This window comes from Mixophyes fleayi, chromosome 4 (assembly GCF_038048845.1).
Source record: "Mixophyes fleayi isolate aMixFle1 chromosome 4, aMixFle1.hap1, whole genome shotgun sequence".
NCBI lineage: Eukaryota > Metazoa > Chordata > Amphibia > Anura > Limnodynastidae > Mixophyes > Mixophyes fleayi.
Genome location: NC_134405.1, coordinates 38321819 through 38393907, shown reverse-complemented (window position 1 = coordinate 38393907; position 72089 = coordinate 38321819). Strand labels below are relative to the sequence as shown.

General features: G+C 46.6%; 2 protein-coding genes across 10 annotated transcripts in view; one reads left to right on the top strand and one right to left on the bottom strand.

The window, feature by feature from the left end:
* The window catches only part of RLN3 (relaxin 3), a 12209-nt gene extending 10591 nt beyond the window's left edge, over nt 1-1618 (bottom strand). For 2 of the 3 annotated variants that reach the window (XM_075206592.1, XM_075206591.1), the window contains exon 1: nt 1492-1611. The gene's annotated coding sequence lies outside the window, so the exon portion shown is untranslated. Of the gene's footprint in view, nt 1-1491 lie in introns of all 3 variants that reach the window. The other variant, XM_075206590.1, reaches the window with a different exon arrangement.
* A 28618-nt stretch (nt 1619-30236) lies between these two features.
* On the top strand, nt 30237-67060 carry RFX1 (regulatory factor X1). Of its 7 annotated transcripts, none has more exons than XM_075206582.1 (22): nt 30237-30545; nt 31879-32086; nt 33958-34064; nt 35708-35791; nt 36140-36235; nt 36337-36402; nt 37637-37732; nt 39894-40166; nt 40302-40396; nt 40483-40795; nt 40933-41114; nt 51528-51647; nt 51977-52092; nt 52647-52765; nt 52911-53011; nt 58198-58349; nt 58679-58776; nt 59000-59149; nt 62547-62755; nt 62855-63008; nt 65121-65166; nt 65758-67060. In XM_075206582.1, the coding sequence occupies exons 2-22, from the start codon at nt 31915-31917 to the stop codon at nt 65925-65927; spliced, it is 2919 nt and encodes a 972-aa protein (XP_075062683.1). In that variant the 5' UTR covers nt 30237-30545; nt 31879-31914; the 3' UTR covers nt 65928-67060. The 7 variants fall into 7 exon arrangements, with proteins under 7 accessions (XP_075062683.1, XP_075062682.1, XP_075062685.1 ...); XM_075206581.1 differs by having other exon boundaries at nt 30238-30545; nt 31889-32086; XM_075206583.1 differs by lacking the exon at nt 30237-30545 and adding an exon at nt 30568-31038 and having other exon boundaries at nt 31889-32086.
* Nucleotides 67061-72089: the final 5029 nt, after the last annotated feature.

Below are 72089 nucleotides of genomic sequence, written 5' to 3'. Positions count from 1 at the left end.
GTGTGCGGAGATGAAGGAGGGCACAGAGTGCGCGGAGATGAAGGAGGGCACAGAGTGCGCGGAGATGAAGGAGGGCACAGAGTGCGTGGAGATGAAGGAGGGCACAGAGTGCATGGAGATGAAAGAGGGCACAGTGTGTGCGGAGATGAAGGAGGGCACAGAGTGTGTGGAGATGAAAGAGGGCACAGTGTGTGCGGAGATGAAGGAGGGCACAGAGTGCGCGGAGATGAAGGAGGGCACAGTGTGTGCGGAGATGAAGGAGGGCACAGAGTGCGCGGAGATGAAGGAGGGCACAGAGTGCGTGGAGATGAAGGAGGGCACAGAGTGTGTGGAGATGAAGGAGGGCACAGAGTGTGTGGAGATGTAGGAGGGCACAGAGCGTGTGGAGATGAAGGGGGGCACAGAGTGTGTGGAGATGAAGGAGGGCACAGAGTGTGTGGAGATGAAGGAGGGCACAGAGTGTGTGGAGATGAAGGGGCACAGATTGTGTGGAGATGAAGGAGGGCACAGAGTGTGTGGAGATGAAGGGGCACAGATTGTGTGGAGATGAAGGAGGGCACAGTGTGTGCGGAGATGAAGGAGGGCACAGAGTGCGCGGAGATGAAGGGGGGCACAGAGTGTGTGGAGATGAAGGAGGGCACAGAGTGTGTGGAGATGAAGGGGCACAGATTGTGTGGAGATGAAGGGGCACAGATTGTGTGGAGATGAAGGGGGGCACAGAGTGTGTGGAGATGAAGGAGGGCACAGAGTGTGTGGAGATGAAGGAGGGCACAGAGTGTGTGGAGATGAAGGGGCACAGATTGTGTGGAGATGAAGGAGGGCACAGAGCGTGTGGAGATGAAGGAGGGCACAGTGAGAGTTAGCTGTAAATTATTCTTTGACAGAAATATAATTGAAAAAAATATTTAAAAATATTATTTTCCCTTGGATTTATGTGTATTATTTTTGCATACAACTAAATAAGTATTTCTGTCCTGACCTAAATACTTATTACGTTTTTTTGACCCAACTACTTATAAAACGGGACTGCTCGGTAATTAGTTTGGAGGGGGTGCCTTGAAAAAATTATGGAGACTATAAGGGTGCCACGAACCGCAAAAGTTTGGGAACCTCTGTGTTCGTGTGATATGATATTGGGGGAGGGAGAGTAGGAAGTTAATAGAGGAGAGTCATGAATACAACAGTAAAAAGAATTAAAAAAAAAAACTATGCTAAGGAGTTAGCCCTAGGTTCTTAGAATTGCCTAGACAGGTACCCAAATACAGTGTAGTGTGTCCAATAAGTCTGTCTTTAATGAGCTTAGAAGAGGTGGAACCGGAGATGTCCGCTGTTTTAATTAATTATTTTTTCAATAACAACTATTACTGTTAATAAAGGATATAAATTGGAAGTCAGGAATTGCGATTTCCAATGTCTGTAATTAGCCGGTAGGCCCGTTACTGGGTCTGTACTTACTCTAATATTAAAGCAATTATCAATAAAATCAATTACCTGGTTCCAAAATGTGTCCATTTTTCTACAGCTCCAGAGGTGGTGGTTTAGATTTGCCTGTTGATCTTTACATTTTGGGCACATCCCCGATTCCTCCTCAATCGTATGCTTACGCCGGAACTGTAATATATAAACTCTATCGATTTTTTTTATGAGGACCTCCTGTAATCTGGTGGAGCGGAGAGATGTCAACATGACTATCTGTTTGAAATGCTTCCTGTGTTTTTTTCCAGAGTAAATTCTGGATCCATGTATTGGTATCTTATCCTACATGTTTGTCTTTATAAATACAATTATGTAAACTATCATCCTTCTTTATTAATGAGAGAACATAATGGTGATTATCCATCTTTTCTTTCAGCTGTTGGAAGCTATACGTAGTTCCTCCTGGATCAAATATGTCTTTAATTGCTACTATATGCCTTTATTTCTCCAAGCTAGGAAAGTGGAGTTCTTTAAACTTGGCATAAACGCCGCGTTCGCCATATTGGAATATATCTAGTATATCTATAGTTTCTGTTATACTTTTCGTTGATATGTATCCAGGCTTTACATAAAATGTTCTTTTGGACCTGTTCTAGGATGAGAGATCTTGTTAAGTGTAAAAGTGTATCAGACAAGTATTTCCTACTGTCCCGGAATATGAGAAGACTGAATTTCAGGGAGTTCTACCAGACTCCTGGGAGAGTAGGTTTCCCTCTACTTCCCGCTTCCCGATCTTCTTACAAAACAGGTGGGGCAGTGATGATGAGATTTTCTGCAAAATAGCATTATCAGGGACCCATCCTCCCACTGCGCGATGATGACAATAGTGGCATTGCGCTGCGGGGGTATCATATGGCCACGTTCCCTGCACTTGCCCTTCGGACATACCGCTCAGCATCTAGGGAAGGGGAGGTAACAAAAAGTAGGCAAGTTTGCTTTGAAACAACCCGTGCTTCTGTAATAACTGCACCAAGGAGGGGCACCAGATCGTGCAGGTAGGTACTGGCAATGTTGGTGGAGGAACTGCAACTATCCATACAGGTGTATTCAGTAAACAAATCATATTCAAGCAGCTTCAATGCCCCAGTCTCCAGCACTGAAATCTCACGGGGGGACTCTGTTGCAGGAGGGGCAATTATAAGACACATTCAAGGGACTGCTGGTTGTTATTTATCCTCCCGCTCACCACTCCCATTCCTGATTTGTAGAGCCGCCGTCGGGAGGGTACAGGGAGTACAGCAGTATAGGGCCCGGCAGCAGTATGGGGCCCAAACAGATTAGGGAAAGAGGCCTCTGCAGCGAATTGAGGGACGTGATTGGCTCTCTTTCTATGTAGCAGCTGCTCCTGAAATTTAAGGGGTCGGGGGGGCGAGGACTCTGCACTAAGTTAAGGGACGTGGCAGGGGGCACTCTTTTAGGAATCCCGTCTGGCTCCACATTCAGGATGTGGGTGCTTCCATTTGGTACAGCCCCAGCCCCCCAGGGGTGCATCTTCCAGACAAAGAACCGTGACCAAGGCCAAGCTGCGCCTGGCTCCCACCATTAGCGTCGCTGATGTAGGTAATGACGTCATGAATGGAGAGGATTAACAAGTGCAGAAAAGAAAATCATGTAACGTAGGAGCACTCATTGATCATAGAGTATTTAAAACTTACATTTTATTAGTTTTATTAAAATTGTAATGAGTCCCAATATAGTACCTGTAACAACAGTTGCGAAATAAAAACAAAAATAGGGGATAAACAAAAATATAAGTTTTAAAATGGCAGAAAACACCGCCAAGCCTCGCAGTGTAATGAGACAGCTATTAAATCTACAATATATCCTATAATAAAGGACAAAATATAGGTTGGCTGTCTGTACATCTACACATATAAAGGACCGTTGAATTTCCTAGGTCCTAGAGAGGAGATGTCTAGATTAAATGATGTATTGTCACTGACGGAGTTAGGTAAGTATGTACATATAGAATGTTATTCCCTTATTTTTTGGAATAAATATTGTAGAGATATATATTAGGTTAATAGATCCTTAGTAATCCACAATAATATAGCCTCCGTTTATTAAGACATAATCTCTGGCTGTGACCGTTTGGTCGCTATATACCAAGCTCAAAATTACTATATGGATAGATAAATTATCTCATTAATATTGCCAACACCAAATATATAAGTCACGAAATATCACATAATAAGAAGTTATTTTTAACATCTAAAATCATATAATTCGTTATGACTTATATTGAACCAGGTTAACCAGGTTAAAGCGAGTGAGCGAAACGCGCATCGGCGTTCGCCTCGCAGTGCAATGTAAATCTTAATAATATCAATATTACTTATATAGGGAGGAGATTAGTCTCTGGCGTGTGTTTCAATATTTAGTTGAGAGCTTTAATATCAGCAACAGAGGGACTTGTAGATTGGTCACAACGCTAATTATACTTATACCTTTCAGTTAGGGCAGGATTTAGCCTGACTGATTCTCTAGATTGTATGCTCAAATGAGAGCCTCTATATAGAGGGACATATGGAACAGTCCAACGCAAACTCTAATCAGTGAGGGCAGGATTCAGCCTGACTGATGTTTCAATATAAGTCATAACGAATTATATGATTTTAGATGTTAAAAATAACATCTTATTATGTGATATTTCGTGACTTATATATTTGGTGTTGGCAATATTAATGAGATAATTTATCTATCCATATAGTAATTTTGAGCTTGGTATATAGCGACCAAACGGTCACAGCCAGAGATTATGTCTTAATAAACGGAGGCTATATTATTGTGGATTACTAAGGATCTATTAACCTAATATATATCTCTACAATATTTATTCCAAAAAATAAGGGAATAACATTCTATATGTACATACTTACCTAACTCCGTCAGTGACAATACATCATTTAATCTAGACATCTCCTCTCTAGGACCTAGGAAATTCAACGGTCCTTTATATTTGTAGATGACAGACAGCCAACCTATATTTTGTCATTTATTATAGGATATATTGTAGATTTAATAGCTGTCTCATTACACTGCGAGGCTTGGCGGTGTTTTCTGCCATTTTAAAACTTATATTTTTGTTTATCCCCTATTTTTGTTTTTATTTCGCAACTGTTGTTACAGGTACTATATTGGGACTCATTACAATTTTAATAAAACTAATAAAATGTAAGTTTTAAATACTCTATGATCAATGAGTGCTCCTACGTTACATGATTTTCTTTTCTGCACTTGTTAATCTATGAACTAATAATACATGTGTAGGATGCACCAACTCAGCTGGTAGATAATCATATTATATGTGTAAAGATAGACTGAGTGATCGATCTCCTAGTGCGTTGGGAATTCAATTCTTTCGATGAATGGAGAGGAGTCAACATGAGCCAGCAAGAAGAAGCAGAGAAGAGAGGAGCACAGGGGTGAGTCAACTACTGCAGAGGTTAGGTAGAAGAGGGGATGACGGGTGGCTGGAGAAAATGTGTTGTGGTTGGAGATAACGGGAGGGGCAGGGGCAAGAAGCCAAATATTGGGTAGAGGAAAATTTTAAAATGGGGGTCGAGGTGAGAGAAGGAAGGAGGGGGCTCTACCTTGGTACATTTGTATTGGGCCCCGCAATCTCTGTTGGCAGCTCTGTCGGTTTGTTAGTTGGGGTGTACGGATAGGGGAGAAGGTACGTTAGTAAAATAATTAGGCATATAACTTTAGGAAGAAATGGTAATATACAGAAGTTTAGCAGAGCCACTGCACTATATAGTTCAAACAGGTCTGATAAATGCACTTTAACATATCATACACAAACTTACTAAACATTGCGATGGACACAATACCGTACAGGGACTAGCCTGAAAAAACGTCCTCGCGGACAAACATTAAAATCCCCTCATCTATATGCATGTGAACTTTATTAATCAGCGTTTCATTAGCTGCAGTGCTGGAGACACGGGCTGCTTTGTCTGGTATAATGTCACAGAGCGGGCGATAAGATGGTACAGACGCAGATAGCTGCTTCGCCTCGCTCCTCTCTGCCCTAACATTTTAATAACAAAAGCCTCGCCTGTCACCTCTGGAATCAGATCTCTGACATCGTCACTGTCACCTTACTGGGGGGGCCTAACAACAGCGACGTGTGTGTTACATAGGTCATAGCAGCGGCCTGCTGAATACAAAGCAGACATTCACGGACTCTTCAGTGCTATAAGAGATCTCGTTTAGTGTTACAATGTGCAGGGAAGGATTATCTTAGGACCTGGAAAACAGCAAGAACTCTACATCATCCATTAGAAGTAGTTTTATTGTCAAATGGAACATGATGTTTCAACCAACTCACCTTTATGTTATAGAGGGCTTCACACGTTACTGTAGGTACACCTAGGGTGTCACTATTCTTGAAAACTATAAATACTCTGTAGGGAAGTAATAGACCATAGCATAGGGGCCACTCTTTCTAGATTCCCCCAAATATATCTCTATCCTCCACCTGTCCTCTCCCCCCCCCCTCTCCGGGTCCCTAATCTGGGTGACAAGCAGGGTATGACATTACCACTAGGGGTTGTCAGGATCTATGGGGCGTCTAAAACATTAAATGAGTCACATAATGTTACTCAATCAGGGGTATATTATGTGGGGGTTCCGTAGAACACTTCAAAGCGTCGGGAATCGGTGGTTCTACGGAACCGCAGCATAGTAAATATACCCCTCTGGGTCTTTATTTTTTTCCTCCGTGCCCCCACACTGACTGCCTCTGGCATCTTCTTACATGACGCCGCTCCCGATCCAGAGAAGGTAAGATTCAGTAATGCCTATGAGGGATGGTGGTGTTGGGGGGTGGCGCTCCTCAGCGGGGAGGCTCACACACAGCGCATGTGTTGGTGTCGCTCCTCAACGGGGGGGCTCACCTATGGCGCATGTGCTGGTGGCGCTCCTCAGCGGGGAGGCTCACCTTCAGCGCGTGTGCTGGTGGCGCTCCTCAGCGGGGAGGCTCACCTTCAGCGCATGTGTTGGTGTCGCTCCTCAACAGGGAGGCTCACCTACGGCGCATGTGCTGGTGGCGCTCCTCAGCGGGGAGGCTCACCTACAGCGCGTGTGCTGGTGGCGCTCCTCAGCGGGGAGGCTCACCTTCAGCGCATGTGTTGGTGTCGCTCCTCAACGGGGAGGCTCACCTACAGCGCGTGTGCTGGTGGCGCTCCTCAGCGGGGAGGCTCACCTACGGCGCATGTGCTGGTGGCGCTCCTCAGCGGGGAGGCTCACCTACGGCGCATGTGCTGGTGGCGCTCCTCAGCGGGGAGGCTCATCTACAGCGCGTGTGCTGGTGGCGCTCCTCAGCGGGGAGGCTCACCTTCAGCGCATGTGTTGGTGTCGCTCCTCAACGGGGAGGCTCACCTACAGCGCGTGTGCTGGTGGCGCTCCTCAGCGGGGAGGCTCACCTTCAGCGCATGTGTTGGTGTCGCTCCTCAACGGGGAGGCTCACCTACGGCGCATGTGCTGGTGGCGCTCCTCAGCGGGGAGGCTCACCTACGGCGCATGTGCTGGTGGCGCTCCTCAGCGGGGAGGCTCACCTACGGCGCATGTGTTGGTGTCGCTCCTCAACGGGGAGGCTCACCTACGGCGCATGTGCTGGTGGCGCTCCTCAACGGGGAGGCTCACCTACAGCGCGTGTGCTGGTGGCGCTCCTCAGCGGGGAGGCTCACCTTCAGCGCATGTGTTGGTGTCGCTCCTCAACGGGGAGGCTCACCTACGGCGCATGTGCTGGTGGCGCTCCTCAGCGGGGAGGCTCACCTACGGCGCATGTGTTGGTGTCGCTCCTCAACGGGGAGGCTCACCTACAGCGCGTGTGCTGGTGGCGCTCCTCAGCGGGGAGGCTCACCTACGGCGCATGTGCTGGTGGCGCTCCTCAGCGGGGAGGCTCACCTACGGCGCATGTGCTGGTGTCGCTCCTCAGCGGGGAGGCTCACCTACAGCTCGTGTGCTGGTGGCGCTCCTCAGCGGGGAGGCTCACCTACGGCGCATGTGCTAGTGGCGCTCCTCAGCGGGGAGGCTCACCTACAGCGCGTGTGCTGGTGGCGCTCCTCAGCGGGGAGGCTCACCTACAGCGCGTGTGCTGGTGGCGCTCCTCAGCGGGGAGGCTCACCTACAGCGCGTGTGCTGGTGGCGCTCCTCAGCGGGGAGGCTCACCTACGGCGCATGTGCTGGTGGCGCTCCTCAGCGGGGAGGCTCACCTACGGCGCATGTGCTGGTGGCGCTCCTCAGCGGGGAGGCTCACCTACAGCTCGTGTGCTGGTCCTGGCTGCAGGAGATACAAACTTTCAAGGACATTTTTTTTTCTTTTAAATGTGACGGTCATTGGTAATGAGCTAGAAACGATCAATTTTGTATTTAAAGACAAGTTTGTTCAATATTTGCAAACCTTACAACTGCTTATTCCAAATTGCGGAACTGATTCATCATGGCACGTATCTGACAACTATCGTACGTGAAATCACTCTGCGTATGCCCAGAACGGGACCATACACCAGTAAACACAGACCTGTCCGCTTCGTCTTTGAATGCAAATGACACTTACTACAGCCTACGATTTCGGGAAGGGGCATGTTGCTGTAGTGAATTACAGTAGGGGCAAGCCAAACTCAAGCGCACGCAGCCACATCCGAATCAAGCTCTGGGTGTGGCAAATTCACTTGTTTTTCTGCCGTATCTCTTGCTCCAGCAACAGGGCTAGTCTAAAGCTGGGCACACACTACACTGTTTTCGTCCAATAATCGGCTCAAACAGTCGACATACGACCGCTCGTTCAAAAGTCGGGTCAGTGTGTGCAGTGACACGATGGTCGAAAGTCTGCCCAAATGGACGATTGTCGCCTCATTTGGTTGGTCGTACCGTTTAATATTTTCGGTCCAATCTCGTTTCCGCTGTGTAGTGTGTATAAACTTCCGACCGATCCACAACAGTGAGTACGAAATTACAGTCATTGCTCACGACAACATGGCTGTAAAAAGTCACTAAAGGGACATCCGCTCTACCTTTTATCGTCCTAAACAAGGCTAGTGTGTATGCAGTCCATGGACCGAGCGATCGGACCATCGATCGCATGTAAAATCGCTCTGCATAAAAAGTTGGTCGAAATTTCTGTAGTAATTTCTTAAGTGCTGATCAGTAGAGACAACAGTCTCGTGTGCATGCTGTAACATGTGTTTGCAATAACGAGAACTGTAAATGTATTTTATGCTCAGTAGACATTAACAACATCCTAGTCAATGTATTTCATGGGGGGGGGGGGATTGAGTAAAAAAAAAACTTTTTAATTTCTTAGTACTTTTTTTTATCATTAATGCCTTTATTATTAACTGGTGACATAAATTCTGTATGGTTTTTTTTCTGTAGGCGTAGGCATTGGACGTATTCTGCAGTGTCTTGTGTAGCAGAGCAGAGCAGACCTATACCCAAATTCAACAGGGCACATATATTGATATCCCTGCCTTGATTAAGTTGGGAGTGCGCAGAGCCGATTTACCATAGTTGCCTACTCTCCCGGAATGTCCGGGAGACTACGGAATTTCTGGGAGTCCTCTCGGACTCCCGGGAGAGCAGGACAACTTCCTGGATCCCGGAAGCTCGATAAGGTAAAATTAGGGGGCGGGGCTTAGTAATGGAATTCCCGCATCATTGTGGCCCCTGCTGTTATAGGTAAAAATGGCTATGACAGTTTAGGGGGTGGGGTCAATGACGCGATTCTCCGAGCCCCACCCCCACACGCCCTCCTGCCCCTCGGACCTCCTGGGAAACTAATGCCAAGAGTTGGCAAGTAAGCGATTTACGTGCGCTATAAAACAAACGCAGGTTGCGCTCACTATGCGTCCCCTTGATGAGTCAGGCCCTGCATGTGTACGTACCTATGCTACCAAAAGCCCATCTTAATTGAAGTATCCCTGTTTGGACCGTTTGAAACATTGTGCGTTGCCCTATGTGTTTCAATATCAGAAAAAGCAAAATACAGTGGGAAAATATCACCTATCGACGCCCCACACAAGACTTTCCTCTTCCCAGAAGTCTCTGTAACAACGGATTCTGGCAATATTAGTGTGTAAGTAGTAGTTAGCGAATAACAATACTTCTACGGCCATGTGACGTATTATTCTTAAGCACTATGTACTAACATAACATCTTATCCAAGGATAGATAAACATGACTAACCCTAAGCTTAGAAAACAACAAGATAAAACATTCTGCTTTTCCTGTGCGTAGGAGAGAGACCTATAAAATGTTTTCTATATCTAATCTCGTCTGGAAAGTACAAATCACAGCAGCAGAGAACAATAGCACAGTAAGATAAAGGACTATCTACAATGAACATTAAGATACAGGACTATCTGCAATATCCCAGTGTCCTTATTTATTGATTGTGAACAGCCAACTTCACATTTCCTTTTATTTAAATACCGATACCTGCCCGGCTTTTGCAAGTGTATTGCATTACTCAGACTTGACAACGGAGCTGCTTCACACTGACCCTGCTGGAGCGTTCCCTGGGGTGCAGCCTGTTTCGGTTTTATTCACAGGTTCCAAAGTGCTGTGTGCATGAACTTTTGGCTCTTGGCTCACATACAGGGCTAGATTCATCAGACTTTTTAAAAAAGAAAAGTGGAGGTGTTGCCCATAGCAACTAATCAGATTCTAGCTATCATTTTCTAGTAAACCTCTAACACCATACACTACATTTCACCTGTTTAAGTATCACCTAGCAAAGCAGTAATGGTAAGATGTGTAAGCTGCAGTCAGCTCAGCTACACTACTGCAGACCAGGTACCGGGGGTCTTTAATGGGGATTTTCGTGCATGTGCAGAATTAGGTTCTCACAGATATCTAATGACGGAGAGAGGCCAAACAGGAAGGCTTTTACCACTGTTATCAACAGCCAACAAAAGCAAACAGAGGCTGGACCAGTCTTTGATGGGACCTCTTATTGGAGGTGTTGTCTCGACATGGCTTTAATGATAAATTAGTCCGAACCAGCATCTCTTAATCTGGGTACACACTGTGACTGGATAACTATTAAATAACTTATGGTAAAAATTTATTTAAAGTAAATAGTGCAGGACACTTATTTATGTAATTGAATGTGCACTTATTTTTGATATTGTGTATATTGTGAGATAGGAAATCGTTATCTCTGAGACCAGGGTAGAAAAGTTGTTTTTTCTGTTTAACCTTGCTATAGGATATGCCTATTTCTGATGTATATATCTGATACAATGAGCCTGTGTTTACCAAGCCTTTGGTGTATTGTGATGTGGGGAAGTAGCTTGTTTTGGTGTTGTTTTTTTTGTTCTGTGGAAATGTGTATTCGGCGACTGTCTGAAGTATTCATGCCAGTCAGACCTTTGGACTTGCTAGTGAGTCTCCTGCCTCTGAAATAAGATCCAGGAAATCACAGCAAGGTTTTTAAGAATTTCATAGCTAAGTATAAATATTAGTGGCTTCGCAATGCATGTAAATCCATGTTTGTGTAAATAGAGCACATCCTGATTCTAAAAATAGACTATTTAGGAACTGTATAAAAGATGAGCTGTGTGAGCATGTAAGTGTTCTTCTGATTTCAACATCTGACTTGATCACTGGTACCTCAAACCAGTGTGAGCAAATAAACCATCTTGCTTCAAAGACCTGCATGGAAACATCTTCAATATTGCTGTATTCCTGTGATCTACAGATTAAACCCTATATCTAATCCGTTTTCCGGCTGTCTGAGGTTTGGACCCAAGCGTTTCCAGTACCATCATCATCATCATCATCATTTATTTATATAGCACCACTAATTGCGCAGCACTGTACAGAGAACTCACTCACATCAGTCCCTGCCCCATTGGAGCTTACAGTCTAAATTCCCTAATATAGACACACTCACACAAAGACACAGACAGACAGACAGAGAGGGAGAGACTAGGGTCAATTTTAATAGTAGCCAATTAACCTACCAGTATGTTTTTGGAGTGTGGGAGGAAACCGGAGCACCTGGAGGAAACCCACGCAAACACGGGGAGAACATACAAACTCCACACAGATAAGGCCATGGTCGGGAATCGAACTCATGACCCCAGTGCTGTGAGGTAGAAGTGCTAACCACTGAGCCACCGCTCTGCCTGCTATCCAGCAGCCCTGGTCAATGTGATAGGCCAGGGGGATCCATCCACAGCAATCCTGATCTATAGGAAGAGGTCCGGAGTACCAGCCCAGGTATACCAGCAACGAGATACGCTAGCAGCGTCATTTACCCAGAAGACACCCGGTACTGGATGCCGGTAAGGAGTCCAGTGGTGGCAGCTCGTGTAAGCCCCTCCTACTTCGGCAAGATTGCGCATTTGGGATAACGAAAGAGAACGGTGGCAAAGTAAGCCCAGCCGGCTCCCAGTAACAACAAACAGGGTGGCTAAGGCGGTCCATCCTGTCACACATACCTATGCATTTATATTTTTGATTAAATTTCTAGAACCATTTCACCAACAACTGAAAGTCCCTATGAGCATGCCGATTCATGTGTACACACCTACACGATTTACCTTCAGATCTGTGATCTTCATCTCTCATAACCAGCTGCTGAAAAGATTGTGACTCCGTACACACTGTACAGAGATCTGACTACACTGCTGGTCATGAGTGCGTACATACTTCCATATTTGCCCGACATGTTTCCATTGATGATCGTGATTTTTCTGAAGTTTAGAAATTCAAATCAACAGAGACGGTGTATTTTGGTACGATAAAAGACGATCGTGGTGGCGTACACGCTCTTGACGAAACGGCCGAGAATCGTGTGAATGATAATTGCTGGATTTACCCAGCTTATTGTTGCGAGTAGCGACGATAAGATAGGTAACTCTTTGGTGGGGTGCGGCGGTGCTTGGCCACATAAATTGGCAAACTTATAACTTACAGTTTTCTAAAATAAGTAACATGGGGCAGCACGGTGGTTTAGTGGTTAGCACTTCCGCCACGTGTTTGTGTGGGTTTCCTCCAGGTGCTCCGGTTTCCTCTCACACTCCAAAAAAATACTGGTAGGTTAATTGGCTGCTATCAAACTGACCCTAGTCTCTCTGTCTGTGTCTGTGTGTGTGTGTGTGTGTGTTAGGGAATTTAGACTGTAAGCTCCAATGGAGCAGGGACTGATGTGAGTGAGTTCTCTGTACAGCGCTGCGGAATTAGTGGCCCTATATAAATAAATGGTAATAATAATAATAATATAAATATGAGGACTGTTAAAAAAACGTTCATAAAACTAGATAAGAAGGAGCCGTTAAGCACTTTGTCACTTAGCACTGAAGTTGTGACAAAAACCATTTAAAAAAAAAAAACATGGTACATGCCTAGCCAATGCCTAACTAAAAGCGATGATGTGGTATGTAACGTGTATACGACCATCTCGCCGCAGACTGCAGCAATTAGCAGATTGACCACAAGTCATTTGTGTGTAGTATCTTCCAGCACAGGAAGTGCTCTTGGTTTATATGACAGTAATAGCTAAAGGCAAACAAACCAACATTCTACTTAGACTGCCAGCGCGGCAGACCACTGCTACCTTCAGCTCTAACTGCAGAGGTTGACGTACACACAGAACTTATAAAACATATTGGTGGTCTTCCACGTAAAACATATAATTAGTAAATCATTTCATGATGACAGACACAGGTGGAATTATGTGAGATAAATAACAGAAAATATCACTTACCTGCGACCTGTTGACCCGACATTTGCTCAAAAATTATTGTCGGTGACTTGTAATGTGCCACAGTGCTCTGCAGCACCGCACAGTGGTGAAGACAGGACTTACATAACACAGGGACATACAAGGTAGACACAATAAATGCAGATGTGATAAGGTAGAGGCCCCTGATCATGAAGTAGCTGGTAATCTAGTGGAGATCAACAACAGGGGAAAGCGCAGGAGAAGACATAATAGGAGCTCAAAACCATCTGAATCAACACTAGGGACTTGTACTGCACGTTAGAGGATGAATGCAAATATGCGCTATGAAATATGCGCAAAACAAGGCAAGGTAACCTGCACAGCATCGTTCAGACATTTCTTTACATTATTTATATTAGAGATGTAAATAAGTGATTGTCCAATTCGATCGCTGTGGTTCCAAAGCACAAAAACTATTTATTAACATGTGAGCGGATTACATATTTAAAACAAACATATTTTACAGTAATATTTTTGGGCGCTCTAGCAGACTCCCGGGAGAGCAGGGGATCCTCCCTAATCCTGCCCGCTTCGTTGGTGAAGTGGGTGGGGACGGGGCTAATCGCTTCATCCTGGCCCCGCCCCCTGCTAAAATAGGAAGAAATTGGTATTGTATAGCAGGGGACGGGGCCTGATGACACGAGTGACGTTGCCACGCCCTCAAGACACACCCAAATTTGGATATCTCCCAGAGGGGTGATCTCTAAAGTTGACAAGAATTTAATAATCGGATGCAGGAATTACAGGTGAAACCATAGATTGGCATTTCTCAGTACTTAGTCTAGCTCTCCATTTCTCATCCTCATTCTGCCACAGCAACAAACATTCTATTGTTTTAAACTTTGTTTTCTAGATTTTAATCCACAAATTCTAAAATTAACACTTTGTAACATCTCTTTATCATATGTACCACCAATAGGGAATGGTCCCACACACTCTTTCGTGATTTTCCCCCATTGCCCTGCATATATAATTGTGTTGCGTCCATATTTAGTGTCCATGATATACACTGACGAGCATTGGGCAACCTAACACCCACCCTCGTGGGAGATCTACTGATCTCTCCAGGTGTCAAAAGAGTCCTCTGACGGGTTAGACTGGATCCCATTTCTCGCCTTACTTGACTTCTTCCTGCACTAGCCACGGTCACAATGGCTAGGTAGGTTTTACAGCGATTGCCAACGTTGTATCCTTTAATTATCCACCAATGCTAATTCTAACCTAGTCTGTGCGTCCGTGAGGCCCACATCTGACATCTCAGAACATATCATCACAATCACTTAACTTCACACTAGCTGGGTACCGTTTTGTGGCAGTCGGTATTGGCTCTTTCGGCCACAATCCCTGCTTGGTGCTGTGGTTTTTCTAATCCCTGGCCAGGCCCGATATTTCAGGCCAGTCGCCGCTTGCGTGCGTTTTGTACACACGGTTGCAACATTCAACTAACCTTCCCTGTAATAACCTAGATTGCCCACACCCCTGATTATTTGGGCAAGCTAGACAAGTTCCCTGCACTTACCTAATACTATCTATACCTATCACCACACCGCACACCGTAAAACCACTAAACAACTTCAGAACACAAAATAAATTAAACAAGTAATTGAGACAGCAGACTCGCACAGAAACCACATTCACAATTCAATTCACAAAGCACAACTGGCCAAAAACACTTTGTTTCATTCTTTCATACAATGTGTTATTAAATCTCTTTACTGATAGTTTCAATGTCAATTTACAACTAGCAAGTAAATATTAGCAGTATACTATACACAAAGTTCATTACTATAGTAGCCTAAACTAAAGAGACAAAACTTAAGAGTTTGCAAAGTAATAAGAAATGTGAATATTTCTAGACATACAACCCTACACAATATAATAACAATACAATAAGATATCGGACTATAACACAATTGTCACTCACCGGACTGTGAGTGCTTCTTCCCGGACATTTAGGAACCGTGGCCGTCCTCCATCCTGAGGGACTGCGCATGCGCAGCCCTTTCTATACCTCCAGTGTATGTTCCTTTAACTTAATTGGCAGATCAGGCAACCTCCCTATATTAAGCACCTGTGGTCATCACCACATTGCCTGATCTTGGAGTCTCATTCCCCATGAGTCTCTGAAGGTGTTCCTGTGTTTCCTTGTTTATTCAGCCCTGCTGATTCCTGTGGTTTCCAAACCACTTCTACCTCTGTGGTTTCCAAACCACTTCTACTACTGTGGTTCCCATACCACTTCTACCATCTACGGTATCATCGTGACTGTGAGCTGATTCCTATCCGCTGCCTCCGTGCACTACAGTCTTCTAACCACTTCAACTCTACCATGTATTATTGGGACTGTTAGCTGATGCCTATCCGCTGCCTCCGTGCACTACAGTCTTTCATCCACATCCACTCACCTGTTCATGATTGTGACTGTTAGCTGATTCCTATCCGCTGCCTCTGTGCACTACAGTCTTCAACCTGCAACTCGTCTGTGTTTCATCATCGTGACTGTTAGCTGATTCCTATCCGCTGCCTCCGTGCACTACAGTCTTCAACCTGCAACCCGTCTGTGTTTCATCGTGACTGTTTGGCTGATTCCTATCCGCTGCCTCTGTGCGCTTCAGTCTTCAGTTCTTGTCTACTCTCCCGTGTTTCCTTGAGTCTGCTGCCACTATTGCTACCCGCTACTCTCCGTGATCATCTGTTCCAGTTCAACTCTGCTCCGGTGTCCCATCGTTACTGCACCTGCTGGTTGCTATTGGTTACCTCCGTGTTCCCGCAGAGACCCGCTGCTGTTACTTCTCAGCGCTACTCATCCATCTACTGCTGATCCGCTCTCCACGCCTTCCTGTGTTCCCTGCTGGTCTACCTACCTGTGCGCTGCACCTGCTAGACCCCTGCTTCACCCATCCAGGGACTGGTATCCTGCTGGCCTCCTGCCCTTCAGGTATCTCTGCACTCCTGTCTGACTGCCTTCTCCTGAACCACGGTATGCATACTTCCCATTGACTGTGCTGTGTATTGCATACCTTGCTGGACTGTGTTGGTTCTCCTCTGGAGTGTACTATCCGCTGAGTCTATTGCCATCATTGACTGTGTTATCTCGTGCCGGATTACTTCAAGAGACTTTCTATATTGGCAGTGTTGTTCAGTCATTTATACATTTATATTGTGCATATTACTGTGGATCAAAGTCAAGGTGCCCGTGTATATATTGTGTTGCAGTCTCTCCCCGTGCACCTCCTCACATATATATTCAGTAGTACCACTTGCTACCGCAGACCACTGACTCCTGTTTACAGTTTCACCTGTTCCAGTATCCTCTCACATAGCAGTGGTACAACTTGCTAACGCAGACCACTGACTCCCCGGATACCTCCACTTGGATTCCATTCCTTCACTCGGACAGCGGTACAACTTGCTATCCGCAGACCGCTGACTCTCATCACCTCCTCGTTTCTGTTGGACATTCCTCCTCACTATAGCAGTGGTACAACTTGCTACCGCAGACCACTGACTACCTTCACGTGTCCTTTGTCCATACAGTTCCTCGTGTATTACTACCTCCATATTGCCAGTGCTGCTAGTCATAGACTTTCCTGAGCATCTCATCATCTGCTATTTCCTGTTCCGTGATCACCCTGCTACCAGAGTACCATATTACCACCTATACTGCTCTGGTAAGCCTATCACCTGGTGATCCCTGGGTAAAGACTCCTAGTGCCCGTGACAGTAAGATCAGGCCATGACAGACCCAGATACGGAACCTACTGCTAAAGAGATGCTGCAGCATCTGGTCAGTCGTGTGGAGCAACAGGATGCTCGCCAACAGCTGTTACTTCAATGTTACCAATCGTTAACCTCCCAAGGAACATCTGGACAGACTGTTACAGCTAGTATTGAAGCTCCTGTGCTTTCCTCCGTTTCCCCAGTGCCATCCCAGGTGTCTACAGCTCCTACGCTTCACCTGCCTACTCCGTCAAAATATGACGGGGACCCCAAAACTTGTAGAGGTTTCCTTAACCAATGTTCAGTCCATTTTGAACTCCAACCTCAAAATTTTTCTACCCATCGTTCCAGAGTGGCCTATCTTATCTCATTGTTTTCTGGACAAGCCCTGGCTTGGGCCTCCCCTCTGTGGGAAAGAAACGATCCAATTCTACAAGATAGTGCCAAATTCATTTCCACGTTCCGAAGTGTGTTCGATGAACCAGGTCGTGTGATCTCCGCTGCTTCCAGCATTCTTCGTTTGCGACAAGGCTCCCATACAGTAGGACAGTATGTCATTCAATTTAGGATCTTAGCCTCTGAACTTCAGTGGAACACTGAAGCATTAGTTGCCGCCTTCTGGCAGGGGCTCTCCGATAAAATTAAAGATGCAGTGACTACCCAAGAGCTTCCTTCGTCACTAGAAGATTTGATCTCTCTTTGCCATCGTGTAGACATGAGATTTCGTGAAAGAGAATCTGAGAAAACAACTTCTGCTAAAGCACCTCTTCGTTTAAACCCTCAATTTCGTCCAGTTTCACCTTCTGTGATTCCCATGGAGATAGGACGTTCCAAATTATCTTTAGAAGAGAGGAAACGAAGAGTAAAGAATAGACTCTGTATCTATTGTGCTGATTCCACACATATGCTCAGTTCTTGCCCTAAGAAATCGGGAAATGCCAGGACCTAACTAGTTCTGGAGAGGTGAAGTTAGGGTCCCTGGAGTCCTCTCCATTGTCTATGAAATCTAAAGTCTGCGCTTTCGATGTTACGATTTCCTTTGCTACTAAATCCTTTGAGTCACAGGCATTGATTGATTCCGGAGCAGCAGGAAATTTCATTTCTAAATCACTAGTGAATCAATGGTCCCTACCAGTGATCACTTTAAAAACACCCATTACTGTGACGGCTATAGATGGATCACGTCTCATCAATGGTCTCATCACCCAGAGTACGTCTCCAGTAACCCTTCAGATTGGTGTACTACACCATGAAGAAATTTCGTTTTTAATTCTTCCTGTTACGACAAGTCCGATTGTCTTAGGCCTTCCATGGCTTCAATGTCACTCTCCCCAGATTGACTGGCGCACCCCTCAAGTTACGTCTTGGGGGCCTGAATGTCACCATCGTTGTCTCTCTCAAGTTATTCCTCTTAAAGTACAGCAATCTTCCATCTCATCTTCCTCCCCGGGACTCCCTCCTCAGTATGCTTCATTTGCCGATGTGTTTGATAAAGCTCAGTCTGAACGTCTTCCTCCTCATCGTTCTTGGGATTGTCCGATCGACCTTCTACCTGGCAAGACTCCTCCCAGGGGTCGGGTCTATCCTCTCTCGTTACCTGAAACTCAAGCCACATCTGAGTACATACAGGAGAATCTCCAGCGTGGGTTCATTCGACCTTCCACCTCTCCCGCTGGAGCTGGGTTCTTCTTCGTCAAAAAGAAGGATGGATCATTACGCCCTTGTATAGATTTTCGTGGACTCAACGCCATTACTATCAAGAATCGGTATCCCATTCCGCTGATCACTGAGCTATTTGATCGCATCAAGGGAGCTCGGATATTTACTAAGTTGGATCTTCGTGGTGCCTACAATTTAATTAGAATCCGTTCCGGTGACGAATGGAAGACCGCGTTTAACACCAGAGATGGGCATTACGAATATTTAGTAATGCCCTTCGGGCTGTGTAATGCCCCCGCGGTTTTCCAGGGTTTCATCAATGAGATCTTTCGGGACTTATTATATGTATGTGTCGTTGTCTACCTGGACGACATATTGATCTTCTCACAGGACCTGCCTTCTCATCACCAACATGTGGCAGAGGTCCTCTCCAGACTACGGAAAAACTCATTGTTCTGTAAATTGGAAAAATGTTCATTCGAGTTACCCCAGATTCCATTCTTGGGGTATATAGTTTCCGGAGTTGGCCTGAAGATGGATCCAGACAAAGTAAATGCTGTACTACATTGGCCTCAGCCAACTACTCTTCGTGCCATCCAGCGTTTTTTAGGTTTTGCCAATTACTATAGACGCTTCATTCAAGACTTCTCATCCATTGCATCTCCCATTGTGGCCTTAACTCGGAAAGGGGCTAATACTAAGCAATGGTCATCTGAGGCTCTCCAAGCCTTTCAAATCCTCAAAGAGTCCTTCTCGTCTGCTCCCATTCTGCGACAACCTGATGTGACACTCCCCTTCTTCCTAGAAGTAGATGCCTCTAATGTGGGCTTAGGAGCTATTCTCTCCCAACGCTCGGAGCAACAAAAATTACATCCTTGTGCCTTCTACTCTCGGGGTCTTCTGCCCGCAGAGAAAAACTATACTATCGGGGACAAGGAGTTGCTGGCCATCAAAGCTGCATTAGAGGAATGGAGATACTTGTTGGAAGGAGCTCGCCATCCGGTGACGATCTTCACGGATCATAAGAACTTGTCATATTTGCAATCTGCTCAATGCTTGAACCCTCGTCAAGCAAGATGGTCTCTTTTCTTTTCCCGTTTTGAATTAATTATAACCTTCAAACCAGCTGCTAAGAACAAGAAAGCTGACGCTCTATCTCGAGCTTTTGTGACGTCCTCTGATGTAGAAGAGGTTCCCAACCATGCTATTCTAGACCCCAAATGTATTTCTCTGGCTGCTTCATCCACCAAAATGCTACCATTTGGGAAGACCCTCGTGCCTCCTACTCTGAGGAGGAAAATCCTTTCGTGGTTCCATGCCTCTCGTTTTTCTGGACACGCCGGTGAACATAAGACCTTTGAGATTCTCTCTCGTAGTTACTGGTGGCCTTCAATGAGGAGAGACGTCAAAGAGTTTATTGCTTCCTGTGATTTATGTTCTCAGTTCAAATCCTCCCGCAGAACTCCAGCAGGGTTGCTGCGACCACTACCCATTCCGTCCAAGCCTTGGACCCATATTAGTATGGATTTCGTTACTGATTTGCCACCAAGTAAGAATCACAATACTATTTGGGTAGTGGTAGACAGATTTTCGAAGATGGCTCATTTCGTCCCTCTGTCCGGTTTACCTTCCTCGTCTACTCTGGCTGAACATTTCATTAAAGAAATCTTCCGCATCCATGGATGTCCGTCTGAGATTGTGTCAGATAGAGGAGTACAATTCGTTTCCAGATTCTGGCGGGCCCTTTGTAAAACCTTGGGCATACGATTAGCACTCTCATCGTCTTACCATCCGCAATCTAACGGACAAACGGAACGAGTCAATCAAGATCTTGAGACTTTTATTAGGATGTTCTCTTCAGCCAACCAAGACAACTGGGTAGAATTGCTCCCTTGGGCTGAATTCGCCCATAACAACATGTACCATGAGTCATCATCCAAAACTCCATTCTTTGTGGTCTACGGTCACCATCCGTCTTTTCCGGAATTTCCTGCCCTCCCGCCCACCCAAGTTCCTGCTGTGGAGACTGCTTGTCAGACCTTCAAAAATATCTGGTCTCAGGTCAAAACCTGTTTAAAGAAGACATCTAACAAATATAAGTCTTTCGCAGATAAGAAGAGGCGGGCTATTCCACCACTAAAAATTGGAGATCGTGTCTGGTTATCTACCAAAAATATTCGTTTGAAGGTTCCATCTATGAAATTCGCCCCTCGTTTTATTGGTCCATATAGGATCATTCAAGTTATCAATCCAGTATGTGTTAAACTTCTTCTTCCTAAGAATCTTCGGATCTCCAATGCCTTCCATGTGTCCTTGCTCAAACCTCTCATCATCAACCGTTTCTCGACTCCTTCCTCAGCACCGCAGCCAGTTCAAGTTCATCAGGAGGAGGATTTCGAGATTACTGAGGTATTGGATGCAAAAATTTCGCGAGGAGTCCTCCGTTTCCTCGTTCATTGGAAGGGCTTTGGTCCTGAGGAGCGTTCATGGATCAAAGCTGAAGATCTTAATGCTCCTGCCCTTCTGAAGAAGTTTTATTCCAAAAATCCGGACAAGCCCGGTTCCAGGCGTTCTGTGCCCACCTTTAAAAGGGGGGGTACTGTCACTCACCGGACTGTGAGTGCTTCTTCCCGGACATTTAGGAACCGTGGCCGTCCTCCATCCTGAGGGACTGCGCATGCGCAGCCCTTTCTATACCTCCAGTGTATGTTCCTTTAACTTAATTGGCAGATCAGGCAACCTCCCTATATTAAGCACCTGTGGTCATCACCACATTGCCTGATCTTGGAGTCTCATTCCCCATGAGTCTCTGAAGGTGTTCCTGTGTTTCCTTGTTTATTCAGCCCTGCTGATTCCTGTGGTTTCCAAACCACTTCTACCTCTGTGGTTTCCAAACCACTTCTACTACTGTGGTTCCCATACCACTTCTACCATCTACGGTATCATCGTGACTGTGAGCTGATTCCTATCCGCTGCCTCCGTGCACTACAGTCTTCTAACCACTTCAACTCTACCATGTATTATTGGGACTGTTAGCTGATGCCTATCCGCTGCCTCCGTGCACTACAGTCTTTCATCCACATCCACTCACCTGTTCATGATTGTGACTGTTAGCTGATTCCTATCCGCTGCCTCTGTGCACTACAGTCTTCAACCTGCAACTCGTCTGTGTTTCATCATCGTGACTGTTAGCTGATTCCTATCCGCTGCCTCCGTGCACTACAGTCTTCAACCTGCAACCCGTCTGTGTTTCATCGTGACTGTTTGGCTGATTCCTATCCGCTGCCTCTGTGCGCTTCAGTCTTCAGTTCTTGTCTACTCTCCCGTGTTTCCTTGAGTCTGCTGCCACTATTGCTACCCGCTACTCTCCGTGATCATCTGTTCCAGTTCAACTCTGCTCCGGTGTCCCATCGTTACTGCACCTGCTGGTTGCTATTGGTTACCTCCGTGTTCCCGCAGAGACCCGCTGCTGTTACTTCTCAGCGCTACTCATCCATCTACTGCTGATCCGCTCTCCACGCCTTCCTGTGTTCCCTGCTGGTCTACCTACCTGTGCGCTGCACCTGCTAGACCCCTGCTTCACCCATCCAGGGACTGGTATCCTGCTGGCCTCCTGCCCTTCAGGTATCTCTGCACTCCTGTCTGACTGCCTTCTCCTGAACCACGGTATGCATACTTCCCATTGACTGTGCTGTGTATTGCATACCTTGCTGGACTGTGTTGGTTCTCCTCTGGAGTGTACTATCCGCTGAGTCTATTGCCATCATTGACTGTGTTATCTCGTGCCGGATTACTTCAAGAGACTTTCTATATTGGCAGTGTTGTTCAGTCATTTATACATTTATATTGTGCATATTACTGTGGATCAAAGTCAAGGTGCCCGTGTATATATTGTGTTGCAGTCTCTCCCCGTGCACCTCCTCACATATATATTCAGTAGTACCACTTGCTACCGCAGACCACTGACTCCTGTTTACAGTTTCACCTGTTCCAGTATCCTCTCACATAGCAGTGGTACAACTTGCTAACGCAGACCACTGACTCCCCGGATACCTCCACTTGGATTCCATTCCTTCACTCGGACAGCGGTACAACTTGCTATCCGCAGACCGCTGACTCTCATCACCTCCTCGTTTCTGTTGGACATTCCTCCTCACTATAGCAGTGGTACAACTTGCTACCGCAGACCACTGACTACCTTCACGTGTCCTTTGTCCATACAGTTCCTCGTGTATTACTACCTCCATATTGCCAGTGCTGCTAGTCATAGACTTTCCTGAGCATCTCATCATCTGCTATTTCCTGTTCCGTGATCACCCTGCTACCAGAGTACCATATTACCACCTATACTGCTCTGGTAAGCCTATCACCTGGTGATCCCTGGGTAAAGACTCCTAGTGCCCGTGACAACAATTTACCTTTGTCTTACCTTAGTAGATGCATCTCCACCCTTTATTGGTAAAACACAATACGGAGACACGTGAGTTTGAAAGCTGAGAGAGTCCGTAAGAGCCCCCACTTACTAGAGATTTAAATAAGTGATTGGCCAATTTGCTCCCTGTGATTCCAAAGCACAAAAACTATTTATTAAGATGCAAGAAGATCAGATATTTAAAACAAACATATTTTACAATAAAAATCAGATAGTCAGTGTAGTACATTTTATTCACTTGAGATGGGGTCATAAAACACATTAATGCTGGCATCAGTTTCAAGTATACAGGTCATACACGGACAATGGTCATTGTTACAATGCTGATTTTAGGATAAGAACTAGTGAATTTAGCACAGACACGGACAATGAGAATTGTGTACTAACAAATGCAATGTTGAATATAAAATAGTGAGAGGCAAATAGAGAGTGTTTAACATCCCAAGGTACTGTTAAATTTTGACAAAGACTCAGTAAATGAATATTGGTACATAATTAAATTAGTATAGCATTGAGATGTTTGTTTTTGAGTAAATACCAAGTTCAATGGGAGAGCATTTCTCATTGTCCTAAGATCTCTTTGATAAATAGAAGCTTTGCCATTAGCAATTCCTATTGCAAAAATGAGTATCTATGGGAATACAGTGCTATTACTACAAGTGATGCAGTTACATCCTACCGCTATGAAGGAATTACATGTGACAAGTGGCGGGGTCGGGGAGGGGGGAGGGGTGATTGAGGCAACCGACTCAATATTGTGTTTTAAACACAATCAGAGCGGCCGGGCCGCACTCTCCCTGCCTGTCTCTGTCAAACGGACCAGCACATAGTGTGCAGCCGCAGGCAGCCATAGCTGTCAAAAAGGGGGTGGGAACTAAATCCCCCCCTAAATCGCCCCTGTAAAACTGTATTCTAGATCCGCCCCTGCATGTAACCGCAATAGCGACATGCAAACGCTAGTCTCATCAAATTGTAATCGCATCGCACACAGAGAAAACCATTTATAAGTTAAACTTCCTCATTGTATCAGCCACGGTTTATATATAGCCGTTATACAGATGATAGTAGAAGGTTGCTCTGTCAGTTGCAGACACGGGATCCCCCCATTAGTGGCAGACAAGGAATCCCCCATCACTGGCAGACACAGGATGGCAGATGAGGGATCCCCCATCAGTGGCAGACACGGGATCCCCCATCAGTGGCAGACAAGGGATCCCCCATCAGTGGCAGACAAGGGATCCCCCATCAGTGGCAGACACAGGATGGCAGATGAGGGATCCCCCATCAGTGGCAGACACGGGATCCCCCATCAGTGGTAGACATGGGATCCCTCATCAGTGGCAGTCAAGGGATCCCCCATCAGTGGCAGACACAGGATGGCAGATGAGGGATCCCCCATCAGTGGCAGACACGGATTCCCCCATCAGTGGCAGACACGGGATACCCCATCAGTGGCAGACATGGGATCCCACATTAGTGGCAGACACGGGATCCCCCATCAGTGGCAGACATGGGATCATTCATCAGTGGCAGACACGGGATCCCCCCCCATTAGTGGCAGACAAGAGATCCCCCATCAGTGGCAGACATGGGATCCCCCCATTAGTGACAGATAAGGAATTCCCTATTAGTGGCAGACAAGGGATCCCCCATCAGTGGCAGACAAAGGATCCCACATTTTGGGCTGAGAACAAAAATTACTATATGCTTGAAGATGACTTCTAAATCGTATCTTATAACATACCCCCTAATAAGAATAAATACCCACCAAACACCCCCATAAGACTGTTTTGTTCTCACAAAATAAAATACCTGGTGCTTTGGTTCTGGGACGATACTTTAATGGTTAAAATAAAAAATAATCCTTTATGTCCCTTTGCACAAAGGAATAGGCCATCACTTTACATGTAGGGAAGATATAACACTTTGTATTAACATTACATGGTGAGACTTGTTCTGAAGATCATCATTTTATACCAATACATCCCTATGGTAAAAAGATTATACCCTTACTATACTGTCGTTGTATCCAGTGGTTGAAAGGGTAATGTAGAAGTGCAGGTATGGAACTTTCTGCCTTGAAATGAATGGCCGGGGGTCTGGGGGGCGCTCAGCCCCCCTCTTGGATGTTTAGGGATTTTGATAGTGAAATTAATTTTAGATACATTTTAACACTATATAGTATAATATAAAACATATTAAATGATGCAAAGCTATCCAGCCTGTGTCCAATTACCTTTCCTCTGTGTCCCTCCAACTCTCCCTCTTGTCTCCTTTGTGTACTTATATTTTCCCTCATATCTCCATAATATTATAATACAACTACCATTAATCTTTTCCTCATATATTTCCTCTCTCTTTTCCTATGTGCTCCTATCTTCATTGCAAATATCCCCCTCTCTCCTTCCCTAACTGGTCTCTATGATTAAGGAGAAGAGGGAACCAGGCACGTTCAAATAAAGCTTAGGCCAGCCCAGGCCCTCTCTCCCCATATGTATAAATATTGTTACCTTTACCTCGAAAGAGCTGTATTCAGCCTAATCCCACACAGACTGTTCCAAGTGCAGCCTAGCACAAAGGTGCTCTAAGTGCCGCTCTTGCAAATACCAGCGCTATGCCCCCCAGCGCTATGCCCCCCAGTGCTATGCCCCCAGAGGGCCGGCCAGGCTCCATCGGAGCTTGGAAACCTTCAACCAGTGGGTTAATTGGTGATTGCCAATTACATCAAAGGTGATTAGGCTTCTTTGTAGAGATCCATTGTGGGGACCTGTTATCTGCAGACATGATAGAGCCGCCAGCGACAAGGGGTCCCGGGGTGAGATGGGTAGCACCTGGGTCCCAGTCCAGCCCATGGGAGAAAACAGCCACCGTTTGGGGAGACAGAAGAGGGAACATATGTGTGGTTATCAGACACTGGTTAAACCCGGACACTGGAAGGGAGATTCGGGGGTGAAGATCACAGAGGCTTGAACACAGGACTGACTAGGGGGTATATTTAAATATATATATTATTAATATATATTTAAACTGCGGGTTTAAAAAGTGGGAGATGTTGCCTATAGCAACCAATCAGATTCTAGTTATCATTTATTTAGTACATTCTACAAAATGACAGCTAGAATCTGATTGGTTGCTATAGGCAACATCTCCACTTTTTCAAACCCGCAGTTTAGTAAATATACCTCTAGGAGTTCTGGCTCCTACTGGACTGTTAGATCGTAAACCAAACGTATCCACCTCTGCGGAAAGAGGGTGAAGGGAGAACCGCTGCCGTGCCAGCAGCAAGAGGGAGCACAGCCGGAATGTCCGGGAGACTACCGAAATTCGGGTAGATGTCCAGGGTGAGCAGGCAAATATCCCGCATATGGCATCTCGCTCCTCAAAATGGCGTGATTCGATGTGAATCGCGTCATTTTGGCCCCGCAACAAAAACTGCATTTTGTTGTGGGGGCGGAGCCAAAATTACGCAAATTACCGCGCCCCACCCCTCCCGCCGTCCAAACACGACCCCTGCCTGGGATCTCCCGAAATTAACTTACCAAAGGTTGGCAAGTATGACATATATACAATATTCACGTTGTGGGACGTTAGAAACACTTTATTGTTGCTGACACTTATCTTATTGTTCAACAAGCATTTTTTGTCATTTTGCCTTTTTGTTTTGCTTTTACAGAGTTTAGACGTCTCAAAAGCTGTAGCTTAACATTTTTATAAGAAAAGCAGCGGTATACGAGTCAAATGAAAAAAAAAAGTTTCATAAAACTGAAATTGTTTTTTAAGTTCACGTAAAATATTATTTAAAAAAAAAAAAAAGAAAGAGGAGGGGGCAGGGGGTTGAAGAAAAAAAGGAAAAGACATAAATGATATAAATGATGAGCAAAAGAAAAAAATACTCCTTGAGACCATGGGCTAGATTTACTAAGCTGCGGGTTTGAAAAAGTGGGGATGTTGCCTATAGCAACCAATCAGATTCTAGCTGTCATTTTGTAGAAAGCACTAAATAAATGAAAGCTAGAATCTGATTGGTTGCTATAGGCAACATCCCCACTTTTTCAAACCCGCAGCTTAGTAAATCTAGCCCCATGTGGTCAATATACATAATCATATGTAGAAGACACTCTGTGCACGTACAGCAGTAATTATCACATTGTCTCTCTATAAGTATAGAAATCCCATTTGTAACAAACATTTATTCAGAAACCAGAGCTCACACATCTAACCTGTAAAACTAACACATATGACCACATTCCGAGAAACATGAATGACACGACAGGTGTGGATTTCTCTGAAAGCGAGTAGAGATTACACAATACAGGAATATGACAGTTTTCAAGTTACAATGTGAGTAAAAGCAGTACTAGAATTACTATAAATTGAAGAAGCGTGTACTATAGGCAAAGAAGAATTAGTAACATTTCAATTGGTGAGCTAAAAAGAAAATTGTAGTGGTTCGATATAGGAACAGGTCTTGACTTTTCTTTTTGGAGAGAGGTTTAGCAGAGCCCCTCCTTAGTATCTGTTGTAATAAAAATAAAAAAACAGACCTCAGATCTGTGGGGGTGACCCAATTAAATTATTAACCCCTCCTATGGTCCCTCGCTGTCTTTCGGTGTAATGTACAGCCCATGTGAATGCATCCTGCACTCTAATTGGTGGATATTTCCAGCCATCCACCAATCAGTGTGCTACTCAGTTTGACACACTGCATGGCTGTGCCTGGCGGCAGAGAAGCAGACATAACATGCTGTCCGGCCACTACAATTTTGTTTAAAGAGCAGGCAAATATAATTGGGAGGTATGGTGCAATGAATTGCCTATCTGAATTTCTCTATGTAGATTCCAGTCCAGCTGCTTCCATGCATCACAACATTGAGCAGTGTTTTGAAATGTGGTGGTAGAGGAATGAGGGGAGAGGGGGAATTGTACTGTAAACATGCATGCTGCGTGCTAAGGCCACTTTTCTCACTACCTTACATGTCACATTACTGTGTTTGCCATGGTAAGCGCATGACATTGAGCAAAAATCACCACTGTAATGAAAAATTAGCAAAATGATCTCTGTTTTTACAGGCTGTGAGGATCCTCCGCAATACCAGCTACAGACGACAGGTGGCAGCGCACCATCAACAGTGACAACTGCACATTCTTTTTCACTTACTCCAATTAGCACAATCCTAAAGGTCAAGTCGAGTATGATAAAGAGAACTCACTTTAAATATGTTTTAGAAACATTTCCCTTCAAGTACTTATACTTTTTTTTTGCATTTTCACACAATTTGTAGCTTGTTGACAATGGTAAAATTTTGTTGAAAGCGCTCTCTTAGTATAAACATGTAAAAGGATGTTTTGCAAAACCATCTAGGAGCAAATTAAGTATTATATAAATCGAATTTTTTAGATTTTATAAATATATAACACAGACCGCTTAAAAGTTGAGGATTCTAAACGTAACTCTTTAAAATCCTTAAATTAAAAAAAAACGTCAGGAAACTTGCCTGTTTCAAAACTAAGCAATACCTTCTCAAGTAAGTGTAAAATAAATAAAATAATGAGAAGGGAGGGATGATTTCTCTTTTAAGTCAGCTAAAGAACCCGATTTCGAAGGAAAAGGGTCAAATTACTCTTTAATATGAAAAATATAAATAACACCATTATAAGAGGGGTTACCTGCTAGCAAAAGTAATGCCCTTTCACTATACTGACTGAATAAAGTAGTGGAACTTAACACAATTAGAAATTCTGGGCATGTAGAGATACTTTCATAGCAAATAATTAAAAATGAATTGGGTGAGCTAATAGATAAGGAACTAATTTGCTCTGAGTGGTCCTAGTAGTTCAAACACTAGTTTACCTCAAATGGGTGACACAGTAATATTTTAGTAAAGTGGAAACAAGTAGGTCCCATTGCGATCTTCAGAAACACATCCATTTTATGTATATTTATAACCAATATAACCCTTCACTATACTAGCTTGTAAGGAGCATAATTGGGTATGCGGTCGACGGCTAAACATTCATTTGGTCGACATTCCGAAAGTCGGCAAATGCAGTAGACAACTGGACATTCATTTGGTCAACAAGTCAAATGTCGACAGTATTATTAGGTCGACAATTAAAATGTTCACAGTATTATTAGGTCAACAATTTGAACGTTGACAGTATTATAAGGTCAACAATTCAAATCTCGACAGTATTATTAGGTCGAAAATTGAAATGTCGACAGTATTAGATCGACAATTGAAATGTCAACAGTATTATTAGGTTGACAATTGAAATGTCGACAGTATTATTAGTCGACAATAAGAACGTCGACAGTATTATTAGGTGAACAATTCGAACAACGACAGTATTATTAGGTCGACAATTCGAACATCAATACTGTAGTATTATTAGGTCAACAATTCGAACGTCGACAGTATTATAGGGTCAACAATTGAAATGTCGACAGTATTATTAGGTCGAAAATAAGAACGTCAATAGTATTATTAGGTCACTAATTCGAACGTTGACAGTATTATTAGGTCGACAATTCAAATGTACACAGTATTATATGGTTAGGGTTTGGGATATTATTGTACACCTAATAATACTTTATATATTTGAATTGTCAACCTAATAATACTGTTGATGTTGGATTTACTTCGTGCCATCTACGCTAATTTTTCTTATACAAAGAATCTCACTTGTTCCTATCCATAAGTGATGAAAACACATTCATAAATAAGTTTTTAAAAATAAGTTTTAATAGGAAAATTGCTAGAAAATTACCTAAATTCCCAGGGACTATTCTTTAAGACCTGGGACAGTTGACAACTAGGAAGTAATATGTGAAACTCAACATAGTGAGCAGACCTGGCACAAGGCCAATTCACGTCATTAATAAATATATGGAGAATAGGAACTACAACTCCCAGGCGTCAATGCGCGCCGCGCATGCGTGTGAGCTTCTCGGGGGAAGCGACAGCTCGCTTCACCCAGTCGTCACACTGTGACAAGAATCCAGCACAGGTCTATCAATACTTGAAAAAGTGGCAAGTTTCCATGGACACGCAAGAGACAAGGTCACCTGCTAGCCAGCTACCCAATCATGACAATAATAAAAAAATGACTGACAAGTAACTGTCCAATCAGATATGATCCTGCCCCGAGGGCTCACACCCAATGTTTCTGACAGACGTATGTTTTTTTTTCCTACCTAGCTGCCCTTTCCTCTTTGACTGACATCTGTCCCAACCAATCAGCGCACCACATTGCTCTGCCTTCGTTGACGACAGCAAGTAGGGGGGAGGGTCGGTAGCAACAGTTGCCCGGGTGAGGGACGGAGCGGCCATAGCCACGGTAGTCGTGGCGACAAGAACCCCGGCAACAGGAATCAACAACAACAACCCCCGACAGCTAGGTCCCCGGTTCCCCCGCCGCATTGCACGGTATTTTCGTTATTGGCAGAGTGGGGGCCGGACACTCTGCCCACCGGGCACTCCCCGTGATCCAGCACTGGACTGAAGCCGGAGACGCGCGGTAAGTGCTCGGAGACGGCTCCGGTACAGGGAAACAGGCGCTAGGTGGGTGTCAAGCACACTAGGTTTCACACCGGGGACCGGGTAACACTCGGTCGTTATGACGACGTCAAACGGTTTGGCCACCCCTCCCCTTTCTAAAATGGCGGCGCCTACTGCGAGCGGGAGAGAGGAGCAGGCCGCGCGTCGCCATGGAAACCGGAGGAGAGAGGCGTAACAGTTACCATGGAGACGCTGTTTGAGGTTATGGATTGGTGAACGCCGAAACGACGGGGGCGGAGCCTCGGTCATACCAAGTGTCCGCAGAAGGAAGGGGTGGATGGACGAAACCAACAGAGTGATTTATTAATATTACATATATAATAACAATATCAGCCTGGTCTCCCTGCAGATCCCTAACTGCTTATAAAACTTGTCATTGTCAGGGCTGAGTGTAAATACACTGCATAGGGGGCAGAGAAGGGTTCCTGGAATAAACAAGCATGAGCCATATGGTAAACACATTACAAGTGACCTTACAATGTACAGCTTGCAGTAAACAGGAGCAGGATTATTATTACATTGAGAAGCTGCACAACATGACCCACAGTGATAATGTGCTGCTCCTGCTCTCCCCCACCAATTCACCCCATGTTAAAAGATAAATAAATTGGTGCACTGTGCAAAAGTGTAACCATCTAAGTCTAACCTTCTACCACATTACAACCACCCTTCTTATTACATACATATTTTCTAGTGGTCGGTTCCACCATATTTATGGCTTAAATGAATAATGAGAGTGAAGGGACATCAGGACTGTTTTTATTATAGGTGTCGCTTTTGTTTACATTGGGAAAAGAGCGCATAGAAATGCAATAAAGTGTGAAATGGGTCCTATTTAAAGTATAGGATGATACATGATCTCGGCCAGCCGTGATTTGATGCAAAAATGAATTTTACGCCCCTAAAACTCCACTTGGTCTACCCCTATATCTCATTTTCAATCATCTAAACCTGCAAAATGAAATCTTGTTATTGCGCTGCTCACATCCCTAGGCACATCGGTACGCCTGCTTTGTATTTAGCAAAGAACACCCTCACTCCACACAACAACTCTCAAACCTACGCACTTCTGCAAGAGCCACTGTCTTGCTCTGTTAATCAATGCACTGTGGTGGTAATCTGGGGGCTCATCAGTGCAAATCGAGGTACATGACGTTTTTCGGAGAAGGCGTCCCATACCCGTATTTGTATGGCAAATGATTTTTTGAGCAATAATGAAGCGTTTTATGTAGGGTGTGCCTTGTAACTGAATGCATGCTTTGACATAAGTAATGTGACAGTGACCTGTCCAGTCTCCCACAGGGAAGGGGACTCTCTCACCACCTGATATGGCTACACAGGCCTACGTGACGGAACTGCAGGCGACCCCAGCTGCTGTGGCTCAGGCCACTCCTCAGCAGTACGTGGCTGAGTTGCAAGTGGCTCCGCCAACACCCACTCCTCAGCCGGCTGGTTCCCAGCCCCCAGCCCCGCAGCAATACATTGTGGTGACTGTTTCCGGTAAGTCATGGCACATCTTTTAACACTTGCTCAGCCTTGTGAGTAGTAATAACAAGAAGTTAGCACAAGCTGCAATTTATTTAATTACTCAGGACTCTTTCAGCTATAACAGTCTCCAGAGAGAGCCACGGGAACTGTATCTGGTTTATGTAGGTGCAAAATGAGCGTCTCATATCCAACGTATCTCAACACCCGTTTACCTGAAAATATGACACATTTTATCAATCAATTTAATACATACTTGCCAACTCTTCCTGAATGTCAGGGAGACTCCCTGAAATAGGGGGGATCTCCCTCACTCCCTGAAGAGTCTGGCATTCTCCCTGATGCTGAGCCAGTACAAGACGTTGTTGGCTTCACCATCTGTGGCAGGATGACATGGTTCAGAAATTGTGTCCTATGTCCATGTATTGATGCCTATGGAGGTGGCCATTTTCACGGGGACTAAGATTTGATCAAAGACGGACAGGTAAGACAAGATGACTTCAGTAATGGAGACAGAAATGTAAAAGACACTTCAGTCTCTAGAGATTCATTCGCTGCTTTTCTTTAACGCCAAGTTGCCTATTTGTCTGGAATGTCCGGGAGACTCCCGCATTTCTGGGAGACCTCCCGGGAGAGCAGGCCAACCTCCCGTTTTTCTCCCTGCAATAGAAAAGTGGCGGGGGCATGGCTTAATGACACAAATATTGTGTCATCTTAGCCCCGCCCCCTGCTGTAATTGTAAAAATGTATTACAATCATTTAGGGGGCGGGGCCAAAATGATGCATTTCTTCAAGCCCCGTCCCCACACACCCAACTCCCCGGGGATCTCCCTGAAGCCAACGAGGAGAAGTTGGCAAGTATGATTTAATAGCAGCCAATTAACCTACTAGTATGTTCTTGAAGTGTGAGAGGAAACCAGAGCAAACATGAGGAGAACATACAAACTCCACACAGATAAGGCCATGGTCAGGAATCAAACTCATAACCCCAGTGCTGTGAGACAGAAGTGCTAACCACTGAGCCACCGTGCTGCCTACAAATTAGGCCTCAGTCTCATGAATATTAGTTTGGCTCATCAAAGTGCTACCTCCAGTTACTTTCTAGTTTTTGGGCTTTCCGCACCAGCCTTCAGCCCATTGTTGACAGATCAGCTTCCTACCTTTGTCGAGCCAAAACATTTCCTGAAAGTAGAATAAGACTTTTCCCCCCCTAAGCAGAGTTGGATGAAACAGACAGGAAAGGGATTACGTGTGTCACATGTCCCCAAAGGGAGGACACGTCTGATAAGGGAGCTTTTGTTTGCACACCGACAGAAACTCTGCAGATAGCTTTCCTGCAATGTGATTGGCTCCTGGACGTTCATTTTCTCTTTTTTATAATATATGTTTATTTGGTTTTCAGTTTAAATTGAACGCCACAAGCAATGGTATTTTAGTGTACAAATGCACCTATGTGCATATTTTATGTCAATATGTTCTTTCTGATAACACAGACAAGGTTTAATAATAACTATTTTATGAGGGGCTGAGGAGCTCTTTAGCTAAATAAAGGTCTCAGAATCCTTTGGTGACTTCTGATACATGAAATGGGACTTCTGCCTGAAATATCCCGTTGAAGACTAAAAAAAATAGACACTGGTTATTGCCATTTGACAGATAAATTGAGAATAACTGACCTTATTCTTTGTGTCAGGAGTTCTTTGCAGTACCTGCTGAACGTGACCATTTTAATTAGGCCAAAATAGTGTTTTATTTTTAACGTTTTTATTTCTAGAAATAAGCTCACCCATTTTGTCCTATTGTTTTTCAGTCTGTAATCTGCATGGCCACTTTTAAAGGCTAGACCAGCACTAAAATCCTAACACTGACTCTTTCCACTCCCACAGAAGGGGCATTGAGAGCCAGCGATGGGGAGCTGAGTCCAGGCGGATCCTCTGTCCCTCAGGCTGCGGTGCCAACACAAGTAGTGCAACAAGTGCAAGCAGCACAGCAGGTACAAGGATGTCCCTCTCGTAGAGGATGTACGTCATATATAGGGTCTTCATACACACTGTATTTATTGTATTTAGGTTTTGACATTGTATATCTATTATGGGATTTTTTTACATTTCGTCTTCATTTTGCCTGCTCTGCCTCCCTCCTCTGCCCCCTGTATTACCTGCTCTGCCTCCTCCTCTGCCCCCTGTATTACCTGCTCTGCCTCCCTCCTCTGCCCCCTGTATTACCTGCGCTACCTCCCTCCTCTGCCCCCTGTATTACCTGCTCTGCTTCCCTCCTCTGTCCCCTGTACTACCTGCTCTGCCTCCCTCCTCTGCCCCCTGTACTACCTGCTCTGCCTTCCTCCTCTGTCCCCTGTACTACCTGCTCTGCCTCCCTCCTTTGCCCCATGTACTACCTGCTCTGCCTCCCTCCTCTGCCCCCTGTACTACCTGTTCTGCCTTCCTCCTCTGTCCCCTGTACTACCTATTCTGCCTCCCTTCTCTGCCCCCTGTATTACCTGCTCTGCCTCTGCCCCCTGTACTACCTGCTCTGCCTTCCTCCTCTGTCCCCTGTACTACCTGCTCTGCCTCCCTCATCTGTCCCCTGTACTACCTGTTCTGCCTCCCTCCTCTGCCCCCTGTACTACCTGCTCTGCCTTCCTCCTCTGTCCCCTGTACTACCTGCTCTGCCTTCCTCCACTGCCTCCTGTATTACCTGCTTTGCCTCCCTCCTCTGCCCCCTGTATTACCTGCTCTGCCTCCCTCCTCTGTCCCCTGTATTACCTGCTCTGCCTCCCTCCTCTGTCCCTTGTATTACCTGCTCTGCCTCCCTCCTCTGTCCCCTGTATTACCTGCTCTGCCTCCCTCCTCTGCCCCCTGTATTACCTGCTCTGCCTCCCTCCTCTGCTTCCTGTATTACCTGCTCTGCCTCCCTCCTCTGCCCCTTGTATTACATGCTCTGCCTCCCTCCTCTGCCCCCTGTATTCCCTCCTCTGCCCCCCTGTACTGCCTGTTCTTGCCCCTCCTCTGCTTCCTGTATTACCTGCTCTGCCTCCCTCCTCTGCCCCCCTGTATTACCTGCTCTGCCACCCTCCTCTGTCCCCCTGTACTACCTGCTCTGCCTCCCTCCTCTGCCCCCCTGTATTACCTGCTCTGCCTCCCTCCTCTGCCCCCTGTATTACCTGCTCTGCCTCCCTCCTCTGCCCCCCTGTATTACCTGCTCTGCCTCCCTCCTCTGCCCCCCTGTATTACCTGCTCTGCCTCCCTCCTCTGCCCCCCTGTATTACCTGCTCTGCCACCCTCCTCTGTCCCCCTGTACTACCTGCTTTGCCTCCCTCCTCTGCCCCCCTGTATTACCTGCTCTGCCTCCCTCCTCTGCCCCCCTGTATTACCTGCTCTGCCTCCCTCCTCTGCCCCCTGTATTCCCTCCTCTGCCCCCCTGTATTACCTGCTCTGCCTCCCTCCTCTGCCCCCTGTATTCCCTCCTCTGTCCCCCTGTACTGCCTGTACTTGCCCCTTCTCTTCTTCCTGTATTACCTGCTCTGCCTCCCTCCTCTGCCCCCCTGTACCGCCTGTTCTTACCCCTCCTCTGCCCCTGTATATGGAGCTGTGTTTATCCCTGCACACTGTAACACTGGCTCTGCATTTCCACACACAGAGGCTGCTGGTACAAGCCAGGGTCCAGCCCAAAGTAACTGCAGTGTCCACCCTGCAGCTGGCTGGAGCAGCTGTACCCCAGCAAGTATGTCACACTGCCGCCGCCACCCAGCAGTGACACCGTCATATCATCCTCATCATTTCTATTTCACAGACAGATAGCCGGGCTCAATCTATCATCCTCATATGCAATAATAATAATTATCATAGTAACTGCAATATTGCACATTCTGCAGAGACAGGACATATATCTGTTACTTTACGTTCTTGTTCATATGTGCGATTCCTCCGGCCTACCCAGCTTCATTGCAGTACTTCTCATTCACCGAAATCCCTAAGAAAAGTCCCATTGTCACATCCTCCCATTTATACCCGTCCACGCAACTGAGAGCTTTCCTCTAATATCAGACCCCTCTACCCTCTTCTGTCACAGCGTCTGGTGGTGCAGAGCGCTCCGCAAGGCACAAAGGCAGCACAAGTCTCCCTGGCAGTGCACACGGTGCAGCAGCCAGCACACTCCCCGCCAGAGGTAAGTACTGGGTATATTGGTGGGTGCGAGGGCAGGTATACCCTGTCTTCTTATGTTCTAGGCAGATGTCACTGGATTAGGAATCCTCCTTTGTGTTACAGAGTGACAGCACAGCCCTGAAGACAGGACAAAGCCAGACGCTGCAAGTACACGGTGCTCCCCAAGAGGTGGGCAGACATTATACTTATAAGGATAAAACCTTACCTCTTTTTGCATATGCATATTCCTCCATTAGCCACTAGGGGGAGACAGAGTAGAGGATCACATTACAGGATATAGGGGCTACTAATGAGACAATAAGCTAGGCCAATTGTATTAGGTTTCTAATAGCCATAACAATACATCTACAGGATCCCATGGGATACATTGCAGGATAAGTATTCATTAACATAAGGGGCCTGATTCATATTTGGACGAAAATCCCGTTGCGTGCTGTATCTTGCGTGAAATAGCTCTGCACATGCTCCTTACACCAATGAACGCAATTGCACTCAATTCATGTCCAAACGCAAATAACACTTGCTATGGCCTACGGCTTGTGAGGCGGAATGTGGGAGGGATGTGGCGGAATAACAAAAGCCGTGTACAGTGAGGGCGCGCAGAGGACGCGCCATCGCAGATGCCGCCAATTCAAATCCTGTGTTTCTCATACGTGCGAATGGTTTCAGCTGTATCGCTTGCAGCACCTACAAGGCGGATGCAAGTGCCGACTGATAGCGACGACTGACACAGCCACGACGTGTATGCAAGGAAGATTGACTATATAAACCTTGTACGCAAAGTACACATTAAAAGCATCTCGATTTTTATTTTTATTTTTTTAAATATATATTTTTTTTGTAAATCCATATTTTTTTATTAATGATGATACTGTTAAGACTTGTTCATTTATGTTCTACTGCCAATTTTTGTTTATGTTGTCTGATTTGACCTTTTAGTAAACGGATGCTTGTGCTCATCTTATCTGTCTACATACGGCAAGTAACGTTTACTTATGTTTCCATTTGAATCTGAGTGTATCTTGAGATCCGGTCAAAATACGCACAAGTTCTGTGTTCCTTTTTAAAGCACAAGCGGCGTCCGAACATGAATCAGGCCTAAGGTGTCTATATCTCTCCTGAGATGATTATGTTAATAATAGTAAAGATTCTTCTTTTTTCTTCTTTCTTCTTGTTTCTTCTTGTTTCTTCTTCCTCCATACAATAAATCATTGCTTCTTCTTCTTCTCTGTTTTTGTGCTTGTATATATGTGGTCTTCCTGGCAGGGCGCAACAAACTGGTCACACCCACCTATCCGCATACACTACACTGCCAGGGCCCCGAAACCTTTATATTTTACTTTTAAATGCCACCAGCCCTCTGTGCAGCGTCTCCTGACTCCTCTCTCTCATTCTCTCTCAGCGCTCAGTTGTACAGACAACTCCCCAAGCTCAGAAGTCTTCTCCTGTGCATCAGTTGAATGTCCAGGGGCTGCAGCATGTCCAGGGGACCTCAGAGGTACGAATAGGGGTCCGCCATGGGGGTATGATAGTAGGTAGGTTAGATACATAGTCAGCGGGAAACATCTTATGGGAGACCAATGCCTTAAATGCTTCATATAAAGTGGCTTTGATTTATACAGCATGTACATGTATCAACAGCTAATCAGAGCTTGAATAAGATTAGATTCAGTCTCTAAAACACTTTCGTGATATGGGAAATCAATACATATTCAGAATATATATATATATATATATATATATATATATATATATATATATATATATACACACACATATATATATATATACCTTTTCAAATGTAGATTGGCAGAAAGGGGAGCTGGATTGGTTTATAGGCGGTTCCTTGTGTAAATACTAGGTGGGAGTTTCAGTAACATCTATATATGAGCAGAAAAGTAAGGTGTTCTGGCTGCGATGATTGTGATGGGGTAAACAATAGGTGGGGAGCCTCTATAATATCTTTAGGTGAGCATAAAAGGAAGGTGTTCTGGCTGAGATTATTGTCATGTGGGAAACAATAGGTGGGGAGCCTCAGTAACATCTGCATGTGAGCAGAAAAGGAAGATGTTCTGGCTGAGATTATTGTCATGGGGTAAACAATAGGTGGGAGCCTCAGTAACATCTGCATGTGAGCAGAAAAGGAAGATATTCTGTCTGAGATTATTGTCATGGGGTAAACAATAGGTGGGAGCCTCAGTAACATCTGCATGTGAGCAGAAAAGGAAGATATTCTGGCTGAGATGATTGTCATGGGGTAACCAATAGGTGGGAACCTCAGTAACATCTGCATGTGAGCAGAAAAGGAAGATGTTCTGACTGAGATGATTGTCATGGGGTAAACAATAGGTGGTGAGCCTCAGTAACATCTGCATGTGAGCAGAAAAGGAAGATATTCTGTCTGAGATGATTGTCATGGGATAAACAATAGGTGGTGAGCCTCAGTAACATCTGCATGTGAGCTGTAAAGGAAGGTGTTCTGGCTGAGATGATTGTCATGGGGTAAACAATAGGTGGGGAGCATCAGTAACATCTGCATGTGAGCCGTAAAGGAAGGTGTTCTGGATTAGGTGATTCAAGATTCTCAAGGTTTGACTCAAGATGAGGGAATGGATCCATGGTTCCACGAATGACCAGAAATATATATTGGGGCTCATTTCTGAGGACGGCAAACTTATAGTTAGCTTTGTTTGGGCCACAGACTGTGTAGATATAGATTAAAGAGATGACACAGAAGATGATAATAAATAGGATTTGCTATTGCGAAATATAGGATGTACAGTATGTCTGAATGATAGTTATACAGTGGAATAATTTATCTTGTACGGATTTATACTTGATAAGTGAGAGCTTACTGTGTACTAAGTGTCCCCTCTACGTCTCTCAGTTGAGACTGTACTGACTGAGTGTCCCCTCTGTATGTCTCTGAGGACAGACTGTACTGACAGAGTGTCCTCTCAGTGTGTCTCTGAGGACTGACTGTACTGACCGAGTGTCCCCTTAGTGTGTCTATGAGGAGATACTGTACTGACTGAGTGTCCCCTCAGTGTGTCTATGAGGACAGACTGTACTGACCGAGTGTCCTCTCTGTGTGTCTCTGAGCACAGACTGTACTGACCGAGTGTCCCCTCTGTGTGTCTCTGAGCACAGACTGTGAATTGAATGATTGTGTGGACATATCTGGCTACTCAGTTTTAAAATTTAAAGTCCTATCAGTCTGATACAGCTCAATGTAGGTCCTATCACAATACAATTATGATTGGCCTGACTGGAAAATCCGGTTGTCCAATAACCGGTATCAGCTGAACACATAGTCTTAGACCTCCTGAGGCCTGGTCGTTCTGATTGACCATTAAATTTCGGCCTACAACACATGCAGCCAAATTCACCACAACTTTAGCCATTAACCAGCCTGGTGAAACCACTGGAAGTGCCCATGTGTTGCCAGCTTACAGACAGACTGAGTACTCGCTGACAGATGCCATCTGCCAGCGACGTCACTGAATTTTGGAAACACACCAATATTTCTGTACCTACATTGTGCCTGTCGATTTGTATCATTGTGCCTATGATAGGCAGTGTCATGTAAGTCTCTGTACTAACTGACTCAGTGCCTATCTGTATGTGCCCCAATGTGTAACCGTCTCTCTATCCTCCAGAGTGCATTCAGGCAGTTCCTATGTAGTACAGCTGAGGATCAGACAGAGCAGCAGGAGTTAGAGAGTGTTTCCTACCATCACCTGTTCAGCCCGGCCCAGACCTTCCACTGCATGCAGCCTATGGTGCCAGGGCCGAGTTCCCAGTGGCTGCTCCGCCTCATGCCGCAGCCTCTGCTCTTCTCCAGCCCACTCACAGACCACCCAGAGCAGAGAGTCAAAGTGCAGAGGGTGCCACAAGTGCTGCTGTTTGGTACAGCCGCAACCGCTCTGAAAGTAGGTGCCAGGGAGACGAAGCCATGACCAGGGTCAGGATTTGGTGACTGGGTATCACGGAGGAGGAGTCGAGACTGCCTAAGACTATATAGACCTATATCTCCTTTGTGCCTGACATACGTTTTCCAATCTCAGGTTCAGCAGCTGCAGCAGGTTCAGGTACAACATGTGTATCCGGGACAAGTTCAGTATGTGGAGGGAGGAGACACCAACTATACCGCAAGCACCATGTGAGCCCTGTGTGTTATATTACCATCAAGCCTACCGAAAGTGATTACCTTAAGCCTCGCGTCTACTTTTCTCTCTGTCCCTGCAGCCGCTCTGGGTCCTTCCCCTATACAGAGACCCCCCTTTACAGCCAAGCCACGGGCTCAACGTACTACGAGTCTCAGAGTGCCACGGGGCAGGTCAGCTCCCCCTCGTCATCCCCGGCTCTGGCCAGCAGCCCCTCCGTTCCCATGTACGTATCAGGAGGGCAGATCCTCACCAACACCACCCCACCGGGGGCTTCCGGCGGAGCTGGAGCTAGCGGAGGCTCTGGATCGGGGACCTACGTTATCCAGAGTGGGTTCATCATGGGTAACTCGACTCAGTCCTACTCTCATACCACACGTGCCTCCCCTGCCACGGTAAGTGGTAATTAACCATTCTTTCACTCTAGTTCTCCCTCTCCCCTGACGTTATCCGCCCAGACCCTGGGACTCATCACATCTTCCTACCAGTGTCTTTCCTTCACCCCATGCGACTGTCTTCCTTTCTCCGCCAGGTGCAGTGGCTTCTGGACAATTACGAGACAGCAGAAGGGGTGAGTCTCCCCCGGAGCACCCTCTACTGCCACTACCTGCTGCACTGCCAGGAGCAGAAGCTTGAGCCAGTGAATGCTGCCTCCTTTGGGAAGCTCATCCGCTCGGTGTTCATGGGATTGCGCACCCGTCGGTTAGGAACCAGGTACAGACTCGTAACCACAGCCTGTCTGCATGTTAGGTAGTCACTATGTTACATGGGAATGGGAGGACTGTATTGAATACGCATAAATGTGCCCAGTTATCTGCTTCGTGCATAGCAAGGAGTCATGCCCCTTCCAGGTTTTGGACGGTCCTGCACTGTGATGTGTATAGAGATGGACGGTCCTGCACTGTGATGTGTATAGAGATGGACGGTCCTGCAGTGTGATGTGTATAGAGATGGACGGTCCTGCACTGTGATGTGTATAGAGATGGACGGTCCTGCACTGTGATGTGTATAGAGATGGACGGTCCTGCACTGTGATGTGTATAGAGATGGACGGTCCTGCACTGTGATGTGTATAGAGATGGACGGTCCTGCACTGTGATGTGTATAGTGATGGACGGTCCTGCAGTGTGATGTGTATAGAGATGGACGGTCCTGCAGTGTGATGTGTATAGAGATGGACGGTCCTGCAGTATGATGTGTATAGAGATGGACGGTCCTGCAGTATGATGTGTATAGAGATGGACGGTCCTGCAGTGTGATGTGTATAGAGATGGACGGTCCTGCACTGTGATGTGTATAGAGATGGACGGTCCTGCACTGTGATGTGTATAGAGATGGACGGTCCTGCACTGTGATGTGTATAGAGATGGACGGTCCTGCACTGTGATGTGTATAGAGATGGACGGTCCTGCACTGTGATGTGTATAGAGATGGACGGTCCTGCACTGTGATGTGTATAGTGATGGACGGTCCTGCAGTGTGATGTGTATAGAGATGGACGGTCCTGCAGTATGATGTGTATAGAGATGGACGGTCCTGCAGTATGATGTGTATAGAGATGGACGGTCCTGCAGTGTGATGTGTATAGAGATGGACGGTCCTGCAGTGTGATGTGTATAGAGATGGATGGTCCTGCAGTGTGATGTGTATAGAGATGGACGGTCCTGCAGTATGATGTGTATAGAGATGGACGGTCCTGCAGTATGATGTGTATAGAGATGGACGGTCCTGCACTGTGATGTGTATAGAGATGGACGGTCCTGCACTGTGATGTGTATAGAGATGGACGGTCCTGCACTGTGATGTGTATAGAGATGGACGGTCCTGCACTGTGATGTGTATAGAGATGGACGGTCCTGCAGTATGATGTGTATAGAGATGGACGGTCCTGCACTGTGATGTGTATAGAGATGGACGGTCCTGCAGTATGATGTGTATAGAGATGGACGGTCCTGTACTGTGATGTGTATAGAGATGGACAGTCCTGTACTGTGATGTGTATAGAGATGGACGGTCCTGCACTGTGATGTGTATAGAGATGGACGGTCCTGCACTGTGATGTGTATAGAGATGGGCGGTCCTGCACTGTGATGTGTATAGAGATGGACGGTCCTGTACTGTGATGTGTATAGAGATGGACGGTCCTGCACTGTGATGTGTATAGAGATGGACGGTCCTGCACTGTGATGTGTATAGAGATGGACGGTCCTGCAGTATGATGTGTATAGAGATGGACGGTCCTGTACTGTGATGTGTATAGAGATGGACAGTCCTGTACTGTGATGTGTATAGAGATGGACGGTCCTGCACTGTGATGTGTATAGAGATGGACGGTCCTGCACTGTGATGTGTATAGAGATGGACGGTCCTGTACTGTGATGTGTATAGAGATGGATGGTCCTGCAGTATGATGTGTATAGAGATGGACGGTCCTGCAGTATGATGTGTATAGAGATGGACGGTCCTGCAGTATGATGTGTATAGAGATGGACGGTCCTGCAGTGTGATGTGTATAGAGATGGACGGTCCTGCACTGTGATGTGTATAGAGATGGACGGTCCTGTACTGTGATGTGTATAGAGATGGACGGTCCTGCAGTGTGATGTGTATAGAGATGGACGGTCCTGCACTGTGATGTGTATAGAGATGGACGGTCCTGCACTGTGATGTGTATAGAGATGGACGGTCCTGCAGTGTGATGTGTATAGAGATGGACGGTCCTGCACTGTGATGTGTATAGAGATGGACGGTCCTGCAGTATGATGTGTATAGAGATGGACGGTCTGCAGTATGATGTGTATAGAGATGGACGGTCCTGCAGTATGATGTGTATAGAGATGGATGGTCTTGCACTGTGATGTGTATAGAGATGGACGGTCCTGCACTGTGATGTGTATAGAGATGGACGGTCCTGCAGTATGATGTGTATAGAGATGGACGGTCCTGCACTGTGATGTGTATAGAGATGGACGGTGCTGCAGTATGATGTGTATAGAGATGGACGGTCCTGCAGTGTGATGTGTATAGAGATGGACGGTCCTGCACTGTGATGTGTATAGAGATGGACGGTCCTGCACTGTGATGTGTATAGAGATGGACGGTCCTGCAGTATGATGTGTATAGAGATGGACGGTCCTGCACTGTGATGTATATAGAGATGGACGGTCCTGTACTGTGATGTGTATAGAGATGGACGGTCCTGCAGTATGATGTGTATAGAGATGGACGGTCCTGCAGTATGATGTGTATAGAGATGGATGGTCCTGTACTGTGATGTGTATAGAGATGGACGGTCCTGCAGTGTGATGTGTATAGAGATGGACGGTCCTGCAGTATGATGTGTATAGAGATGGACGGTCCTGTACTGTGATGTGTATAGAGATGGACGGTCCTGCAGTGTGATGTGTATAGAGATGGACGGTCCTGCACTGTGATGTGTATAGAGATGGACGGTCCTGCACTGTGATGTGTATAGAGATGGACGGTCCTGCAGTGTGATGTGTATAGAGATGGATGGTCCTGCAGTGTGATGTGTATAGAGATGGACGGTCCTGCAGTATGATGTGTATAGAGATGGACGGTCCTGCAGTATGATGTGTATAGAGATGGACGGTCCTGCAGTGTGATGTGTATAGAGATGGACGGTCCTGCACTGTGATGTGTATAGAGATGGACGGTCCTGTACTGTGATGTATATAGAGATGGACGGTCCTGTACTGTGATGTGTATAGAGATGGACGGTCCTGCAGTATGATGTGTATAGAGATGGACGGTCCTGCAGTATGATGTGTATAGAGATGGATGGTCCTGCAGTGTGATGTGTATAGAGATGGACGGTCCTGTACTGTGATGTGTATAGAGATGGACGGTCCTGCAGTGTAATGTGTATAGAGATGGACGGTCCTGCAGTGTGATGTGTATAGAGATGGACGGTCCTGCAGTGTGATGTGTATAGAGATGGACGGTCCTGTACTGTGATGTGTATAGAGATGGACGGTCCTGCAGTGTAATGTGTATAGAGATGGACGGTCCTGCAGTGTGATGTGTATAGAGATGGACGGTCCTGCAGTATGATGTGTATAGAGATGGACGGTCCTGCAGTGTGATGTGTATAGAGATGGACGGTCCTGCACTGTGATGTGTATAGAGATGGACGGTCCTGCACTGTGATGTGTATAGAGATGGACGGTCCTGCACTGTGATGTGTATAGAGATGGACGCTCCTGTACTGTGATGTGTATAGAGATGGACGGTCCTGCACTGTGATGTGTATAGAGATGGACGGTCCTGCACTGTGATGTGTATAGAGATGGACGGTCCTGCAGTATGATGTGTATAGAGATGGACGGTCCTGCAGTATGATGTATATAGAGATGGACGGTCCTGCAGTATGATGTGTATAGAGATGGACGGTCCTGCACTGTGATGTGTATAGAGATGGACGCTCCTGTACTGCGATGTGTATAGAGATGGACGGTCCTGCACTGTGATGTGTATAGAGATGGACGGTCCTGCACTGTGATGTGTATAGAGATGGACGGTCCTGCACTGTCATGTGTATAGAGATGGACGGTCCTGCAGTGTGATGTGTATAGAGATTGATGGTCCTGCAGTGTGATGTGTATAGAGATGGATGGTCCTGCAGTATGATGTGTATAGAGATGGACGGTCCTGCAGTGTGATGTGTATAGAGATGGATGGTCCTGCAGTATTATGTGTATAGAGATGGACGGTCCTGCACTGTGATGTGTATAGAGATGGACGGTCCTGCAGTGTGATGTGTATAGAGATGGACGGTCCTGCAGTATGATGTGTATAGAGATGGACGGTCCTGCAGTATGATGTATATAGAGATGGACGGTCCTGTACTGTGATGTGTATAGAGATGGACGGTCCTGCAGTATGATGTGTATAGAGATGGACGGTCCTGCACTGTGATGTGTATAGAGATGGACGGTCCTGCAGTATGATGTGTATAGAGATGGACGGTCCTGCAGTGTGATGTGTATAGAGATGGACGGTCCTGCAGTATGATGTGTATAGAGATGGACGGTCCTGCAGTATGATGTGTATAGAGATGGACGGTCCTGCAGTATGATGTGTATAGAGATGGACGGTCCTGCAGTATGATGTGTATAGAGATGGACGGTCCTGCACTGTGATGTGTATAGAGATGGACGGTCCTGCACTGTGATGTGTATAGAGATGGACGGTCCTGTACTGTGATGTGTATAGAGATGGATGGTCCTGCAGTATGATGTGTATAGAGATGGACGGTCCTGCACTGTGATGTGTATAGAGATGGACGGTCCTGTACTGTGATGTGTATAGAGATGGACGGTCCTGCACTGTGATGTGTATAGAGATGGATGGTCCTGCAGTATGATGTGTATAGAGATGGACGGTCCTGCACTGTGATGTGTATAGAGATGGATGGTCCTGCAGTGTGATGTGTATAGAGATGGATGGTCCTGTACTGTGATGTGTATAGAGATGGACGGTCCTGCAGTATGATGTGTATAGAGATGGACGGTCCTGCAGTATGATGTGTATAGAGATGGACGGTCCTGCAGTATGATGTGTATAGAGATGGATGGTCCTGCACTGTGATGTGTATAGAGATGGACGGTCCTGCAGTATGATGTGTATAGAGATGGATGGTCCTGCACTGTGATGTGTATAGAGATGGACGGTCCTGCAGTATGATGTGTATAGAGATGGACGGTCCTGTACTGTGATGTGTATAGAGATGGACGGTCCTGCACTGTGATGTGTATAGAGATGGACGGTCCTGCAGTATGATGTGTATAGAGATGGACGGTCCTGCAGTATGATGTGTATAGAGATGGACGGTCCTGTACTGTGATGTGTATAGAGATGGACGGTCCTGCACTGTGATGTGTATAGAGATGGACGGTCCTGCACTGTGATGTGTATAGAGATGGACGGTCCTGCAGTATGATGTGTATAGAGATGGACGGTCCTGCACTGTGATGTGTATAGAGATGGACGGTCCTGCACTGTGATGTGTATAGAGATGGACGGTCCTGCACTGTGATGTGTATAGAGATGGACGGTCCTGTACTGTGATGTGTATAGAGATGGACGGTCCTGCACTGTGATGTGTATAGAGATGGGCGGTCCTGCAGTATGATGTGTATAGAGATGGACGGTCCTGCAGTATGATGTGTATAGAGATGGACGGTCCTGTACTGTGATGTGTATAGAGATGGACGGTCCTGCAGTATGATGTGTATCGAGATGGACGGTCCTGCAGTATGATGTGTATAGAGATGGACGGTCCTGCACTGTGATGTGTATAGAGATGGACGGTCCTGCAGTGTGATGTGTATAGAGATGGACGGTCCTGCACTGTGATGTGTATAGAGATGGACGGTCCTGCAGTATGATGTGTATAGAGATGGACGGTCCTGCAGTATGATGTGTATAGAGATGGACGGTCCTGCAGTATGATGTGTATAGAGATGGACGGTCCTGCACTGTGATGTGTATAGAGATGGACGGTCCTGCAGTGTGATGTGTATAGAGATGGACGGTCCTGCACTGTGATGTGTATAGAGATGGACGGTCCTGCAGTATGATGTGTATAGAGATGGACGGTCCTGCACTGTGATGTGTATAGAGATGGACGGTCCTGCAGTATGATGTGTATAGAGATGGACGGTCCTGCAGTGTGATGTGTATAGAGATGGACGGTCCTGCAGTGTGATGTGTATAGAGATGGACGGTCCTGCACTGTGATGTGTATAGAGATGGATGGTCCTGCACTGTGATGTGTATAGAGATGGACGGTCCTGCAGTATGATGTGTATAGAGATGGACGGTCCTGCACTGTGATGTGTATAGAGATGGACGGTCCTGCAGTATGATGTGTATAGAGATGGACGGTCCTGCAGTATGATGTGTATAGAGATGGACGGTCCTGCAGTATGATGTGTATAGAGATGGACGGTCCTGCAGTATGATGTGTATAGAGATGGACGGTCCTGTACTGTGATGTGTATAGAGATGGACGGTCCTGTACTGTGATGTGTATAGAGATGGATGGTCCTGCACTGTGATGTGTATAGAGATGGACGGTCCTGCACTGTGATGTGTATAGAGATGGACGGTCCTGCAGTGTGATGTGTATAGAGATGGACGGTCCTGTACTGTGATGTGTATAGAGATGGACGGTCCTGCAGTGTGATGTGTATAGAGATGGACGGTCCTGTACTGTGATGTGTATAGAGATGGACGGTCCTGTACTGTGATGTGTATAGAGATGGACGTTCCTGCACTGTGATGTGTATAGAGATGGACGGTCCTGCAGTGTGATGTGTATAGAGATGGACGGTCCTGCACTGTGATGTGTATAGAGATGGACGGTCCTGCAGTGTGATGTGTATAGAGATGGACGGTCCTGCAGTATGATGTGTATAGAGATGGATGGTCCTGCAGTATGATGTGTATAGAGATGGACGGTCCTGCACTGTGATGTGTATAGAGATGGACGGTCCTGTACTGTGATGTGTATAGAGATGGACGGTCCTGCACTGTGATGTGTATAGAGATGGACGGTCCTGCAGTGTGATGTGTATAGAGATGGACGGTCCTGCACTGTGATGTGTATAGAGATGGACGGTCCTGTACTGTGATGTGTATAGAGATGGACGGTCCTGCAGTATGATGTGTATAGAGATGGACGGTCCTGCAGTGTGATGTGTATAGAGATGGACGGTCCTGTACTGTGATGTGTATAGAGATGGACGGTCCTGTACTGTGATGTGTATAGAGATGGACGGTCCTGCAGTAGGATGTGTATAGAGATGGACGGTCCTGTACTGTGATGTGTATAGAGATGGACGGTCCTGCACTGTGATGTGTATAGAGATGGACGGTCCTGTACTGTGATGTGTATAGAGATGGACGGTCCTGCACTGTGATGTGTATAGAGATGGACGGTCCTGCAGTTTGATGTGTATAGAGATGGACGGTCCTGCACTGTGATGTGTATAGAGATGGACGGTCCTGTACTATGATGTGTATAGAGATGGACGGTCCTGCAGTATGATGTGTATAGAGATGGACGGTCCTGCACTGTGATGTGTATAGAGATGGACGGTCCTGCACTGTGATGTGTATAGAGATGGACGGTCCTGCACTGTGATGTGTATAGAGATGGACGGTCCTGCACTGTGATGTGTATAGAGATGGACGGTCCTGCAGTGTGATGTGTATAGAGATGGACGGTCCTGCAGTATGATGTGTATAGAGATGGACGGTCCTGCACTGTGATGTGTATAGAGATGGACGGTCCTGCAGTGTGATGTGTATAGAGATGGACGGTCCTGTACTGTGATGTGTATAGAGATGGACGGTCCTGTACTGTGATGTGTATAGAGATGGACGTTCCTGCACTGTGATGTGTATAGAGATGGACGGTCCTGCAGTGTGATGTGTATAGAGATGGACGGTCCTGCACTGTGATGTGTATAGAGATGGACGGTCCTGTACTGTGATGTGTATAGAGATGGATGGTCCTGCACTGTGATGTGTATAGAGATGGACGGTCCTGCACTGTGATGTGTATAGAGATGGACGGTCCTGCAGTGTGATGTGTATAGAGATGGACGGTCCTGTACTGTGATGTGTATAGAGATGGACGGTCCTGCACTGTGATGTGTATAGAGATGGACGGTCCTGCACTGTGATGTGTATAGAGATGGACGGTCCTGCAGTGTGATGTGTATAGAGATGGACGGTCCTGTACTGTGATGTGTATAGAGATGGACGGTCCTGCAGTATGATGTGTATAGAGATGGACGGTCCTGCACTGTGATGTGTATAGAGATGGACGGTCCTGCAGTGTGATGTGTATAGAGATGGACGGTCCTGTACTGTGATGTGTATAGAGATGGACGGTCCTGTACTGTGATGTGTATAGAGATGGATGGTCCTGCACTGTGATGTGTATAGAGATGGACGGTCCTGCACTGTGATGTGTATAGAGATGGACGGTCCTGCAGTGTGATGTGTATAGAGATGGACGGTCCTGTACTGTGATGTGTATAGAGATGGACGGTCCTGCAGTGTGATGTGTATAGAGATGGACGGTCCTGTACTGTGATGTGTATAGAGATGGACGGTCCTGTACTGTGATGTGTATAGAGATGGACGTTCCTGCACTGTGATGTGTATAGAGATGGACGGTCCTGCAGTGTGATGTGTATAGAGATGGACGGTCCTGCAGTATGATGTGTATAGAGATGGACGGTCCTGCAGTATGATGTGTATAGAGATGGACGGTCCTGTACTGTGATGTGTATAGAGATGGACGGTCCTGTACTGTGATGTGTATAGAGATGGATGGTCCTGCACTGTGATGTGTATAGAGATGGACGGTCCTGCACTGTGATGTGTATAGAGATGGACGGTCCTGCAGTGTGATGTGTATAGAGATGGACGGTCCTGTACTGTGATGTGTATAGAGATGGACGGTCCTGCAGTGTGATGTGTATAGAGATGGACGGTCCTGTACTGTGATGTGTATAGAGATGGACGGTCCTGTACTGTGATGTGTATAGAGATGGACGTTCCTGCACTGTGATGTGTATAGAGATGGACGGTCCTGCAGTGTGATGTGTATAGAGATGGACGGTCCTGCACTGTGATGTGTATAGAGATGGACGGTCCTGTACTGTGATGTGTATAGAGATGGACGGTCCTGCAGTGTGATGTGTATAGAGATGGACGGTCCTGCAGTATGATGTGTATAGAGATGGACGGTCCTGCACTGTGATGTGTATAGAGATGGACGGTCCTGCAGTATGATGTGTATAGAGATGGACGGTCCTGTACTGTGATGTGTATAGAGATGGACGGTCCTGCAGTATGATGTGTATAGAGATGGACGGTCCTGTACTGTGATGTGTATAGAGATGGACGGTCCTGCAGTATGATGTGTATAGAGATGGACGGTCCTGCACTGTGATGTGTATAGAGATGGACGGTCCTGCACTGTGATGTGTATAGAGATGGACGGTCCTGCAGTGTGATGTGTATAGAGATGGACGGTCCTGCACTGTGATGTGTATAGAGATGGACGGTCCTGTACTGTGATGTGTATAGAGATGGACGGTCCTGCACTGTGATGTGTATAGAGATGGACGGTCCTGCAGTGTGATGTGTATAGAGATGGACGGTCCTGTACTGTGATGTGTATAGAGATGGACGGTCCTGTACTGTGATGTGTATAGAGATGGACGGTCCTGCAGTATGATGTGTATAGAGATGGACGGTCCTGCACTGTGATGTGTATAGAGATGGACGGTCCTGCACTGTGATGTGTATAGAGATGGACGGTCCTGCAGTATGATGTGTATAGAGATGGACGGTCCTGCAGTATGATGTGTATAGAGATGGACGGTCCTGCACTGTGATGTGTATAGAGATGGACGGTCCTGCAGTGTGATGTGTATAGAGATGGACGGTCCTGCACTGTGATGTGTATAGAGATGGACGGTCCTGCACTGTGATGTGTATAGAGATGGACGGTCCTGTACTGTGATGTGTATAGAGATGGACGGTCCTGTACTGTGATGTGTATAGAGATGGACGGTCCTGCACTGTGATGTGTATAGAGATGGACGGTCCTGTACTGTGATGTGTATAGAGATGGACGGTCCTGCAGTATGATGTGTATAGAGATGGACGGTCCTGCACTGTGATGTGTATAGAGATGGACGGTCCTGCACTGTGATGTGTATAGAGATGGACGGTCCTGCACTGTGATGTGTATAGAGATGGACGGTCCTGTACTGTGATGTGTATAGAGATGGACGGTCCTGCACTGTGATGTGTATAGAGATGGACGGTCCTGCACTGTGATGTGTATAGAGATGGACGGTCCTGCAGTATGATGTGTATAGAGATGGACGGTCCTGCAGTATGATGTGTATAGAGATGGACGGTCCTGCACTGTGATGTGTATAGAGATGGACGGTCCTGCAGTATGATGTGTATAGAGAAGGACGGTCCTGTACTGTGATGTGTATAGAGATGGACGGTCCTGTACTGTTGCACAGTATATCAATATAACTATTTATTGTTGTTTCTATCCTACAGAGGGAACTCCAAGTATCACTATTATGGTCTCCGAATTAAAGCCAGTTCTCCTCTTTTGCGCCTCATGGAGGATCAGCAGCACCTCGCCATGCGTCAGCAGCCCTTCTCCCAGAAACAGAGGTACCCAGACTCTGTCCTTTCCCTACATTTGTCTCCACTAATCCATCATCACATGATTCCTCTTCCACTCGCTGTTCACCTAACGGCATCCTCCATTACTCTGCGTTATGATTAAATCCTCTGTGCCTCCGCGCTGTCGCCTAGCCCCATGTGATCTGACGTATCACTGGCAGCGTAATACACGTACACTTGTCAGAGTTCCACAATCACAGGTATCATTCTCATCACATCCAACTAGTATGTTCTCTGTGCTAGTAACAGACTCCCAGTTTGTGTCCTTCTTCCTCGTATCCCCCAGCTCTCTGTCACTTAATCTTTCCTTCTCCCAGGATGAAGCCCATTCAGAAAATGGAGGGAATGAGCAACGGGGTGGGAGGAGGCCTCCAGCCGTCCTCTGGTCTTTCAGATATCAGCTCCCAGGTTCAACAATACCAGCAGTTCCTGGGTAAGTTGCGGCCCCCATACTGTCTTGTTATACCTTCTCCCCCCATAGACACCATGTAAGTACAAGGCGATTACGAGCTGCAGAATCTGCAAACCTCACTGATTCTTAATGGGCACAAGGGTGTCTATTTGTCAGCTTAGTGCATTTTAAGTTGTGTGCCCACTTTACAGTCTTTAGAACCCCCTCTATTAGTAATCTGCAACTAATTTTTGCAGGTTTGTGGGTGCTCCACAAAAATCGCAGGACGTAAGCCCGACCTCCTTCCACTTTAGTACCACACTCTTTATTCATTTTAACTGTTAAATACATTTAAGCAGAAGTTTCTGCTGTCACCAATACCCACTACTGTGGTTCTGGATTTACCCAGCCTTCAGTATTGCAGAATGCATCTTTTTCCATCCACGTGCATTTACCATGTGTAAAACGCATCGTGGCAGCCTACAGCCAACGCTGACGCATTTGTGGCTCACATACATTTTTACTAACTGTAAAAACTTTGCTCTCCATAAATGACCTTAACGGCCTCATTCTACTCACTATTGTGCACCGTGCAGACGCCACTCGGACACTACCGGAGTTTGCTGATATAGATCTACAAGGAAAACCCCTTCCGGATGGTGTCACCTTGGCTAATATCAAGGCCTTCCAGCTGCTGTACCGTGAGCACTGTGAGGTAAGTAAGGTTTATACGTAAAGCTTAATCTAGTGTGTGGACAGCACTGTATCCCGAACCCCAGAATAATCTTTATCCACAGTTCATTGACCCACATCATTAATCATTAGTGACCAATCCTACTATTCTTTATTGCTTATCTCAGGCTATAGTGGACGTGGTGGTGAATCTGCAGTTTACCCTGGTAGAGACTCTGTGGAAAACCTTCTGGAGGTTCAGCCAAGCACAGCACAGTGATAACACTGTGTGAGTAGCACCAAGCACCTCTCCTCTTACCTCTACATCCTGGTCTCCTCTCACACACAGTCTTACCGCTGTCTCATCACCTCTCCTCTTATTTCTACATCCAGGTCTCCTCTCACACAGTCTTACCTCTGTCTCATCACCTCTCCTCTTACCTCTACATCCTGGTCTCCTCTCACACACAGTCTTACCTCTGTCTCATCACTTCTCCTCTTATCTCTACATCTAGGTCTCCTCTCACACAGTCTTACCTCTGTCTCATCCCCTCTCCTCTTACCTCTACATCCAGGTCTCCTCTCACACACAGTCTTACCTCTGTCTCATCACCTCTCCTCTAACCTCTACATCCAGGTCTCCTCTCACACAGTCTTACCTCTGTCTCATCACCTCTCCTCTTACCTCTACATCCAGGTCTCCTCTCACACAGTCTTACCTCTGTCTCATCACCTCTCCTCTTACCTCTACATCCTGGTCTCCTCTCACACACAGTCTTACCGCTGTCTCATCACCTCTCCTCTTACCTCTACATCTAGGTCTCCTCTCACACACAGTCTTACCTCTGTCTCATCACCTCTCCTCTTACCTCTACATCTAGGTCTCCTCTCACACACAGTCTTACCTCTATCTCATCACCTCTCCTCTTACCTCTACATCCTGGGCTCCTCTCACACACAGTCTTACCTCTGTCTCATCACCTCTCCTCTTACCTCTACATCTCGGTCTCCTCTCACACACAGTCTTACCTCTGTCTCATCACCTCTCCTCTTACCTCTACATCTAGGTCTCCTCTCACACACAGTCTTACCGCTGTCTCATCACCTCTCCTCTTACCTCTACATCTAGGTCTCCTCTCACACACAGTCTTACCGCTGTCTCATCACCTCTCCTCTTACCTCTACATCCTGGTCTCCTCTCACACACAGTCTTACTGCTGTCTCATCACCTCTCCTCTTATCCCTACATCCAGGTCTCCTCTCACACACAGTCTTACCGCTGTCTCATCACCTCTCCTCTTACCTCTACATCCAGGTCTCCTCTCACACACAGTCTTACTGCTGTCTCATCACCTCTCCTCTTACCTCTACATCTAGGTCTCCTCTCACACACAGTCTTACCGCTGTCTCATCACCTCTCCTCTTACCTCTACATCCTGGTCTCCTCTCACACACAGTCTTACCGCTGTCTCATCACCTCTCCTCTTACCTCTACATCCTGGTCTCCTCTCACACACAGTCTTACCGCTGTCTCATCACCTCTCCTCTTACCTCTACATCCTGGTCTCCTCTCACACACAGTCTTACCTCTGTCTCATCACCTCTCCTCTTACCTCTACATCCAGGTCTCCTCTCACACACAGTCTTACTGCTGTCTCATCACCTCTCCTCTTACCTCTACATCTAGGTCTCCTCTTACACAGTCTTACCCCTGTCTCATCACCTCTCCTCTTACCTCTACATCCTGGTCTCCTCTCACACACAGTCTTACCGCTGTCTCATCACCTCTCCTCTTACCTCTACATCTCGGTCTCCTCTCACACACAGTCTTACCTCTGTCTCATCACCTCTCCTCTTACCTCTACATCCAGTTCTCCTCTCACACAGTCTTACCTCTGTCTCATCACCTCTCCTCTTACCTCTACATCCTGGTCTCCTCTCACACACAGTCTTACCTCTGTCTCATCACCTCTCCTCTTACCTCTACATCCAGGTCTCCTCTCACACAGTCTTACCTCTGTCTCATCACCTCTCCTCTTACCTCTACATCCAGGTCTCCTCTCACACACAGTCTTACCTCTGTCTCATCACCTCTCCTCTTACCTCTACATCCAGTTCTCCTCTCACACACAGTCTTAGCTCTGTCTCATCACCTCTCCTCTTACCTCTACATCCAGGTCTCCTCTCACACACACGCTTAGCTCTGTCTCATCACCTCTCCTCTTACCTCTACATCCAGGTCTCCTCTCACACACAGTCTTAGCTCTGTCTCATCACCTCTCCTCTTACCTCTACATCCAGGTCTCCTCTCACACACAGTCTTACCTCTGTCTCATCACCTCTCCTCTTACCTCTACATCCTGGTCTCCTCTCACACACAGTCTTACCTCTGTCTCATCACCTCTCCTCTTACCTCTACATCTAGGTCTCCTCTCACACACAGTCTTACCGCTGTCTCATCACCTCTCCTCTTACCTCTACATCCAGTTCTCCTCTCACACAGTCTTACCTCTGTCTCATCACCTCTCCTCTTACCTCTACATCCAGGTCTCCTCTCACACACAGTCTTACCTCTGTCTCATCACCTCTCCTCTTACCTCTACATCCAGTTCTCCTCTCACACACAGTCTTACCGCTGTCTCATCACCTCTCCTCTTACCTCTACATCCAGGTCTCCTCTCACACACACGCTTAGCTCTGTCTCATCACCTCTCCTCTTACCTCTACATCCAGGTCTCCTCTCACACACAGTCTTAGCTCTGTCTCATCACCTCTCCTCTTACCTCTACATCCAGGTCTCCTCTCACACACAGTCTTACCTCTGTCTCATCACCTCTCCTCTTACCTCTACATCCTGGTCTCCTCTCACACACAGTCTTACCTCTGTCTCATCACCTCTCCTCTTACCTCTACATCTAGGTCTCCTCTCACACACAGTCTTACCGCTGTCTCATCACCTCTCCTCTTACCTCTACATCCAGTTCTCCTCTCACACACAGTCTTACCGCTGTCTCATCACCTCTCCTCTTACCTCTACATCCAGTTCTCCTCTCACACAGTCTTACCTCTGTCTCATCACCTCTCCTCTTACCTCTACATCCAGTTCTCCTCTCACACAGTCTTACCTCTGTCTCATCACCTCTCCTCTTACCTCTACATCCAGGTCTCCTCTCACACACAGTCTTAGCTCTGTCTCATCACCTCTCCTCTTACCTCTACATCCAGGTCTCCTCTCACACACAGTCTTACCGCTGTCTCATCACCTCTCCTCTTACCTCTACATCCAGGTCTCCTCTCACACACAGTCTTACCTCTGTCTCATCACCTCTCCTCTTACCTCTACATCCAGTTCTCCTCTCACACAGTCTTACCTCTGTCTCATCACCTCTCCTCTTACCTCTACATCCAGGTCTCCTCTCACACACAGTCTTACCTCTGTCTCATCACCTCTCCTCTTACCTCTACATCCTGGTCTCCTCTCACACACAGTCTTACCTCTGTCTCATCACCTCTCCTCTTACCTCTACATCCAGTTCTCCTCTCACACACAGTCTTACCGCTGTCTCATCACCTCTCCTCTTACCTCTACATCCAGTTCTCCTCTCACACAGTCTTACCTCTGTCTCATCACCTCTCCTCTTACCTCTACATCCAGGTCTCCTCTCACACACAGTCTTACCTCTGTCTCATCACCTCTCCTCTTACCTCTACATCCAGGTCTCCTCTCACACACAGTCTTATCGCTGTCTCATCACCTCTCCTCTTACCTCTACATCCTGGTCTCCTCTCACACACAGTCTTACCGCTGTCTCATCACCTCTCCTCTTACCTCTACATCCTGGTCTCCTCTCACACACAGTCTTACTGTTGTCTCATCACCTCTCCTCTTACCTCTACATCTAGGTCTCCTCTTACACAGTCTTACCCCTGTCTCATCACCTCTCCTCTTACCTCTACATCCAGTTCTCCTCTCACACACAGTCTTACCGCTGTCTCATCACCTCTCCTCTTACCTCTACATCCTGGTCTCCTCTCACACACAGTCTTACCTCTGTCTCATCACCTCTCCTCTTACCTCTACATCCAGTTCTCCTCTCACACACAGTCTTACCTCTGTCTCATCACCTCTCCTCTTACCTCTACATCCAGTTCTCCTCTCACACACAGTCTTACCTCTGTCTCATCCCCTCTCCTCTTATCTCTACATCTAGTTCTCCTCTCACACAGTCTTACCTCTGTCTCATCACCTCTCCTCTTACCTCTACATCCTGGTCTCCTCTCACACACAGTCTTACCGCTGTCTCATCACCTCTCCTCTTACCTCTACATCCAGGTCTCCTCTCACACACAGTCTTACCGCTGTCTCACCTCCCCTTATCCTACATCCAGTTCTTCTCTCACACACAGTCTTACCTCTGTCTCATCACCTCTCCTCTTACCTCTACATCCAGGTCTCCTCTCACACACAGTCTTACCTCTGTCTCATCACCTCTCCTCTTATCCCTACATCCAGGTCTCCTCTCACACACAGTCTTACCGCTGTCTCACCTCCCCTTATCCTACATCCAGTTCTTCTCTCACACATGGTCTTACCTCTGTCTCATCACCTCTCCTCTTATCCCTACATCCAGTTCTCCTCTCACACACAGTCTTACCGCTGTCTCACCTCCTCTTACCTCTACATCCAGTTCTCCTCTCACACACAGTCTTACTGCTGTCTCACCTCCTCCTATCCTACATCCTGGTCTCCTCTCACACACAGTCTTACCACTGTCTCACCTCCCCTTATCCTACATCCAGTTCTTCTCTCACACATGGTCTTACCTCTGTCTCATCACCTCTCCTCTTATCCCTACATCCAGTTCTCCTCTCACACACAGTCTTACCGCTGTCTCACCTCCTCTTATCCTACATCCAGTTCTCCTCTCACACACAGTCTTACCGCTGTCTCACCTCCCCTTATCCTACATCCAGTTCTTCTCTCACACATGGTCTTACCTCTGTCTCACCTCCTCTTATCCTACATCCAGTTCTCCTCTCACACACAGTCTTACCGCTGTCTCACCTCCTCTTATCCTACATCCAGTTCTCCTCTCACACACAGTCTTACCGCTGTCTCACCTCCCCTTATCCTACATCCAGTTCTTCTCTCACACATGGTCTTACCTCTGTCTCACCTCCTCTTATCCTACATCCAGTTCTCCTCTCACACACAGTCTTACCGTTGTCTCACCTCTTATCCCTACATCCAGTTCTCCTCTCACAGTCTTACCGTTGTCTCACCTCCTATCTCTTCATCCCTTTCTCCTCTGACACATAATATGACTGCTGTCTCTTCTCCTCTTATCTCTCCATCCTGATCTGTTCTCACAATCTCACCGATATCTCCTCACCGCTCTTATCTATCTTTCCATCCTCTTCTCCTCTTACCCACTATTTCACCTATATCTCCTCACCTTCTTTCTCTCCATCCAGAGATGATGAAGCAGAGAAACGCTTGCCTAAGGACTGCCTAGTCCATCTATCTAAGTACGAGCCTTTGCTGAAATGGAGCCGGGACTGTGATCACCTGCTGTACCAGGGGCTGGTGGAAATGCTTATCCCAGATGTGCTGCGCCCTATCCCCAGTGAGTGATTTACCTGCTAGCTGTAGTTGTGCTCCTCTAAGCACCATGATATAGTTTTCTTCAGTGGTTATAGGACCATTATTTGGAGCACTGCCATAACACGGTTTAGCCAACCTGTGTCTCACCAACTGCTGTGAAACCAGAAGTCCTATCACGCTGGTCCTAGTAGCACCACAGCTGCTGCAGAGACACATGTTGGGGAACCCTGCTCTAAGCCATTGTATACTCTGGAGGGGTCTCTGTGTAATTATCAGAGCACTCCCTGCTTGTTGTCTCTTAGAAAACCACTGGAAGCAATGCTGAAAGCCCCTAACCGTGTGTTTTCTCAGGTGCCCTGACACAAGCCATCCGCAACTTTGCCAAGAGTCTGGAGAGCTGGTTAACAAGTGCAATGATGAATATCCCAGAAGAGATGGTCAGAGTTAAGGTACGAAGAGTGAAGCTGGGGTGCAGTTTGTACTGCTGCCTCCAGTGTAGATCTTCATTTGTTTCTCATCTGTTTCTTTATGTATATATATATATATATATATATATATATATATATATATATATATATGTGTGTGTGTGTTTCATCCATGTAATTTTATATACATTATGTTGTGTGACTATGACTGACTCCCTTATCAATCTCTCTTCACTTGTGGCCACAGGTCGGTGCTGCAAGTGCCTTTGCTCAGACTTTACGCCGTTATACATCGCTAAATCACCTGGCCCAGGCGGCTCGGGCTGTGCTGCAGAACACAGCGCAGATCAACCAGATGCTCAGCGACCTCAACCGTGTAGATTTCACCAATGTGCAGGTAGCTGAGACACACAAGCGCATTGCAGCACAATTATAAGTTATTCCACATATTATGTTACTTATGTCTGCTGTTGGGGAAAATATCTAATGCTTTTACTTTTCACTTTCTGTCCCTCTCTCAGGAGGTGGCCTCTCCTTATTCCCCGTCTCTCCCTGTCTCAGGAGGTGGCCTCTCCTTATTCCCTGTCTCTCCCTCTCTCAGGAGGTGGCCTCTCCTTATTCCCTGTCTCTCCCTCTCTCAGGAGGTGGCCTCTCCATATTCCCTGTCTCTTCCTCTCTCTGGAGCTGGCCTCTCCTTATTCCCTGTCTCTCCCTCTCTCAGGAGGTGGCCTCTCCTTATTCCCTGTCTCTCCCTCTCTCAGGAGGTGGCCTCTCCTTATTCCCTGTCTCTCCCTCTCTCAGGAGGTGGCATCTCCTTATTCCCTGTCTCTCCCTCTCTCAGGAGGTGGCCTCTCCTTATTCCCTGTCTCTCCCTCTCTCAGGAGGTGGCCTCTCCTTATTCCCTGTTTCTCCCTCTCTCAGGAGGTGGCATCTCCTTATTCCCTGTCTCTCCCTCTCTCAGGAGCTGGCCTCTCCTTATTACCTGTCTCTCCATCTCTCAGGAGGTGGCCTCTCCTTTTTCCCTGTCTCTCCCTCTCTCAGAAAGTGGCCTCTTCTTATTCCCTGTCTCTCCCTCTCTCAGGAGGTGGCCTCTCCTTATTCCCTGTCTCTCCCTCTCTCAGGAGGTGGCCTCTCCTTATTCCCTGTCTCTCCCTGTCTCAGGAGGTGGCCTCTCCTTATTCCCTGTCTCTCCCTGTCTCAGGAGCTGGCCTCTCCTTATTCCCTGTCTCTCCCTCTCTCAGGATGTGACCTCTCCTTATTCCTGTCTCTCCCTCTCTCAGGAGGTGGCCTCTTCTTATTCCTGTCTCTCCCTCTCTCAGGAGGTGGCCTCTTCTTATTCCTGTCTTTCCCTCTCTCAGGAGGTGGCCTCTCCTTATTCCCTGTCTCTCCCTCTCTCAGGAGGTGGCCTCTCCTTATTCTCTGTCTCTCCCTCACTCAGGAGCAGCCTTCTCCTTATTACCTGTCTCTCCCGCTCTCAGGAGGTGACCTCTCCTTATTCCCTGTCTCTCCCTCTCTCAGGAGCTGGCCTCTCCTTATTGTCTGTCTCTCCCTCTCTCAGGAGGTGGCCTCTCCTTATTCCCTGTCTCTCCCTCTCTCAGGAGGTGGCCTCTCCTTATTCTCTGTCTCTCCCTCACTCAGGAGCAGCCTTCTCCTTATTACCTGTCTCCCTCTCTCAGGAGGTGGCCTCTCCTTATTCCATGTCTCTCCCTCTCTCAGGAGGTGGCCTCTCCTTATTCCCTGTCTCTCCCTCTCTCAGGAGGTGGCCTCTCCTTATTCCCTGTCTCTCCCTCTCTCAGGAGGTGGCCTCTCCTTATTCCCTGTCTCTCCCTCTCTCAGGAGGTGGCCTCTCCTTATTCCCTGTCTCTCCCTTTCTCTGGAGCTGGCCTCTCCTTATTCTCTGTCTCTCCCTCTCTCAGGAGGTGGCCTCTCCTTATTCCCTGTCTCTCCCTCTCTCAGGAGGTGGCCTCTCCTTATTCCCTGTCTCTCCCTGTCTCAGGAGGTGGCCTCTCCTTATTCCCTGTCTCTCCCTGTCTCAGGAGCTGGCCTCTCCTTATTCCCTGTCTCTCCCTCTCTCAGGATGTGACCTCTCCTTATTCCTGTCTCTCCCTCTCTCAGGAGGTGGCCTCTTCTTATTCCTGTCTCTCCCTCTCTCAGGAGGTGGCCTCTTCTTATTCCTGTCTTTCCCTCTCTCAGGAGGTGGCCTCTCCTTATTCCCTGTCTCTCCCTCTCTCAGGAGGTGGCCTCTCCTTATTCTCTGTCTCTCCCTCACTCAGGAGCAGCCTTCTCCTTATTACCTGTCTCTCCCGCTCTCAGGAGGTGACCTCTCCTTATTCCCTGTCTCTCCCTCTCTCAGGAGCTGGCCTCTCCTTATTGTCTGTCTCTCCCTCTCTCAGGAGGTGGCCTCTCCTTATTCCCTGTCTCTCCCTCTCTCAGGAGGTGGCCTCTCCTTATTCTCTGTCTCTCCCTCACTCAGGAGCAGCCTTCTCCTTATTACCTGTCTCCCTCTCTCAGGAGGTGGCCTCTCCTTATTCCATGTCTCTCCCTCTCTCAGGAGGTGGCCTCTCCTTATTCCCTGTCTCTCCCTCTCTCAGGAGGTGGCCTCTCCTTATTCCCTGTCTCTCCCTCTCTCAGGAGGTGGCCTCTCCTTATTCCCTGTCTCTCCCTCTCTCAGGAGGTGGCCTCTCCTTATTCCCTGTCTCTCCCTTTCTCTGGAGCTGGCCTCTCCTTATTCTCTGTCTCTCCCTCTCTCAGGAGGTGGCCTCTCCTTATTCCCTGTCTCTCCCTCTCTTAGGAGGTGACCTCTTCTTATTCCCTGTCTCTCCCTCTCTCAAGAGGTGACCTCTCCTTATTCCCTGTCTCTCCCTCTCTCTGGAGCTGGCCTCTCCTTATTCCCTGTCTCTCCCTCTCTCTGGAGCTGGCCTCTCCTTATTCCCTGTCTCTCCCTCTCTCAGGAGGTGGCCTCTCCTTATTCCCTGTCTCTCCCTCTCTCAGGAGGTGGCCTCTCCTTATTCCCTGTCTCTCCCTCTCTCTGGAGCTGGCCTCTCCTTAAGCCCTGTCTCTCCCTCTCTCAGGAGCTGGCCTCTCCTTATTAACAGTCTCTCCCTCTCTCAGGACGTAGCCTCTCCTTATTCCCTGTCTCTCCCTCTCTCAGGAGGTGCCCTCTTCTTATTCTCTGTCTCTCCCTCTCTCAGGAGCTGCCTTCTCCTTATTACCTGTCTCTCCCTCTCTCAGGAGGTGGCCTCTCCTTATTCCCTGTCTCTCCCTCTCTCAGGAGGTGGCCTCTCCTTATTCCCTGTCTCTCCCTCTCTCAGGAGGTGGCCTCTTCTTATTCCTGTCTCTCCCTCTCTCAGGAGGTGGCCTCTCCTTATTCATGTCTCTCCCTCTCTCAGGAGGTGGCCTCTCCTTATTCCTTGTTTCTCCCTCTCTCTTGAGCTGGTCTCCTCCTTGTTCTCACTCTAACATCCTCTGTTGGAATCAGACCTGGTGCCTGATTCATTAAAGAACTTAAATTAAGATGTTTCCTATTTCAGTCTCCTGGACAAAACCATGTTACAATGCAAGGGGTGCAAATTAGTATTCTGTTTTGCACATAAGTTAAGTTTGAAAAAACAGTCAGTATTTAACTTATGTGCAAAACAGAAAACTAGTTTTCACCCCGTGCATTGTATGGTTTTGTCCAGGAGACTGAAATAAACATCTTAATTTAAGTTGCTTAATGAATCGGGCCCCTGATGATTATCTCTATAACTGGTCTCCTGCATTGAAGCACACTGTGTCCTCTCCTTGTTTCTCAGGAGCAGGCCTCCTGGGTATGCCGCTGTGCAGACCGTGTGGTCCAGCGACTGGAGCAGGACTTTAAGTTGACACTACAGCAGCAGAGTTCCCTGGAGCAGTGGGCGGTGTGGCTGGATGGAGTTGTCTCCCAGGTGCTTAAGCCGTATCAGGGGAATCCTAGCTTCCCCAAAGCTGCCAAACTTTTCTTACTGAAGTGGTCCTTCTACAGGTGAGATATGCAGGAAGACAACAAGCGAATGATGATGGGAAGTCAAGGGACACAAATGCAGTTATGTGACATAAGCTCTTCTTTCCCCTTAATCCTCAGCTCCATGGTAATACGGGACCTCACTCTGCGCAGCGCGGCCAGCTTTGGTTCCTTCCACCTGATTCGCCTCTTGTACGATGAGTATATGTACTACTTAATAGAACATCGTGTGGCTCAGGCTCGTGGAGAGACGCCTATTGCTGTCATGGGAGAGGTGAGTGCCAACGGGGGCAAGAAAGTCTATCTATAACAGTGCACCGGTGGGTCCTAGAGAGATTTTATGTCCCACCTTCATAGTGTAAACCATCTCCAACGCAGCAGAGCCATGTGGTGAGAGGAACCAGTAGTCAATTCCTCTGTTTGTTGGGTATCCATGACGTTACTAGATAGAAGGAGTCTCCGCTATGTTGGTTCCTAGTGAATTTATAGGCTACATTCACATGGATGTTATGAGAGCCAACAAAATGGCTGCCTCCGCTCTGTGAAAAAAACATGTGCTCATAAAAAGCACACTGGTGCCGTCACCTCACACGTTGCTGCCGTCACCCCACACGTTGGCGCCGTCACCCCACACGTTGGCGCCGTCACCCCACACGTTGGCGCCGCCACCCCACACGTTGGCGCCGTCACCCCACACGTTGGCGCCGTCACCCCACACGTTGGCGCCGTCACCCCACACGTTGGCGCCGTCACCTCACACGTTGCTGCCGTCACCTCACACGTTGCTGCCGTCACCCCACACGTTGGCGCCGTCACCCCACACGTTGCTGCCGTCACCTCACACGTTGCTGCCGTTACCTCACACGTTGCTGTCGTCACCCCACACGTTGCTGCCGTCACCTCACACGTTGCTGCCGTCACCCCACACGTTGGCGTAGTCACCCCACACGTTGGCGCCGCCACCCCACACGTTGGCGCCGTCACCCCACACGTTGGCGCCGTCACCCCACACGTTGGCGCCGTCACCTCACACGTTGGCGCCGTCACCCCACACATTGGTGCCGTCATCTCAGCACATTGATGTTGTCACCCCACACATTGGTGCCGTCACCCCACACATTGCTGCCGTCACCCCACACATTGCTGCCGTCACCTCAGCACATTGGTGCCGTCACCCCACACGTTGGTGCCGTCACCCCACACGTTGCTGCCGTCACCCCACACATTGGTGCTGTCATCTCAGCACATTGCTGCCGTCACCCCACACGTTGGTGCCGTCACCCCACACGTTGGTGCCGTCACCCCACACGTTGGTGCCGTCACCCCACACGTTGCTGCCGTCACCCCACACATTGGTGCCGTCACCCCACACGTTGCTGCCGTCACCCCACACGTTGGTGCCGTCACCCCACACGTTGGTGCCGTCACCCCACACATTGGTGCTGTCATCTCAGCACATTGATGTTGTCACCCCACACGTTGGTGCCGTCACCCCACACGTTGGTGCCGTCACCCCACACGTTGCTGCCGTCACCCCACACATTGCTGCCGTCACCCCACACATTGGTGCCGTCATCTCAGCACATTGATGTTGTCACCCCACACATTGCTGCCGTCACCCCACACATTGGTGCCGTCACCCCACACGTTGCTGCCGTCACCCCACACATTGCTGCCGTCACCCCACACATTGCTGCCGTCACCTCAGCACATTGATGTTGTCACCCCACACATTGCTGCCGTCACCCCACACATTGGTGCCGTCACCCCACACGTTGCTGCCGTCACCCCAGCACTTTGCTGCCGTCACCCCACACATTGCTGCCGTCACCCCACACATTGCTGCCGTCACCTCAGCACATTGATGTTGTCACCCCACACATTGGTGTCATCACCCCAACACTGTATATATGTGGTAACCCATAGCAACCAAGCCAACATTGGCTTTCATTGTCTGTCTCGCACTACACTGATTAGACCTAATGTGGTATTGGTTGCTATGGAAACTTGCACTAGTGCAGTGTGTCAGTAAATTAGTTAATAAAAGGTGTTTGGGGTGAGACAGTGAAGATTGTGTGTATTTTGTGGCCCCCACTCTCCCAGACAACCTGCATAGGCTATATTACATGACCTGGTCTCTGGCTCATTACACAGGGAGGGGGGGATACAGCACCTGCCTCTCGGGGAATGGACATAAAGGAGTATAAAGTCGACTCCTCTGCAACTCATAACTGCTGGTGTGACACAAGCTAGCTTAGTTTTAGCTATTGTCTCATTTGTCTAATATGTATGTGGTTGTCTACATGTGACAACTTGGACAGCATTGATGTATTTTCTCACCGCAGCATGTACACAAATTACCTGAACACAACCTCTTGTTTTGCAGTTTGCCAATGCAGGGAGCTCGTTACACCACATGGATCAAGACAAGGGTAGGTGTGCCATCAGGCTTTTATATGGATTCCACAAGTAAAGATAGTTCATCTTATGAAACACTAGCTGCTGTTCCTATGGCAATAGAACAGACATTGTAAAGCAATTGCATACACTGAAGCTGCTGTGCAGGACATTGTGTTCCTATCTGAGTAGGCAACAGCAGCGAATACTATCGAATATATGCATTTGTTACAGAAAAATAAAGAGCAGAACTCAGTTACACCTAGTTTTACTGGACATAGTAAAGGGGTTTTCCATCTGCCTAAAACTTCCCCGCACTAGCAGGGTCTTACTATTTACAATTGCTGTGGACCTCTGCTGGCCAATCTTTGTAATAGCACCTCACCGCAGAGGAGGCAGGGATCAGACAGCCTGAAGAGCACCATGGTCATCCAGTTGGGATCCAGCACTCAGGAGATCATCAAAGGCCCCCACTAATTGTACATACAGAACAAATGGCTGGGGTCCAGGGGAGAGAACGCCACCGAAGTAGGAGAATGGAAAGAATAGGTTATAAGTAGGTCTAATCTTGATATTGTTACTTATTTACCTAATATTGTAATAATATTGTGATTCCACCCCGCCAGATGAGGACGAGGAAGAAGACGATGAGAGCGATGAGGATCTAACTCATGAGTTGCCCCTGAACTCCAGTGATTCTTCCAACGTGTTGGGCGCTGACTCCTTGGAACCACCCAACAAGCTGGCACGAAGCGACCCACAGGGGATCTTTGTACAAGTGCCTCCCACCACCTAGACCGCTCTGGACTGGCCAGCTAAGCACCAAAGCCTTCTGGCAGCCGCACAGAGGGGACGTGGATGGGGTCAGCCCTGTATTCACGTGACTGGCCCCAATTATGCACTAGTTATGAGTTCAGTACAAACGTCTACAAGGAAAAGGGCTCTTTGTAAATGTCAGTTTGTATCTGTGTTATATACGCAGGTCAGGAATGAACGACCACTATATGTGTGTGTAGGTATATATTTACCTATTTATACACACATATACATATATTAATACAAATATAAATATATATACATATTCTATACATTGTTATAATGCAGATAACAAGACTTTGTGTATTCGGCTTACGAAGGCTAATACAAATTGTATTTTGTGCGTGTCTATATGTATATATATATACGTTCTATATATAGATGAGTGTATTTTAAACACAAAGTGTTGCCCTTCTTTCTTTGGAATTTTAAAAAACATAAAAAATTGTCTACATTTTATATTAATCTATAGAGACTGATCAATTAAAGCAAACGCGAGTCCCAACTGACTAATTCTCAGTGCCATGGCTGTATATAGTCTATATACATGGAGCGGTCTCTACTGCCAAAACTCCCATGCATCGCTGCCCAACTTCAAATGTATTCGGTATGGTCTCAATCTGGCTTCGTGGCTCTAAAGACATTGTGGAACTACAAGTCCCAGCCGTAGTTCCACATGAGCTGGAGAGCCACAAGTTGCCTACCTCGGATGTAAATCTTAAGTCTACTGCCTTAAAACTGCCCCACATCACAAGAGAAGCTACTCTCGGCTCCGGGTGGTCCCTTACCCCTGCTTGTACTCCTGTGGATAAACTGACTCATCGTTATTCTATTGAATATTGTAATGTCGCAGTGAGAATCCTCCGTGCTCTATCCCTTGACTATGGCCTTACCTGTCTCTGTTTGTCCATCCCGTGACCGTCTGTATGAGAGGGGAGACATTGTATTTTGTATAAATGATATATCTTTACATCTTAGTTTTGTGTCTATAGTACGGGAGAGGAGAAGGGGGTAAACTACAGAAAGTGGGGGAGGGCAACAGCAAGAAAAACATTTTCTAACCTTTTTGTAGTATTTCTTAAATACACAATAAATTTTTGCTGTGTTCTATAAGTCACTTACAAGGTCTTTCATTCTAGGGAAATCCGAAAAATGTGTGTGGAAGGAGAGTTTTTGTATCATTTTTCTCATCCATTTATGTTGATTTTTGTTGTTGTTGCTTTTTTTTTTAACCAAAGCACTTTTATTTATTTCCATTGCTCTTGGATATGACACAGAACTGCTCTGTGGTTATAGCTATATCTAATAATAAAACATGTGTGTATGATTTAAAGGTTTTGGTGGAAAACACAGAAGGAAACCAGAAAGATAAAACAACAATTTGGTTAAAGTTGATGAATGGTATCTATATTAAAGTAGCCTGAAGGCGTTTAGTGCATGTTTAGTTTATGTTACCTGTTAATGGCTTACATAAAGCTCCTCATTCCTGCATCAAGGCAGAGGTCTCTTCTTTTTGACTTTTTCTCTTACCAACATGCAGCCTACTGAAGTCTTCTATACACGATGGTTGCACAATCCGCAGAAAATGTGTATATATCACATTGTATGCTGTATGAAACACATAAGGATATGTTTATTGGCTTTATAGCGCATAAAACAAGAGTCAGTTTATTTAAATGGTACATGGAGTCAACTCATTGGTTTAGAAAAATAGAAATAACCGCTATCGGTAATTGTTTCCATGTGACTTTCGACGACGGCATCACCAAGAGATTTACCGACCCATCTGAACAGGACACAAAGTAGAAAAGTTAAGCTCCTCCCTCCCCGTCATACCCTTGTAATGACCACTATACCATACAGGTACTGCAAATACTTTATTATAGTGGGGGGGGGCGTAATAAGAGTTCTGTGATGGAAACACCATACTACTGACAGCAATTTCCATTTCCCCTCGCGTCTCCATGCCGAAACACCAAGCGATACCTCTGTGATTATCATTAACGTTAGGAATACGGTCTAAAAAAGACTTTGAATCCAATATCCAAATTCTGATAATCATCTTCTAATGCTCGTAGAAGATATGAAGACTGGACTAAGTTTCAAATCTGTTCCATGGTGGCAGAAGCTCTCTCCACCCAGGAAGCTGATACAGCTCTGTTGGAGCCTTTAGGTTCTCAGGAGGCTTCATCTTCTGGTCCATCTGCCACTGGTAGCCCTACTCAGCTCTTCCTCAGAACATTGCAAGAAGCTGGCCATGTTTTATCCAAGCACATTTTAAGTAAAGAAGAATCAATCTTCTCCCATCCCTGCCATTATCGATATTATTTATAAGGCGCCACAGATTCCGCAGCGCCAGATACAGAAGAAGTAACAAATAGATGAGGTTATACACATCAGTAGCACAGATGAGTGAGTAATACTATGGGGGCTCACACAGAGTGCAACAACAGATGTGACAGAACGTACAAGGGAGTCAGTGGACAGACCTGGGACAATAGGTAGAGAGGACCCTGCCCACGGGAGCTTACATTCTAGAGGGAGCGGTGGTGAGAGACAGTAGGACCAACTGGGAGAAGAAGAGATGATGGATAAGATGGTCAGGAGGTGGTAGGATAGGGGAGCTTGAAAAGGTGAGTTTTGAGCGAGTGTTTGATGGACTGAGGTTGGGGGATATTCAAGCGAGGCAAGGTTGGGAGTTCCAAAGATTAGGGGCAGCATGACAGATTGCTTGGGGGCAAGCATGGGAGGAGGTAATGAGAGGTGAATTGAGGCAGGGGTCAGAGGTAGAGCCTATTTAGCCGGGTAGGTATGTACCTCGAGACAAGATCAGAGATGTAAGGGGTAGAAGTGTCAGTAAGGGCTTTGTATGTCAGTAAGGGTTTGGTAAGTGAGGGTAAGGAGCTTGAACTGAATTCTGAAACTGATAGGGAGCCAATGAAGGGATTTATGCAGTAGAGAAGTAGAAGTGGAAGAGGTGCGATGGGAGAGGAAGATGAGCCAAGCCGTAGCATTCTGTATGGACTAAAGGTCAGAAAAGATAGAGGCAGGAAGACCAGTGAGAAGGAGGTTTTAATAGACAAAATGAGAAATGAGTGAATGGACCAGGCTTTTGGTTGCTTCCATAGAGAGGAAGGGATTTTTGTGACATTACAGAGGAGAAACCTAGATGCTGCTGCCATAAAAATGAAGAGGGACTGTTGTAATGATCTTCTAATTCCTCTCCCCAAAAGAAGGAGTGTGTTCATAATATTTATTAAATACATCACTTTATCCTTGTGGCTTTCTGCTGAATTTTTCAGCAAGCTGTTTATATTGAACAGGGAGTTTTTTGTTGTTTTTTTTTGCTATTCTTTAATGCAGCACAGACGAGCTCTCCGCACTGCATACAATTATATCTACAGAGCAGTTTTGTGCTACAATACAAGTGCACAATCTAACTTTGATATAAAAGAGTTGGTGAAAACACAATTTCATGTATTTAGTGAAGTCTACAGTGGATTATAGCGAAGAGTCGGAGGAGCCGGACATTATGTTAAGAGGAAGAAGAGGCACTTGCGTTCTTTCCTTTATTCTCAGCAATTGGATAATTTCCTCTGCGAGACATGGATTAAACCTGAAATTAAATTTCAGGTTACATGCAGATTACAGACCATTTATCCCTTGCTTAAAAAGTATATGGATAAATGGGGAAAATCCACCAAAGGTGGATGCTCCTAGAGTACGAATATCTAAGGCCACCAATAATCCGATACTGAATGCCACAGTTCTTAAGGATAGTATGGGGAGGAAAGTGGAGATCATCCTACTTACATACTGGCTGGTGCTTCCTTGAAGCCCATCTCAGCATCGGGTGGAAAAGTGGTTAGAGCACCTCTTGGAAGGTTTGCAGTCTGGGAGAACTAGATTTGAATTTGGACGTTCATGGACCACATCCAAGAGGCATCTGGATGTCTAGAGGACGCGGCTCTGGATCCTGGTTTTATTGGGGCTAGAATTTTCAGCTTCCGTGGTCTCAGCTTGCTGAACACTCTGGCTCTATGCTTGGGAGGCAGATTCTGAGTCCAAGAAGACTGTCTAGAGTCATTGCCTTTTACGGTCTTATTGGGCCGGGAACTAGATAATATCATTGGTCTAGGTGGGAACAGTTCCTTCCTGGTAGTTAATTTTCCAAACGTACAGGGCTCTTATATTCATTCCTTATGCTTTGCCCTAAAATGTAAGAATCAGGTGTCATTTAAGGCCTCTGCCCTTAATGAAAGACAACATAGAGGAAAATGAGCCTGGTCTGCAAAGAAGCTAGCGGCCAAGCCCTCAGACAATCTTTCTACAGGACAGGCAAACTCGTTTGCTTCTCTACCAGTGGTTCAATCAAATGTTTTTGCACTACTGGCCTTCTTGTGGTCCAGGTAAAATGCCAGGTTCTGCTAGTCATACGTTACTCACCATGGGTTACTCACTAGTGTCAGCAGATCAGGGGGAGACAGGGTTCTATTCAAACCTATTGTTGTTCATAAACCAAACTGTTACTTTTTGGCCCAGTTTGAACCCTCGAGACCTTCAATACTTCTGTTCAGGTGGACAGGGTCAAGATGGAATCATTGAGATCTGTCATCAACAACATGGAACGGGATGAGTTCATGGTTCCCATGGATGTCGAGGACGCTTACTTGCATGTCCAAATCTGGGTCACACCATTTCCAGTTTCCCTTGGTTATTCACAGAGATTATGGCTGTCATGGCCAGCCTATTGAGGTCCAGGGGAGTATGGTTCCCTTTGTGGGAGTCAAATAATTAGATGAAGTAAACCAAATTGATTAATATTGTTTTACTGTGCGATTACGATTAGTACGCCACGTGTTATGACGCAATCGCACAAATTAATAACACACATTTACATTCGCACTTACACTCGTAAATAACATACATTTATTAAGGTTTCAATCCACATTTATCGATTGGTAAAATGTATTAGAGATTGTTTATACATAAATGATAATATAATAAAGGTATCCAAGGCTCAGGATATAGGAAATGAATAATGTTGTGTCATTTAAATCTGCACATTACCATCTGGAATCCGCTACTTTCGGCTTTGCGATCATTAGTTATGGAAGATAAAAGATTAATGATCAAAATGACGTTGTGTTAGGAAAGCTGATAGGTTTGTGGAAACTGGTTTAAATCAGTTCCCTAGACACACCATGTGATCAGCTGTTGGGGGTGAGGTGGTCACACCTTATCAGAGGAATCCTTCGAATTAACTTATGACCAGCAGGGAACTGGAACATCATTAACCCTGAGCCCATGAAGACCCCTAGACGTGATGGTTGTGTACATAGTGACATCATCAGTAGTTTTTTTTATACTGGATCTGGATATAATCAAGCTTCTTCCCCTAGATAGATCTCTTAGCCTGACCTCAGACATGTCTCCTCTTATCCTGGGCCCAGGTAAAGAACTAGAGGAAATGTAATGTATTCTGTGTTTTTATACTTTCCTGCTTTATTGTAATAACTTTTATGCATAATAATGGCTTGCTGTAAATCCTGCTATATTTTGCAATTAAATATCTTTGTGCTTTGGAACTACAATAATCGCATTGAATTCTCAAAAAGGTAAACAAGAAAGGGACAGGGTGTTATTTGTGTAACCAGACTGCTCGAGGTGGTTATGGTACACAGACATTGTCAGGATGATGGTGTGTCCACCGTGGCATCTTCGACAATGGAATTATCTTTTAATTTGGGAACGTTTTACCATCAGAGCTTAGCGTATCTGACTTTAACGGTGTGACAGTTAAAGCCTTGATCCTTAGGAAGAAAGGGTTCTTTGACAGGGTGGTAAGCACCATGCACAGAATTAGAAAGCCTGTTTCAACAATATATGTTTCTTGGTGCGAGTAAGAATTCCAAAACTGCTGTTTTTCCTTGTTTCCGCAGAAAGCCTTGGATAAAAGATTAAAGCATTTCTTACAGAAGAGGTTGGCACTCTTACTAGTAGTGATGCATTTGAGACCATCATTCAGTCCTCCAATAGTCCCTTGGGATTTGAATTTAGTGTTGATGTCATTATAACAACTACCTTTTGAACCACTTGAGTTTCTCACATGGAAAACTGAATTTCTCCTGGCAATTACCAC

Excerpts from the sequence above, each read along its gene's own strand:
- RFX1 (XM_075206582.1), top strand. The coding sequence starts at position 31,915 with ATGGCTACACAGGCCTACGTGACGGAACTGCAGGCGACCCCAGCTGCT. Across the intron at positions 37,733-39,893 it reads ATGTCCAGGGGACCTCAGAG|AGTGCATTCAGGCAGTTCCT; the intron begins GTACGAATAGGG and ends TCTATCCTCCAG. Across the intron at positions 40,796-40,932 it reads CACGTGCCTCCCCTGCCACG|GTGCAGTGGCTTCTGGACAA; the intron begins GTAAGTGGTAAT and ends TTTCTCCGCCAG.